Here is a 72,089-nt window from a genome sequence, read left to right as displayed (position 1 = left end):
ATTCAAGTTCACCCTTTGGGGTGTACATAAGGACTTCAATACAGTGGAAGTCTTCAGCAGTTAGCAAGGGCTTCAGGTCTTCCCCTTTAGTCAGAATCTTGGAGTCTGGACTCTTGCACCTGCAGGATCTTCCCCAACTAGGTTCACCACAAAGAGATAGACTGCTGGCATTATCCCATCTCTAGTGGCTGAAAGGGGAGTGTTCTCTGCAAGCTGGACACTGGGATGGCCACCCAAGAGAGATTCAAATGCCGCCCAGCTGATTAGTGGAGCATCCACAGTAGGGATGTAAAATTTAGATTAATTAATTAATCCAATAGTCGATGGGATTTCCATTGACTATTTGATTAGTCTATAAGGGTGCCTCCTGCCAGGATCTTGCTACAGTTCAAAAGCAGAAGCACCGCAGGGAGTGCGGGGCCAGTGAGGGATTGGCCCCAGGCTCCTTGTGGCGACTGAGCCTGTGAAATGTACAAGAGCCCCAGAGGGGCTCTTGTACATTTCAAAAGCAGAAGCGCAACAGAAGTGGCATGAGCAGAGACTGCTTCAGTCCCCTCTCGTGCCATTTCCCACTGTGCCTCTACCTCCCCTGCCCCTCGCAGAGACTGTGCTGGAGGGAATTGGCTTTTAAGTCAGCTCCCCCAGCACCTGCTCCTGCTCATGCTTCCCCCCTTGCTGCCTCTGATACAGGCAGCAAGGTGGGAAAAGGGGGTAGTCACATCTTTAGTTGACTATCTGATAAGCTTATGCTTATCGGACAGTCGACTAGTTAGCTAGTCACTTAGTCCACAGTGTCCACAGCCGGTACCATGTGTTTCTTCTAGTGGTACACCTCTCAACATGTCTTGGAGCCCATAATAAAATTTATTCTGCACATAAATAGGAAAAAAATAGAGAGAACACTGCCCTTCCAGATTCTTTTTGTAAAATAACTTCTCTTCCTATCTACAAGCCCCTTTTTTTTACAATTTTTTTCACACTTTTTCTTCCACAACCTATCTCCAACTTCATGGTCTTGCTACTAATTTTATTTGTATTGTATTGTATCTTTCAGACTGCCACTGATAGCTACCAAGAGCTACAAGTAACAGAAGCTACTATCTGGCGCCACATGCTTTTAAGAGTATATCCACATTGTAGCTGGAATCATGACTCTGAACCCAGGTAGACAGACTCATGCTAGCTCTGCTCAATCTAGCATGTTAAAAATAAGGCTACAACTAGACAGCAGTGCTTTTCCGGGATACGCATTTTGCATATCATTTACCGACTTACCTATGTAGTCTAGACGTAGCCTAACAGTGTGGACATGGGGGCACAGATAGTAGCTTGGGCTATGCACTGAGGTTAGACCCAGGAAAGTTGGCACGCCCAAACCACGTCTCCCGGCTGCAACATCCACACTGCTATTTTTTGCATGGAGTGCGGCTAAAGAGACTTTGCCTAGCCAGGCTGGATGGCACACTACCAGCAACAGTGCACACATACTTTAAGGGCTCTGTTCAGATGTAGCAATGCTCAGCCTGACCTCATTTTGTCCTGCTGACAGCAGGACAGGAGGGAAGACAATTCATTACTGAATCCTCCCCTCCAGTTATAGGATCTAAAAACTTTCTCCTTACTCCTCTCTTGCTCCTGGCTAAAGCTTGAAGCTTTGCTCTTGCTTTGAGCCCCGTGTATTGTAAGGGCATCCCTTCTACCACCACAGTGGCCCGGCAGTTGCTTTGTGCTGACTATCTCAACATTGATTTCTTCTTCCCATTTCTTCTCTGCTGCTTAGACCAGAACTTGGACAATTGATTTTAATGAGCTGTAGGTAAAGGAAAAACCTCATGATGAGAGTAAGCATTAAGTAGACTAAAAGGATGTGAAGAAAATGAAGTGCATGTAACAAGTAGTAAATGTATATTGAAAGAAATGCACTGGGACCTATAGGCCTACCAGTTGGCTTTTTAATAATTATTTGCTGTGGATATAAAACAAGTATAATACAATTTTACATGGAGAAATTACATGTTTTTGTTCCTATTAATTACTGAACAGGAGCAGTCATATACATCTGCACCTGAAGCCTGTTTTCTAGTAGTAGGTGTTCAACAATGTTATATATAGGTATATATAGGCTCTTTGCATACACACACCCCACGCACGGGCCTGTATAAATACATATAATCCACATATTACTTCATTTTACATATAGAAGGGTTTTTATGTTTGCTGTGTTTTTATATCCATAGGTTTCCTATGTTTTATATCCATAGGAATGGAAATTTCTAGCTCCTGAGAGGAAATCTTTAGAAAGGGAAAAATGAAAAATGGTCCTTTTAATTCTGATGTGAAATGCTTGGTTATTTTGGGGGGTTTTTTGGGGTTTTTTTTTGTTCATTTTGTCTGTGTGGATCCATGTTTGCATGGTGGGGTAATTTGTAAATAAAACAGTTCTTTCTTGTGTATTTTATAAAGGATAGTCAATCATTCCAGTATTAGACCCATTTGGAAGGGGAACAAAGGGGAGGCCATGTGCAAGGAAGGTTGTATTTCAAGACCTGCAACCGACTGTAACTGGGCTGTGGGAAAGCAGCATCACACTCACAGAGACCCTGAAGTTGGCCTTATGGAGTAGCAAAGTGCTCCCTGTGCCTGCGGCATGTTCTCACTGAGAACCACCACCTAGAAAATAAATTCTGTAATGAAAGCCGATTACCTCATAACATATCCCTAGAAGAGACTGATCCATCTAATTTCTGTTGCTTACAAAGTGCCATGAGGTTACCATAGTTCAGGCAGCCTCATTAGAAGCAATGTTAAATGTGTAGAGAATGAATGGGGATTAAACAAAAGCACTATAGAAGGCTGTTACACATAATCCATTTGTTACTAAGCGTCTAGGGAACAAAAGGCTGTATTGTTCAAAGGACTGATTTCTGCCAGGGTTGGAAGAACCCCTTAACTAATATTCCAATATATTTAAAAGGAATAGGATGTCCTCTTCACAAAGCTAATAACTCATAATTTTAAAGGAATTTAAGAGAGTAAAAATAAAAAGCTAGTTAAATCAGTTAGTATCAGATTTACAGTGAAGTGGAATTTAACAGGCTTGGTCCTCGGCATCTGGGGGCCATGCATTTTCCAGCGTTATAAAGTGAGTGTGGTTCTCATGGGCTACGTCTACACTGTCATGATTTTCCGAAAATGCTTTTAACGGAAAACTTTTCCGTTAAAAGCATTTTCGGAAAAGCGCATATAGATTGGCAGGATGCTTTTCCGCAAAAGCACTTTTTGTGGAAAAGCGACCATGGCCAATCTAGACGCGCTTTTCCGCAAAAGAGCCCCGATCGCCATTTTCGCGATCGGGGCTTTTTTGCGGAAAACAGTACTGTGCTGTCTACACTGGCCCTTTTGTGCAAAAGTCTTTCGGAAAAAGACTTTTGCCCGAATGGGAGCAACATAATATTTCCGGAAAAGCACTGACAATCTTACATGAGATCGTCAGTGCTTTTCCGGAATTTCAAGCGGCCAGTGTAGACAGCTGGCAAGTTTTTCCGGAAAAGCGGCTGATTTTCCGGAAAAACTTGCCAGTCTAGACACAGCCATGTTGTTTTATATGCTGCCCTGTCTAACTCTGGGCCAGCTATGGCCTTCATAGACAGTTTGTTTCAAGTTCATGGTATTCTCCTCCCATTTACTTAAATTGGCCAAGTTAGTCTATAATTCTTCACAGTAATGGGTGATGAAGCCTTGCTAAGTTTATGTATGAAAAATGATTTAAAACAAAAATTATAAAATCATATTTTAAGAGGTTTTATCTGAAGGTCAAATATCAGCATAGTGGGGTGGGCACAAAACCAGTATCTGAATCAGAACAGAATAGAATAGGACCAAAATTAACTGCACAACCAAATGGTTGGTTTAGTACTATAAAGAACAGGATGGAAATAAACAATACCTCTAGTAATTTTACATGGTGCATGTGAAATTCTGTTTAATATTTCCCCTCTCTCCTGCACACTTTCATAAAAAATGGCTGAGTCCCTCCCCTGCCCAATGTAATATGCAGTCTGTGCATTATTTCATCTTTAGCAATGGCTTAAAATACAAAGAGTGATATTCTCAGCATGATTTCACCAAAGCTACACCAGTTTAAACCAGATAATCTGTCCCACAGTCAGTTTCCAGGACTAAATTATCTATTTGCTTCTTGTTTATGGTGTTAATTGATTAGTAGAATAGTGTGCTTTCAGAGGACATTGAAAACATGTGTGTATTATAATATTGATTATCTCTGATCAAAATATAATTGCACAGGCAACTGAATTACTAAGAAGATCCTCAGCATAAAGTACACATTCTTATATAAATAGAAGTGTGCTTTATACTCTTACTAGGAAATGGCAAGGGATCATTCTCCAATCAGGACACAGACCCAAATGTACTGAGTCAAGGTCTGCACTGTGACTTATTATGTGGAATGTTTTCCCCCAAGCAGTTTGAAAGTGGTTTATCAGCTGAATACCCAAACAAACAGGGATTTTATGGCACATTCACAACAGGATTCTTCAGCAACATCGTAGAAGCCTTTTGACTAAAACAGAAATGAAAGTTGTAGAAGTCCCAAGACACCAATACAACTCATTCTGAGCTTACAGTAAAAAGGACAAGACCTTCCCATGCCCAGGCTACCTTCAAGAAGGAAAGAAAAACATAATTAAGCAACTTTGAATGCATGTGGTGAGGATGGGCCTCAAAAGGGGAATGAAGAATCAGCAGGCAAAAAATACATTGTTCAGCTCAAATATTTATTTTATTTTGTACTTACAAAGAAAAATAGCTGCAATGCATGACTTCGTGTAATGGCATGAAGATAGAATTAAGACAGAGATGCAGTTTTGTGTGGGAAAACATCTCTCTTGAAGCATTCAAAGCAGGTGACATGATATCATATAACAGGTTGGGATGTGATCCTGTTTGCAGTCCAAACTTGGCACTTCAGAATGCTGACAAGAGTTGAGAGAAAACTGGCCTCCATGTAGAAGCAAGGCTAACTTACATTAGCACATTTCCATTTGAGCACACTATGGTTGATTTTGTCTATAATGAGACTAACGTGACCAATATGAAAAAAATAAAAAAACAACAAATAGACTAGTAGCACCTTAAAGACTAACAAAACATGTAGATGGTATCATGAGCTTTCGTGGGCACAATCCACGTCTTCAGATGACAGGAATATTAGAAGTCCAGATCAAAGAATAAATAACTTTATTTATTTATTCTTGGATCTGGACTTCTAATATTCCTGTTATGCTTAAAAGAAGCACATGGGATCTTTTTCAGGGGGATAAGGTAACACACCACATTTGTTGATAATATAACAAAGTAGCATATGCATTTACACACACACACACCCCTGCTGATGAAATAGTTACCAGTCTGTTGCTCAGCCCAATCTATTGGTCAGATAGGTCGGGTGCGAGGAAGGAGCCGGGTTCTTGTCAGTCCGAACTGATGCTCTATAATCTTAGCAAGATGGGAACCCGAAGAATCATACAAGACACCCCATACTATATAGGATTTTTCTTCTATGCAAGTCTATGCATTTTGCCCTGTCAGGCCTTATTCAGTCATTCAGCATCACATTCAATCTTCCTACGACATATGCTTATCGGAAAGAAGTTGTTCTCACAATCATTTGATATCCATATGCTGACAACCACTTGGGGGTGTTGTCTTCTGTCGAAAGTTATCAGTTCCCTATCAAGGGGTGTTTGCCACCAACTTCAGGGTTCATCAGTCTGCCTCAGTCTAGTTTGCGTCTTCAGTGTGCTTTACCTTAGTTGATAATTATTTGGTGCTCCTGAGTCTCCGGCTCCTCCTCTGACCATTTGAGCATGCAGCGGCCTTCACACTTCTCTCTCCTAAAACATTCTCTCTCTCATTCACACAAACAATACATTTACACAATTGTAGCATGGAACAAAGGGATACTTCTAGTCACTTTAACAAAGTTACAAAGTCTTTCAACATTAAACTTCTTCCTATACATAGCAAGGCCTTACCTAATATTAACATCACTATGCATTACAATATTCCATCCCTTCTCTTTAACATCAGAACATGCTAACATCAAACAGAACTGGAGCTAAATTAACAAAGCTGCCTGGCTTGTCTGAGGCCTACATATTGTATTTAAGCTTAATCCAAACCTTTTGCTATAACATACATTCATTATAACTAACTGACTTATTAGTTACAAAATTCCAGGGCTACACTGTCATCTGAAGAAGTGGGTTGTGCCCACGAAAGCTCATGATACCATCTACATGTTTTGTTTGTCTTTAAGGTGCTACTAGTCTATTTGTTGTTTTTTAAGTTTTTCCTGTTACAGACTAAGTTGGCTACCCCACTGAAGCTTGTAACCGATATGACTATTGTACATAAACATTGCTGTCTAAAGTCCAGACAGCGGTGTGGGATGGGCTACCACTACCTGCAGCTTCCACTAGGCGTGAATGGCAAACCGCAGTCAATAGGAGCTATAAGCAGTCATATCTAGGGATGTGCAGGTAAATAAAGCCTCTAGCAGCCTGCCAATGGCTAATCCTGGCAAACCACATCCAGCCCACGGGCCACTTATTGCCCACCCTTGTTCTAGGTCATGTAAGATCTGTGATACTTACACATCTCCAGTAGATACAGAAAATCAGGGCATTTAGAGTTCCAAACTGTAAAGAACATCATTTCTTCATAGTGTGTGAATTCTTTACATTTTACAGTTTTAAAGGTGAATTTAAACTCCTTAACTATGCTTTCCAAGGAGCTGGGCACACTCTATATTATAGATTCTGGGAGAATGAAGTCCTATAGTAGTCAGTGAAACTACACATGGGAATACATGTTGCCTAAAGTCAATGGGACCCATTCATATGTTTGCTGGATCAGAGCCTGAATCTTTACTGCATTCTGCACTGTGTATTGCATGGAATATTTGTATTAGAATGGCTCTGGTGTAACAGGCAAAAAGTAATATCTTAAATTTTGCAGCATTGGGTAAAAAGGGAAAGTCTTATTTGACGCTAATAAGAAATATTAGGTCCCAAAATGAAAACTCACGTGCACTAGGCTTATCTGAATTTAAAAAATGACACCTGGTACCACTGATTTAACAAATAGGTGCCTAAATTAGGTGTCCAGGTGCTGCTGGAATGAGCAGAGAATCCTGTTTAGCAATCACATAGTCTCCAGAGCCTACAAACATAGTCTGTCCAGACATGAGCACATTAAACGTGGCCTCCCAGTCAGGGTAATCCTTAGTCTGTAGCTTCTGGTACCAGGATTTAAGAGAAAAATTCCTGCATTCTACCAGTACAAAGCCACAAATTCAAAAAGTTTTATACTGAAATGTATTCTCTGAGCATGGGGGCCAACAGATTCGCCAGGACTTTGAACAAGGTGGCTACATCTAGACTGGCATGATTTTCCGCAACTGCTTTTAACAGAAAAGTTTTTCTGTTAAAAGCATTTGTGGAAAAGAGCGTCGAGATTGGCATGGACACTTTTGCGCAAAAGCACTTTTTGCTGAAAAGCGTCCGTGCCAATCTAGACGCGGTTTTGCGCAAGAAAGCCCCGATAGCCATTTTTGCCATCGGGGCTTTTTTGCGCAAAACGGTTCTCAACTGTCTACACTGGCCCTCTTGCGCAAAAGCATTTGCGCAAGAGGGCTTTTTCCCAAACGGGAGAGTCATTGTATTTGCAGAAGAACACCGACAATGTTACATTAGATCGTCAGTGTTCTTGCGCAAATTAAATGAACTTGAGCGGGTTGCTGCAGATTATGTAGCGCTGGGAAGAAGGATTCAAGACTTTGGAGCGCAAGTGGTGTTCTTGTCCATCCTCCCTGTTGAAGGGAAAGGACTGGGCAGGGATCGTCGAATTGAGGACGTAAATGCGTGGTTGCGAAGTGGTGTCGCAGAGAGGGCTTTGGTTTCTTCGACCATGGGACTCTGTTCCGGGCGCAAGGATTGTTAGGAAGAGATGGGATCCACCTAACGAAGAGAGGAAGGAGCATCTTCGCGGGCAGGCTTGCGAACCTAGTGAGGAGGGCTTTAAACTAGGTTCGTCGGGGGACGGTGACCAAAACCCTGAGGGGAGTGGGAAAGTCAGATACCGGGAAGAAATGCATAGAGCAAGGAGCGAGAAAGGAGGACCCCAGTTTCGAATGGAGAAGATAGTGCAATCAACTGGTTACCTGAAGTGTTTGTACACTAATGCGAGAAGCCTGGGCAACAAGCAGGAAGAACTGGAGGCCCTGGCCCAGACCAAGAAATATGATTTAATTGGGATAACAGAGACTTGGTGGGATGACTCGCATGACTGGAGCGCTGTCATGGAAGGGTATAGATTGTTCAGGCAGGGGAGAAAAGGAGGAGGAGTTGCACTATATGTAAGAGAGCACTATGATTGCTCTGAACTCCAGTATAAAGAGGGAGAAAAACTTGTTGAAAGTCTATGGGTCAGGTTTAAAGGAGCAAACAGCAGTGATGTTGTGGTTGGTGTCTGCTACAGGCCACCGAACCAGGTGGATGAGGTAGATGAGGCTTTCTTCGGACAACTGAGCGAAGCTTCCAGATTGCAGGCCCTGGTTCTCGTGGGGGACTTTAATCACCCTGACATCTGTTGGGAAATCAATACGGCAGTACACAGGCAATCCAGAAAGTTTTTGGAGAATGTTGGGGATAACTTCTTGGTACAAGTGCTGAAGGATCCGACCAGGGGCCGTGCACAGCTTGACCTTCTCCTCACAAACAGGGAGGAACTAATAGGGGACGTAGAGGTGGGTGACAACCTGGGAAGCAGTGATCATGAGATGGTAGATTTCAGGATCCTGACCAAAGGAAGGAAAGAGAGTAGTAAAATACACACCTTGGACTTCAAAAAAGCAGATTTTGACTCCCTCAGAGATCTGATGGAAAGAATCCCCTGGGATGTTAACATGAAGGGGAAAGGAGTCCAGGACAGCTGGCAGTATTTTAAAGAAGCCTTATTGAAGGCACAGAAAGAAACCATCCCGATGCGTAGCAAGAGAGGCAAACCTGGTAGGAGACCTGTGGCCAGACAGCCTGCCTCCATATTATCCATCTTATTTGCCTCTCTGAAGCACAGGACAGAGAAGGAGCAATAATATCAGCATAGTCTATGCTGGCTCATCTGATCCTGAGAAGCTGAAACATAGATATGAGGAGAGATCAGGATATGTGAGACTGCCACCGGCTGGCACCTATGTTGATTCGAACACACAGTCCCAGGAAGAGGAATTTCCCACTGAGAAAACAATGTCCTGTACTTCAAAATTTAATCATCTCAAATCTCTCTTACAAGTGTAAATTAAGTTCACAACTCCCTTGTAAGAACTGGTCTCACAGCAGACAGACCAGCATCAATTGGCAATTAAGATAAGAAAGAGAAATACGTGACCCCATGATTATAAAAGATGGGCCCAGCACACACTCACTTTGAGTGTCATTCTACCCTCTACCTGCTGGTCGGGTTAGGTGTTTGACCTCCCGAGGTTCTATGGGGACGCCCACCTCGTATTTTCGTCTTTCCTAGGAATTGAGGGACCGGCCCTGGCCTGACATGCTGGAGTCGAGAGGCACAGAAGGGGGTAAAAATGGTACCTGGATGTGGTCCTCTGTCTTAAGTGTACACATAGAAAGAGTAAGCTGTTACTTGGTACCATTATTTCTATTTTTCTATCTTTATCTTCTTTGTAACCATTTTTAAGACCTATATTTTGCTAATAGTTAAGAAATAGAGCAATAGCCATTATAACCATATGATTTATAAGCTTCCTCAATAAACCTGTAACTGTTTAAGCTTTAACCTGACTCCTTCAGTTGCTGTAACAGAACCAAGCACAATTTAAAAGAACTTCAGCCGGTCTAAAGGGACAGTTATAGGAAGAGCTTGGGCGTTTGGATCTGTGTCACTCCCAGGTGACAGGACCCACTGGGGCATCTTTCAGTCTTTCCTCAAGGCTGCCCGCTGCGAAGGAATTATGAAATTCTAGCAGCTGAAATCTAAGATGTAATAAGCTCTTCCTATATAACGGGGCATCTGTTGGCCTGCTGGCCACCCTCTGCGATGGGACCCCGGTCCTAGCAGTAAAGACACGGACGTTAAACCTTTTCTCGGAAACATACACACACACACTGCCCTGACCGTCGGCTGACAGAATTGGCGTAGTCGGCAGGATTGTGCTATTGGTTCACATACAGCAACATGAAGCCTGTCATGATAGACATGGATTTTAGTGGTATAGAGAAAGGGTTTGCCCAGGAAGGTTGGGGCAACCCAAAATGGGATAGAGAAATGTTAGAAAAGGATTGGGGAAATCCTGAGAAGTTGTGGGTGCAGTTCTGTAAGTATAGAACTGCCTGCAAGCTAAAGAATGGGACAAATCCTGAGTCTGTGGAAAGGAGCCACTTTCCATTTAGCAAGGAAAACAGGATCAGGCCCAGGCAAGCAGGCAGAAAAAGGAAAACAGGATCAGGCCCAGACAAGCAGGCAGGTAACAGATAAGATTGAAAGCCTTGTGGTAGAACTGAGAAAAAGGCAGTAAGTACTGGGAATCTAAACCCTTAAAACATACTTACAAGAGTAATATCTGAAACAAAGCCAGTTTTATTTCAGAGATAAGAAAGTGTTTTAAGGAAAGAAGAAACACAGAGAATTTAAACTCTGCAGAGAATGGAGAGCAAATGCAGTTGTGCAAATGCTAAAATGGTGTAGATAGAAAACTGTGGTTTCTTTACAGTCATTCTGAAGGAAAAATGGGCCCTTTTTCCAAAGGAATGTCTGTAAATAATCCAGGCAAATTTGATTCAAATCTGTACATTTGATTAGAGAGACTGCTAAAAGAACTCTAAAGAGAGGGGGTTCTATTGGAACTGAACTACCCCAATGAATAAAAAGGGAATGTAATTGTTGTACAGCTATGTAGAAATAGTGTAAGAAAGGTTCAGAGAGAATGTATGTGTATCTGTGTGTAGATATATATATATATAGTGTAAATAATATGAAGTTTTCAAGGTCCAGTAATCTTGTTTGTTTGTAGGTTTAAAACAGATTGGTTTGGTAAGACCATTTTAGTCCAAGTTGTTTAATGAAGGTACAGGAAAACTGTAAGCATAAAGAAAGAGTTACACTCTATGCAAAGTTTAATGTGGCTAAGTAGTGTTGTAAACAAAGATTGCACATTTTCCTGTAAACTATAAAATGAGCAAAAAACTGCAAACAGACTAAAATGCTGTGAAAGCTCCAAGAGCCACAACAGGTTGTGATTTCCTTTGTGATGTAAATGCCCTAGCTGGCAACACAAAGAAGCTTTGCAGGTAATAGCTAAGTTTGATTAGCAAACTAGCTGAGATCAGAAAGTTCAAATTGTAGCCCTCCAGAAAGAAAGAAAAAGGAGGTATTGGTATTGCTATTTTAATCCCAATAGGAGGTTGGGAATACTAGGAAAAGTTTAAATGTAAGCAGTCTTTTAAGAAGGCAGAGAGAAGACTGAGACAATTGGCAGTTGTAAAAGATGTTACCCCTTTTGAACAAAATCTTGCAAAGGTTCGGGCATAGCCCTTGGTCTGATCAAGTGTTAATTGCTGTCCATACAATTTCAGACCTAGAAGACAAATTGACTAACTTACTTGTGTATATGTAAACCCTCAACTTCAAAGGAGAGGGAAACAGCTTCAGCTTTTGTCTTCTGTGGAAAACCTGTAAAGAGGTGTTCTTCAAAATTGGCTGATACCTCTGCTGCAGACTTAGAGAGGTAGAAATGCATGTCCCTCAGTACCCAGACAAAGCTAGATTCCCTTAAGGATGGGTGTTGAGAGTTAAAGCAACTCAGATTTATTTTTTTTGTTTTTCCTCCCTCAGGAATATGTTTAAGAAAAGGACCAGGAGGTATGAGGTTTAGTGAACAAGCTCACCCTCCTTACCAAATTAATAGTAGACAAACCTGTCTCATTGGGAAAAGTCATTTAGCAGGAATAAGGAAAGTAGAGCAGACATTGGAAAGTTACTAGGAATGAGAAACATTTTCTTTGAAAGGACAAAGCAAGTGATTTGAGGGAATGTGAAGATAAAAGGTGGACTCCATGGGAGAATGGAAGGAATTAAGTGATGGTTGTAATATGTAAAGGGAAATCTTGTTTTAAAAATGACACCTTGTTTCTTTGCAGCCTCTTCCTTAAGCACTGTGCAAACGATCTATGCAAAGAAACAATCAAATGTAAACATTTTGTCTATGAACACCTTTGTTAAATCTGCAAAGGAAAATTAGGGATTCTACTGAAACTTAATTGGTTAACTGCATAAAGAATGAGCTCTACATATTGTAACTCTATTTTGTAGGTTTCAAATGAACTAGTTTTATTTTGTTTTGGATAATGTCTGCTTGCTTAAAATTACAAACAGACAAGGCACAATTAGTTAGTGCTTGTGTTGGGCACTCAAAGGACATTTAACTTTCTAGAAACCAAATTATTAGTTTAGAAACTCAAGCTTTGAAACTTAACTGTCTCTTTCAAGGCTGAGTTGATAACACTTTTGGCTTGCTTTTAAATTCAACATTATATGTGAATACAGGCTGCCTGGCTATTTCAAAGGAAAGTGGACAGGGAAGGCTGTTGCCAGCAGACATATCTGCTGCACCCCTGACCACAAACATAGAAGGAACAGCTCAGTTTGCAGAGCTGGCAGCAATCAATTAGCTTGTGAGGCAGGGGCCAGTACCATCTACACTAACTCCTACGCTGTATGGGCTGGAGCCACCCAGTGGATAACTAATTGGAAGAATAATAACTGGGAAATAGGAAAGCCTGTTTGGAGATTGGAATATTGGAAATGGATATACCAGCATGCAACCCCACATGCCTTAAGCATAAGTCATGTGTCCAAAAGAATAATACTCTAGCTGCACAGTTAAATAACCTAGCAGATGCAGCAGTACAAATTTTTGTTGCCCAGGTGGATTGGGAATGCCTGTACATTTGGCTACATGAAACCTTGGGACACACAGAAAGCAATGAGCTGGTGCGGCAGGCACATGCCAGGGGGTGGCCTATCACCCACAAACAAGCCAAAGATCTGGCACAAGCTTGCACCCTATGTGCTGAACTCAGGAAACATATAACAGAAGGACAATGGTTTGCCAAACTAAAAGATGGAAAAGCACTATGGGCAACCTGGCAAGTAGATTATATTGGTACACTACCCACCAGTAAGCAAGGGTGGAAGTATGTTTTAACTGGAGTGGAAATTGTTTCAGGAATTGGTTTTACTTACTCAACCCCAGTGGCAACAGGGTTGTTTACAGTCATGGGACTAAACCGCTTAATAGCCCTGTCCCAACACCCCAGTTTGGGAACACAAACCCATGTACTGCACTCCTATAAGGGAAAAGGAGTCTGGACAACTGCAGACGCTGGGCTAACACCAATAACCATTACTGAGGCTTGGATTGTATCCAAGACCGGCGAACCTTATGTTTTATCACAGGAAACTGAGGCAATATCCCTGAACAGCGCTCCAGTGGGATGGATCCCTCCCAATGCTGGTTGGATCCGGGAAACCACCATGAACTTTTGTATATATATATACCGCTTGCTGTTGTAGCGCTTGCAACCACTGTTGTTAGGTACAGACTATTGAAATGAGACATGGCACTCCAATTCGCCATGGTCTTCTTCCTCATCCCAACTGCTACTGCTGTACCAGAACACCTTACTTGACTCCTCCACTGGACTGGGAATCGAGTTTGTCCCTCTCAGCCCAAATGACTGGTGAAACAAGAGTGACATCTTCAGATGGGGACCGGTATGGTTCGATGACAGCAACTACCGCAGTCCTCAAAATAACTTTGGGGGGAGGCAAGGGAAGTGGCAACGAACGGTATGGGATAAGACATGCTGTAACTAAGAATGTAAATAACTCATGGCTAAATTGGTTAGCCCAACAGCTAGAACTTTCCTTAACTCCTTTCCTACACTCTATTATGACCACTGTTTTAATTGTTTTGATTGTTGTACTCCTTTTCTGCATAACCCTATGTATTGTGCAATACCTAGTTAATGTAGCTATCTCTTGTGTGCACATTCAATACACATAACCAGGAAAGATCCCTAGTCAATTCCTAGATCCTAAACCCTCTAATCAGGCCATTGGGTACTTTTAAATTCCTCCAAGGTGGGCAAGAGGCACTGGCAAGCCACCATCTTGCATTCCTGGGATGTGGTGTGTCGTATCAGGGGGTGGAATGTGGCCAGACAGCCTGCCTCCATATTATCCATCTTATTTGCCTCTCTGAAGCACAGGACAGAGAAGGAGCAATAATATCAGCATAGTCTATGCTGGCTCATCTGATCCTGAGAAGCTGAAACATAGATATGAGGAGAGATCAGGATATGTGAGACTGCCACCGGCTGGCACCTATGTTGATTCGAACACACAGTCCCAGGAAGAGGAATTTCCCACTGAGAAAACAATGTCCTGTACTTCAAAATTTAATCATCTCAAATCTCTCTTACAAGTGTAAATTAAGTTCACAACTCCCTTGTAAGAACTGGTCTCACAGCAGACAGACCAGCATCAATTGGCAATTAAGATAAGAAAGAGAAATACGTGACCCCATGATTATAAAAGATGGGCCCAGCACACACTCACTTTGAGTGTCATTCTACCCTCTACCTGCTGGTCGGGTTAGGTGTTTGACCTCCCGAGGTTCTATGGGGACGCCCACCTCGTATTTTCGTCTTTCCTAGGAATTGAGGGACCGGCCCTGGCCTGACATGCTGGAGTCGAGAGGCACAGAAGGGGGTAAAAATGGTACCTGGATGTGGTCCTCTGTCTTAAGTGTACACATAGAAAGAGTAAGCTGTTACTTGGTACCATTATTTCTATTTTTCTATCTTTATCTTCTTTGTAACCATTTTTAAGACCTATATTTTGCTAATAGTTAAGAAATAGAGCAATAGCCATTATAACCATATGATTTATAAGCTTCCTCAATAAACCTGTAACTGTTTAAGCTTTAACCTGACTCCTTCAGTTGCTGTAACAGAACCAAGCACAATTTAAAAGAACTTCAGCCGGTCTAAAGGGACAGTTATAGGAAGAGCTTGGGCGTTTGGATCTGTGTCACTCCCAGGTGACAGGACCCACTGGGGCATCTTTCAGTCTTTCCTCAAGGCTGCCCGCTGCGAAGGAATTATGAAATTCTAGCAGCTGAAATCTAAGATGTAATAAGCTCTTCCTATATAACGGGGCGTCTGTTGGCCTGCTGGCCACCCTCTGCGATGGGACCCCGGTCCTAGCAGTAAAGACACGGACATTAAACCTTTTCTCGGAAACATACACACACACACTGCCCTGACCGTCGGCTGACAAGACCGGATTGGCTTACAGGGGAAATCCTTGGTGTACTTAAGCACAAAAAGGAAGCTTACAGAAAGTGGAAACTTGGACAAATGACTAGGGAGGAGTTTAAATGTATAGTTCGAGAATGCCGGGGGGTTATCAGGAAGGCGAAAGCACAAATGGAGTTGCGACTGGCTAAGGATGTGAAGGATAACAAGAAAGGTTTCTACAGGCATGTCAACAAGAAGAAGGTGATCAGAGAGGGTGTGCAGTCCCTAATGGATGAAGGAGGTAACCTAGTGACAGAGGATGTGGGGAAAGCTGAAGTACTCAATGCTTTCTTTGCCTCTGTATTCACGGACAAGGTCGGCTCCTGCACTTCTGTGCTAAGCGACGCAAGATGGGAAGAAGATGGAGAGCCCTTGGTGGGTAAAGAACAGGTTAGGAACTATTTAGAAAAACTAAACGTACACAAATCCATGGGTCCGGACTTAATGCACCCAAGGGTACAGAAGGAGTTGGCAAATGTCATTGAGGAGCCTTTGGCCATTATCTTTGAAAAGTCGTGGAGATCGGGCGAAATCCCGGATGATTGGAAAAAGGCAAATGTAGTGCCCATCTTCAAAAAAGGGAAGAAGGACGATCCAGGGAACTATAGGCCGGTCAGTCTTACCTCGGTTCCTGGAAAAATCATGGAAGGGATCCTAAAGGAATCCATTTTGAGACACTTGAATGAGAGGAAAGTGATCAGGAATAGTCAGCATGGATTTACAAAGGGCAAGTCGTGCTTGACCAATCTGATTAGCTTCTATGATGAGGTAAGTGGCTCGGTGGACATGGGAAAGTCAGTGGATGTTATATACCTTGACTTTAGCAAGGCTTTTGATACGGTCTCCCACAATATTCTTGCCAGCAAGTTAAGGGAATGCGGATTGGATAAATGGACGGTAAGATGGATAGAAAGATGGCTAGAAGGCCGGGCCCAGCGGGTAGTGATCAACGGTTCGATGTCAGGATGGCGGTCGGTTTCTAGTGGAGTGCCCCAAGGTTCGGTTCTAGGACCAGTTTTGTTCAATATCTTTATTAATGACCTGGATGAGGGGATAGATTGCACCCTCAGCAAGTTTGCAGATGACACTAAGCTAGGGGGAGAGGTAGATACGCTTAAGGGCAGAGATAGGGTCCAGAGTGACATAGACAAATTGGAGGATTGGGCCACTAGAAATCTCATGAGATTCAACAAAGACAAGTGTAGAGTCCTGCACTTGGGACGGAAGAATCCCAAGCATGGTTACAGGCTGGGGACCAACCAGTTAAGTAGTAGTTCTGCAGAAAAGGACCTGGGGGTTACAGTGGATGAGAAGCTAGATATGAGTCAACAGTGTGCCCTTGTAGCCAAGAAGGCTAATGGCATATTAGGATGCATTAAGAGGAGCATTGCCAGCAGATCCAGAGATGTCATTATTCCCCTTTATTCGGCTTTGGTGAGGCCACATCTGGAGTACTGTGTCCAGTTCTGGGCCCCCCACTACAAAAAGGATGCGGACGCATTGGAGAGGGTCCAGCGGAGGGCAACCAAAATGATTAGGGGTCTGGAGCATATGACCTACGAGGAGAGGCTGAGGGACTTGGGTCTGTTTAGTCTGCAGAAGCGAAGAGTGAGGGGGGACTTGATAGCAGCCTTCAACTTCCTGAAGGGAGGTTCCAAAGAGGATGGAGAGAGGCTGTTCTCAGTAGTGACAGATGGCAGAACAAGGAGCAATGGTCTCAAGTTGTGGTGGGAGAGGTCCAGATTGGATATTAGGAAAAACTATTTTACTAGGAGGGTAGTGAAGCATTGGAATGGGTTACCTAGGGAAGTAGTGGAGTCTCCATCCCTAGAGGTGTTTAAGTCTCGGCTTGACAAAGCCCTGGCCGGGTTGATTTAGATGGAATTGGTCCTGCCTGAGCGGAGAGCTGGACTTGACGACTTTCTGAGGTCTCTTCCAGTTCTATGATTCTATGATAAGGGGATGGTTGGATGAAATAACATGATCTTGGTAACTAATTGACCATTCATTATCAGTTGGAAATAGGTCAATGGAGGGATGATAGGAGTTGCTATAGGGAACTTCTGGGTGTCTGGCTGGTGAGTCTTGCCCACATGCTCAGGGTTTAGCTGATCGCCATATTTGGGGTCGGGAAGGAATTTTCCTCCAGGGTAAATTGGCAGAGGCCCTGGAGGTTTTTCGCCTTCCTCTGTAGCATTGGGCACAGATCACAGCTGAAGGACTCTCTGCATGTTGGGGCCTTCAAAGTATTTGAAGGCTTCAATATCTGAGACATAGGTGAGAGGATTATTCTAAGAGGGGTGGGTGAGATTCTGTGGCCTGCACTGTGCAGGGGGTCAGACTAGATGATCATAATGGTCCCTTCTGACCTTAAAGTCTATGAGTCTATGAGTCTATGAGTAAAGCGGCCAGTGTAGACAGCTGGCAAGTTTTTCCACAAAAGCAGCCGCCAGTCTAGATGCAGCCGGTGTGTGTGGGGGTTGGCTCTGCACTCTCAGAAAAGGCGGGGCCTCGGGTGGAAGGGGCAGAGCCAGGGGTAGCCAGCCCTCAATTGCAGCAGCTGGAAGCCCCGGGCTCCTTTAAATCACCAGACTCTGGGACATTTTCCCTTCTTCCCAAACCCTATCAGCAGGCCTATCTCTGAGTAACACTGCAAATTTTCCATTGTGACTGTACTGGGGAGAGTATATGACACACAAATATTTAGCAACAATTTTCAATGGAAAACAGAAAGTTCCCAGAATCGCAGGGAGGAAATGTAAGTGATTAATGGATTCTCTGCTGAACAAAAACTACTTAGGCCTGTCACTAGATAGTTGCTATGGTTTCTTGATGCCTCCTGGCAGCAATTTGCTAGCTTAGCAGGAAAAAAAGGATACAAAAGAATTCTATAGAAAAATGCTTCATGAAACACTAACAATTATTCCATGCACAATTCTGAGCCTGTCCTGAATATCAAGCCTTGAATATATAATTTCAATTAATTTCCTAAAACAAAGAGAGGTCTTTGTTAAGAACAAACACCTTGAAATATATCTTGTTAATAATAGGAAAAACTTACTAGAGAGCTTCAGTAAGATTAATGTTTTCTTTTTAAAAAACCCCTCTTTTGGTGGGAATCAGTTCTCTGGCAAGGAGTTCCACAGGGTGACTTTACATTGTGAGAAGAAAATCTTTCTTTTGTTTTCAGTCTGCTGCCTCTTAATTTCTTCTTGTGTTACATGAAGGAGTAAATAACATTTTTATTCATTTTCTCCTCATCCTTCATGATTTTATAGACATCTATCATATCCCTCTTTAGTTACCCCTTTTCCATGCTGAACAATCCCAGTCTTTTCAAACTCTCCTTATATGGCAGCCATTCTCTAGCCTTTATCACTTGTGTTGTCTTTTTCTGTGTGTTCCAATAAGGTTTTTTTATATATATTTTTTACGAGAACTTCATACAATATGCCAGGCATGGGTGCACCATGGATTTATATAACAACATTATATTTACTCTCTTTGTATTCTTCCCTTTCCTAAAAGTTCTGATCATTATTAATTTTTCTGACAGCTTTTCATTGAGTGGGTGTTTTCAGAGAACTAGTCACAATGATTTCAAAATTTCTTTCTAGAGTGGTAACAGCTAATTTATACCCCGTTATTTTGTTTGTCTAGTTGGGCTTATGTTTTTCAATATGTATTAGTTGAAAATCAACATTGAATTTCATCTGCCATTTTGTTGCCCAATCATACAGTTTTAGGTCCCACTTTTCAGTTTAGAAAAGAGGAGACTGAGGGGGGATATGATAGAGGTATATAAAATCATGAGTGGTGTGGAGAGGGCCGATAAAGAAAAGTTATTTATTAGTTCCCTAAATAGAAGAACTAGAGGACACCAAATGAAATTAATGGGTAGCAGGTTTAAAACTAATAAAAGGAAGTTCTTCTTCACACAGCGTGTAGTCAACCTGTGGAACTCCTTGCCAGAGGAGGCTGTGAAGGCTAGGACTATAACAGAGTTTAAAGAGAAGCTAGATAATTTCATGGAGGTTAAGTCCATAACAGGCTATTAGCCAGGGGATAAAATGGTGTCCTTGGCCTCTGTTTGTCAGAGGCTGGAGAGGGATGGCAGGAGACAAATCGCTTGATCATTGTCTTCGGTCCACCCTCTCTGGGGCACCTGGTGCTGGCCACTGTCGGTAGACAGGATACTGGGCTAGATGGACCTTTGGTCTTACCCAGTACGGCCGTTCTTATGTTCTTATAACTCTTCACAGACTGCTTTGGACTTTATGGAGCAAACAAGTATAAGGAGGGCCTGAAAGGGGCCTCACTACTCTGGGCTGCGAGTTTTGTATTCTTATTCTGCAAGGTAGAGCACAGAACCTCACCATGAATGAATTAGGGGCACAAGTCCCATCAACTTCCCAATGGGCTCATGCTTCTATAAGCCCCATATATGCTTTTGAGGGGGGAAAAAATCCTGACTTCCAGGATAAATTGGTAGCATCATTAACTTCAAAAGAACTATGCTAGTTTACACCAGCTGAGGACCCACAAGCACGATCACCACACTGGCTGACTTTACAGGACAATAAAGTGCTCAGTGATAACAATTAATTAATTAGCATATATTTAGCTGGGTCATGTTGGGTGTCATATTATACAGCGTTTGGATTCTTTCCAGAGAGTTTTGCAATAGCTTGCTCTGAGCTCTAATGAAGAAGAATTTACCAGAGTTATGATCAAGTTGTCAGTTTTGTCCACTATTGTACCACGCACGCTTTGAAAATGTGATAGAGGAAAAAACTCCAGTGATTCATTGCAGTACTTCAGACAGCTATTTAATATTTCAATTTGCTAGAAATACAGCTTTTAAAAAGAGTTTTCAAGGTGATTCTAAAAATTCCAACTCGTGTTTCTCTTGCTCTATTCTTTGGATGAAACTGCTCTCTTCTCTCTCACTCGCTGTTAGTGAAGACTACCATCTGATTGATAACTGGGCATCAGCTTTATGTGATGATGCAGGGTATGGCTTAAAGTACCATCTTGCTTACACAAAAGCATTAGAAATCAAAGTTCCAAGTTTTGGCAATATACATTAAACATTTTTAAAAATTAGAAAATTTAATTGTGTCTATTAATTTTTAATAGGAATATAAGAATAGCCATTCTGGATCAGACCAAAGGTCCATCTAGCCCACTATCCTGTCTTGTGACAGTGTCCAATGCCAGATGCCTCAGAGGGAATAAAGAGAATAGGTGATCCATCCCATCACCTATTCCCAGCTTCTGACAAACAGGCTGCGACATGATTCCTACCAAGCCTGGCTAATGACTATTAATGGACCTATCCTCCAGGAATTTATATAGTTCTTTTGGAACCCTGATATAGTTTTGGCCTTCACAACATCCTTTGGCAGGGAGTTCCACTGTTTGGCTATGCCTTGTGTGAAAAAATATTTATTTGTTTTAAACCTGCTACCTATTAATTTCCTCGTTCTCGTGTTACAGGAAGGAGTAATTAACTTTTCTTTATTCACTTTCTTCACACCAGTGGAAAGCAGGAAAGTGATTCTGGACCATAGATAGCAAATTTTTATACACACTTATCAGATTTGCCACATGCATATCGTTATACACAAAATCAACCACCATGAGATAATGGACTGGGGAGTAGGCTTATATTGGGTTAAGGTTAGGAAGGGAGGGACTGCAAGCACTTTGGAAGACAGAATTAGAATGCATGAACTTGAGAACAGGTCTGAATTCAACAAAACGTACTCCTGCTTTCCTTGAGGAATAAGCTTATTTCAAAATAGTTATTTTGGGAGTTATTTCAAATTTACTTATTTTGAAATAATTTCCTAGTGTAAACATGGCCTAAGAGAGATTTCAGAAATTGCCTTGGGCCCTATAACTCTGACCTAAACCTTAATACAATTCTAAGGGGAGCCAGCTTTTATAGCTTTTGGGAAAATGCCTGAAGAATCAGACCTGTAGGATTTTATTTGCCCTTGCAAAAAGAAAATGGTCACCGTGTAATCTCTATGACTTCAAATATTTCAGTAAATATTTCAATAATTAGAAGAAATTGAATCTGGGGCTTTTTTTCTAGTCAGATAAAATCTGGACATTTCTATTAATTTCAAATACCAAATCTCCTATAAAGCTTTGAGTCTGTGAATTTGTATCTGCTTTAATTTCTTTCAGGTTCTGGCATAAAATAATAACTGGTAGGGGCTTTGATTTGCTGTATATGGTTTATGAACTGTGGTCTTGTGGGTACTGTTTAACATATAGACTCAGAAGCCACAAAAAAGTAGAGAAAAATAGCAAGTGGCGCACTCCCTAAGAGACTGGGATTGGCTATGGAAGGTAGAAGAAAACATAGTTAACACCTTAGCTGCTACTGTCATTGCACCATCTGTTAACATTTCCTCTTTGCTTATATTTGCACAACGTATTTTACCGTATTTTAACAGTGGAGAGTTAAGGTTGCTCAAGTGCATTTCCAATCAAGAAAACCACTAGAAATTCAGGAAACCATCAATTAAGTTAGCATTCACATCCACATCAACCTCTTATCATCTAAATATTTAGACACTCAAACATATTCACAGAGCGCACAAGTGCTAATTTTTATTTTATTTATTTACCTATATCTTGACACAGGCAGATCAGTCTAATGGTAAGGCCTATAAGGTGATTTCACTTCCATTATAATGTAATCAGACTCTTTGATGGTATTGCTTCTAAATTATTTATTCCATTTTAAAAGGAGGAAAAGGTACATCTAGGTTAACTAAATATAGAAAATTTCAGGAAATATAATTTATGATAAATATTGGCATAAAAGATTATGTTTACATCATGTTACTATTTATATTTTCGTATTTTACACACTCTCAAAGTACAAAGGAAATTATATTAATACAGAAATTAAGTTTGTGCACAAACTTTTTCAAAATTATGAAATGCAAATGGTCAAATTATCAAATAAATGTTTTTTTGGACAGATTGCTCCTAACAGCAATGGGAAAATATTGCAAATGTGTAATGTGATTGAGTTTGCTTTCATAAGAGGACCTTCATTCCTGTATATTCTTATTTTAAAAACACAACTTTAATTTTCTATTCATGCCGTTGCATCACTTTGAAGTGTAAATATATATCTTAATTGCAAACACGCACAGTTTGGACAAAATAGCAGGTTGATACTTACAGAAACCACAGCAATACTCTTCAGAAGTCAGTTAATGCTGCATTCTGGTGTGCAAAGGCCAGCATATGAGAAAGTATGGAAGCCTTGTTTACAGACAATAATTGAAGATTAATTTTTTTTTATCTTTCTTTCAAAATCCATGTTGCCAGACTTGATCATTAAGTGCACCATTTTAAACTTAATGAGATTTCCAATTGTGCACAGTCAATGACATGCTCAAATATAAATAACATTGGAAGATTTATTTCAGAATGCAAACATAGGGTACGTCTACACTTGCTCCCTAGTTTGAACTTTGGATGCAAATGTAGGCGACCAAAATTGCTAATGAAGCGGAGATTTAAATATCCCGCGCTTCATTAGCATGATCTTGCCGGCGCATTACTCCGCTCAACAGCTACTTCGAAAGTGAAAGTGTGCGCCAGGACACATTAGTTTGAACCAACCCCCTTGGTTCGAACTAATGTTACTCCTCAAAAAATGAACACGTGTAGACGTACCCTTAGCAAAAGCTAACATTTCTCACTCGCCCTTACATGACAAGTCTGTGGCTGTCTAGACTACAGTTTTTTTAAGTGGCCTTTTTTTCGAAAAAGCTTCACCTGCTTCTAGACTAGATTTTTTCGACTGCGGTAAACCTCATTTTACAAGGAAGAAAATATTTTTTCAAAAGAGCTCTTTCGAAAAAAGGCGTTCTTGAATGCAAACCGGGCTTTTTCGGAAGAGAGCATCCAGATTGCCAGGGTGCTCTCTTTCAAAATTGCGGCTCTTTTTCAAAAAAAGTGGTTACTGTCTAGATGATCTCTTTCGAAAGAGGCTTGTAGTCTAGACATAGCCTACAGTATTTGACCAAAAAAGCTAACAATTACAAAAATATATTATTATTATCACTATTATTGTTTAATTTTCTTCTTTATAACAAAAGCTGAAGGGATTTTCCCCTCAGACAATCCCTAATAATTTCACTTTGGGGTTGAGAGAAAACATAGGGGCTACGTCTAGACTGGCATGATTTTCCACAAATGCTTTTAACGGAAAATTTTTTCCGTTAAAAGCATTTGCGGAAAAGAGCGTCTAGATTGGCACGGACGCTTTTCTGCAAAAGCACTTTTTGCGGAAAAGCGTCCATGCCAATCTAGATGCGGTTTTGTGCAAGAAAGCCCCGATCGCCATTTTCGCGATCGGGGCTATCGGGGCTTTCTTGTGCAAAACAATACCGTGTTGTCTACATTAGCCCTCTTGCGCAAAAGCATTTGCGCAAGAGGGCTTTTGCCCGAACAGGAGCAGCATAGCATTTCTGCAAGAACACTGACAATCTTACATGAGATCGTCAGTGTTCTTGCGGAAATTCAAGCGGCCAGTGTAGACAGCTGGCAAGTTTTTCCGCAAGAGCAGCTGCTTTTGTGGAAAACCTTGCCAGTCTAGACGCAGCCAGGATGTTTTCCAACAGCAAAACATATCTGTAAGTTAAGACCTCATGAAAAACAAGGGGTTAATAATGGGAATAATTTTGCAATCGCAGCCAACTCTTTAGCTAGTACATGTATTATTCATGGATAACAGTTCTCAAACTGTGGCTATGTGTTTCATTGAGAGCAGAAAATGACTTCTCATTTCCATATGATGATTTGCATTAAAAAACATTTAAAATAGTTGTATAATACTACTTTTTCATGCAAACAGTAACTGCAGCTTACTCATAGAACAGGTGGTCTGTGCAAATCACAAACCAAAGGAAAGTCTGTTCATGAGAAACTCTACTAGGGTATAGACCAGACTACAACCTTATGAAAGTTTTAGAATTCTTGTGATTAGTGTGCATTTGCCTATATTTGCATGGGTGGATGTGTATTCATATCTAATTAGTGACTTTCATTGATTCAAACATGATTGTGTCTCTTCATTCAAACCAAGGTGCCTAAAGTTAGGCACCTAAACCCATATTTACACACCTGAGTAACAATGGCTTGCTTTCATAAGTATTGAACAACTGCAGTGAACATTCATCATAATGGCTGTTACTAGTGCTCAGGACTACTGAAAAAAATCAAGGCATTGAAGCAAAACAATTGGAAAATGATGGCCAATATATTTACCCAAAATAAAAGATTTAGGGGATCTAATATCCTCCTGCATTTCACAGAGGATTGTCAGACACTCCCATTTCAGCAGAACAGAGGAGCATATTTCTTAAAATACAGGCTACATAATAACTTCAGTACTGAATGCATTATACTTCATTTCTGCACTACCCCCGCTGGATACAATCTGTATAGGAAGAGTGATCCAAATACTGCATTGCACATATCTGACTAGTCTTGCAATCTCCTTCACAGACAATGCTTTTGTTGTAACTCACAATGAAATTATTGTAATATTGTTGAAACAATTTGCTATGTGGTATAGCGAATTGCTTTGCCATTTCATATAAATTTTCTGGCTTCAAGTCTTCAATATCATATGCTTTGGTCAGGATGTATTCTAGTTTCCAGTCCGACTCATTTTTCATGTTTGCATCTGTGAGGTTCAAGTAAAACTGCCAAAGATCCTACAGATCCAAAAAAGAGAGAGAGAGAGAGCACACAGTTGTATTGCTTTTTAGCTTGCTTCATTAAGTTTTTAATATTGATTAGGAAGCTGTCACTGCTTATTATTCACAACTGAGTAAGAGGTCATGCCCCACCACAAGAGTTGGGCTCACATCATAAGCTGACACTTGTATGGCAATGATGGTGGGGGAGAAAAAGAGAAGAGAGACAAAAGGGGTACACTTTAAACTCAGCTACACTATTGGAGGGTCTTTACTTCAAAGAAAGGAAACCCGAGTCCCTTATGCACATCTCTGGTGAGCTGGCCAAATTAACATCTAAAACAGAACTAGGTTCCATATAGAGGGAAAAACATACTAAAGGCTGAACTCATTTTTTCACGTGCACCATTTGTTGGGCATACAGATACATGGCCCATGGAGGCCATGGGAAGAACCTCAGGAAATGATCATCTGTAGGAGTGAGGATCACGTAAGAAATGGGTAGCAGATAAGCACATAAGTTTTGCCATTGACTCCAGTGAGGTCAAGTTTTCACCCCTGAACCTTCAGGAAATTCTCTTCTGGTGTTTTATACAGTGCCAGACTAAGAGCATCAAAGTTTTCTGTCACCAAAACTCACACATGGCTAAAAAGAAACCTATCTAGACGGGCCAGGATTTTACCTGACTTTCCCACTGCTGAACAAAAGTTTTTTTTCTGACTTTTATTCTGTTTTCGAGGGTTTAGGCGGCAGAAATAAAAGTGGGAAGTGGATCTTTCAGGCTCATCAGAGGCTGCATAGTTCCTATTTGAAGTTTTTTCCCTTCCGCCTTCTACCATTAAGAAGACAGAACCTAGCACCAACCTGGCAGCTAGACATGCAGTATGAAAAAGGCCTGAACTGTAGCTATTTTAAGACTGAACACTAACACAATACTTTTAATTGTTACATACCAACAAGTTATAATGAAAAGGATCATACTGATATAATCTGATTCCAGGATTGTTGGACTCCTTCTGAAACACACTTTTCACTGGAGTCACAGCAGGTGCCACAAACAAGGAATTTATTGGGTTTTCTGAAAAACAAATTGTGAAATAATCATTTTCCTTAGGATAAATGCTTTTAGAAATGCATTGTTTACATAGAGAACAAACAAGACAAGACCCAAGAGTATTTTAGTGATTTTTGCACTGGGATAACTGCACCAGTAAAACTGCTCAGCATAGGGGTGCTGCATTGCTTCAAAGCTAGATAAGTCTCCCCCATCTGAACACCATCTTACATTAATGCAGCACATCTACATTGGACACCTGCACTAGAATACCTGTATTTGCATAAAATTCCAGGATGTAGCCATACTCCGTGTATCCAGTGCATTTCTGTTAGCCTGATGACAGATATGGCCATTTTCTGAAACAACCGTATTGAAACAAAAATAGCAGTCATGTATAGCACAGAGAGACCAGACTAACACGGCTACCTCTCTGTAACCTTATTGAAGGCAGACAAAGTGGGTGAGGTCATTTTTCTTTTATTGGATACATATTTTTAGGCTATAATAACTTCAGAGAGCTACCACCAGGAGAGATTCACATATTCTGATCCAGACTAGATTCTTTAGAGAAGCAACAGACAAAGTAAGGACTTCTGGATAAACACCCTGGCTATGTCTACACTGCAGGCTCCAAAAACTTGTACAAATGTACATGGCAATGTAGATGTGCTCTTGCACAAGAACTTTTTGTGCAAAAGTTCAGTTCTTGTGCAAGAAGCCTGCAGTGTAGACATAGCCCCTGAGTTTAAAGTGTCCCAGGGAGGCCCCAATCCTTCCTTTTATTATTTTATTTGTAATATTTTTACGTTAAGAATAAGCACGTCTGAGGAGAAGGAAAAGCAGGCCTACTCATAATCATGCAGTTTGAGCTGCAGGGACACTTGGTGTAGACAGGGAGCTGTGCGGCCTGACAATACCCTGGTCAGGAGGGACAGAGAAAGACTCTGCAGGTCGCCACCCAAGAGAGCCGATGGCTAGGAAGCCAGAAGCCTGAGAGTGGGTGCCCTAGCTGGACTATGGAGAGGGAAATCAGGTTCTGGTGCCCTAAGCTGTGACACACCTCACTAAAGGAAATAGATCCGCACTATTTTCAAGTTACATCTTACATGCAAATTCCTTTATGTTTTTGGTATTATCAGACGTGCCAGGAGCCGACAACAATTTATGCTGAAGCTCACCTGACTAGACTATTAGGGTATGTCTACACTACAGTGTTATTTTGAAATAGCTAATTCGAAATAAATTATTTTGAAGTATGGCGTCTACACACACATTTTGAAATAATGTTTTGCTATTTCGAAATAGCGTGTCCACACTAAGTGGACGCTGAATTGCATTTAAGGCCAGCCAGAACCAGGTCCAGCAGGGCATCAGGTGAGGAGTGTCTTAGCCTCAGGCAGCAGCCACACAATCTGAGGCTTGTGCTTAAAGGGAAACTCCGCCCCCCCCACCCCTCCCAGGACAGCCGGTTCTCAGGTTTCCCTGCTTGCTTGCCTACCTCGTTGAGGTACATCAAAGCATTTTGTGTCTGCATGCTCTGCTTGCCCTCACTCGGACACCACAGCAGTCTGCAACATGGAGCAGGAGCTGCCCCTGGGCATGCTAGTGCTTCTCTTGGACGCACTGCTGCGAACCTGGCTGCACTTTCTGAAGGCTGCCATCCGGGAGGTCCATTGGGGGGCTGTCAGTATCCAGGAGGCCCTGCGGGAGAGCTTCCACCCTGAGGAGCACTAACAGTCTCCCTGGTCTGCCCCACTTGGGGCTTGTGCCTCATTCCTCCCTCACGTCCTTCCACTTACTCCTCCCTAACCCCCCTTCCTGATGTCAAATAAAATACATTTTTTCATAAACAGGAACTGTCTTTATTGAACAAAACTGGGGAAGGCGGGGGAATGAAACTCTGGTGAGACTGGGGAAAGGAGGTGGGAGAAGGGAGGACAGAGGAAGGGGAAACCTGCGAGGAGGGAACTGGAAGGGGAAAGCAATGGGAAGAAGGGGGAGGGGAAACTTAGGGGTGGGAGTCTTGCCGGGCCAACTGTCTCCCAGCATTGCGGATGCGGGGGCCTTGGTGTCCCCGGAGGGATGGGGCGGGGATGGAAGGTGCGGAGGGAGAGAAGGAGTGGGAGGAGGAGCGGTAGCTGGGGAGGCAGCAGGTGCTGGAGCGGCAGGAGGCAACACGCTGTGCATCAGGGTCTGCAGATGCTGGCAGATGGCACGGCCCTGGGCAAGCTGCTCCCGCCGGAGCTCCAGATCTTCTTGCACCCAGTTCTGGAGGGTGCAGTGCAGGGCTCGCAGGGCCCCCAGCTGCTGCTGTTGGTACCCCTCCACGGCACAGGTGGTCCTGCGGAGCCCTCAGGTGTGGAAGCATGTCCCAGGTGGGGTGGTGCAGCTGTGGAGAAACAAGAGAAGTGGTCAATTATCCCTGAGGACACAGTGGGTGAAGCCAAGTCCCCCTCTGCAAGGTGAGGATGACCATTCCCTGCACCATCAGAGCTGATGTGCTTGCACACAGGCCATGTTCGGAATGTCCTGCTATCCCCGGGAGTGGGAACTTCACCGAGACTGCACCCATGCCCCTGTGCTGTGTATAGTGTGGGTGAGGTGGGGGGGAGAGGTTCCTTGCCTCTGTGCAGAATGGCCTTGTGGAGGGAGGGTGATCTGCTGTGTCCCAGCCCAGGGTCAGGAGCATGTCATGTCTCTTCACACACGCATGTGGCTAATAGGCCAAGGCCTGTGTGGCAGCCAGGTGGGGCCACGTGCTGAGGAGTGGCACGGCACATGCTCACACGTGCACAGGTTGCTGCATGATCCATGGTAAGCAAGGCCCATGTGCGCGGTCCGTGATCTCCCTCCCCACCCTCCAAAAAGGGGACAGTGAGGGCACTCACATGTTGTTGTCTCCCCGGATAACACCGGTGACAGGTCTGCTGGGACGGCTCAAGGGTCCTGGCTGCGTGGCATGCTCCCTCTGAGCTCCTGCAGCTCCTGGTGCTCCTCCTCCATGCCCTGGTCAGGGCCCTCCGCTCCAGGATCGATGACCCCCGGGATGGCACGGACCGTCCCACCCCCAGGATGAGGTCCAGGGTGTCAAAATAGAGGCAGGTGTCTTCCCCTGTTTGGGAGCTGCCCCATGTGGCCCTGGCATAGGCCTGCCACAGTTCCTTAATTTTCATGCGCACCTGCTCCTTGGTGCGCACGTGGCCTTTGGTGGCCAGGCTATCAGTCATCCATCTGTAGACGGCTGCGTTCCTCCGTCTAGTGCAGCGATCATGGACATTGGAGGCATCCCTCCAAACCTCAATCAGGACCATGATCTCAGCACTGGATCAGAAAGGCACCCGCCTTCTCTGGCCCCTGGCAGGCTCCTGGGATCTGGGGGACTGGACTCGGGGAACAGTGGAGGGCTGGCTGGCACTGGCTGCATGGCTCATGGTGGGGCCACTGGGTCAGGGGCAGCGACTGCTGGCTTTGTGCTGGCAGGCCTGGAGCTGGCATAGGCACTGTGGCCAGAGTCTACCTCTTTAAGGACTCTAGGGTTGGGGGAGAGGAGAGGAGAGGAAGTTTTCCTGGGTGTGCCCAGAGTGGCCACTAGGGCACCCTGGGAAGGGCTGGAGGCCCCCTATTTTGAAATAAGCATCTACACAGCACTTATTTCAAATTTGGTGTTATTCCTCATAGAATGAGGTTTACCAAATTCAAAATAAGCGCTCCGCTATTTCAAATTAATTTTGAAATAGAGGTCTGGCTGTGTAGATGCTAGGAAAGTTTTTTCAAAATAACGGCTGTTATTTCGAAATAACTTTGTTGTGTACATATACCCTTAGAGAAACCCTTGCTGGCACCTCTTAGGTCTACCCTGCTCTTAAGAAAAAGTCAAAGGGATGGCTTTTGAAGACAGATGAAAACACAGGTACATGTATTTAGATGATCTCTAAGAAGAAAGTTAGATATTATTTTATGCAGCTGACGTAACAGAGCAGATGTCTGAAGGCTGAATGCCACCGGTGAGTAGAAGCTCTGAAAGCTGAAGAGCAGTTCTAGAAAGCAGCAGACTCATCTGAAAGAGATGCAATTGACTCTGTATCTCAATACATGGATTTTGGCTGCAAATTCCAATTGAGTTTGAAAACAGCAAAGCTTTGTCAGTAAGAAAATGCCTGCAATGAAAACAGTCTCAAAAGAGCCAAGTCATAGGGTACGTCTAGACTACATGCCTCTGTCGCCAGAGGCATGTAGATTAGGCTACCAGACATAGGAAAATGAAGCGTCGATTTAAATAATCGCCGCTTCATTTAAATTTACATGGCTGCCGCGCTGAGCCGACAAACAGCTGATCAGCTGTTTGTTGGCTCAGCGCGATAGTCTGGACGCGCGGGTGTCGACATCAAAGGTATTTGTCGACCACCCAGGTATGCCTCCTGGGATGAGGCTTACCTGGGTGGTCGACAAATACCTTTGATGTCGACGCCCGCGCGTCCAGACTATCGCGTTGAGCCAACAAACAACTGATCAGCTATTTGTCGGCTCAGCGCGGCAGCCATGTAAATTTAAATGAAGCGGCGATTATTTAAATCGACGCTTCATTTTCCTATGTCTGGTAGCCTAATCTACATGCCTCTGGCGACAGAGGCATGTAGTCTAGATGTACCTATAGTTAGCAACATTAGACATGTCCGTGCTTACTTCTGTCAAAGGAACAGGACAATAAAACAGATTTAGCAGCAGAGTATTTAAATATTTAAGCATCAATTTCTAATAAAAACAATGTCCCTTGCAGCCACACACACTTAAAAATAAGCGATTTCAGAGCTCAATGCAAAACCTTCAACGCTGGGTACTTATCCCAAAGGGAAATCACCTGATCAATGAGATGGCCCAAAGACAATTTCTTTTTGCCCCTTCTCCCCATTATCTTAATTAACTTTGAAGTAGCAGGGAACCCTGCAGAGAGGCTCAATAATGATGCAGGAAACAAAAAGCAGAACACATTTCCTTGGCCTGAGAACATTCCCTTTGACACACATAACACAGAACAGGAACTGAACAGTGTAATTTGACCATGTCACCGAAACAGAAGAGAGGAAAGGCTAGAGATGCTTGTCTAGGAATTACTAGTGTTAATTAGAAGTGTGATGCTTACAAAGTCTCTTCTAGTATCAACAGAAAAGGAATATATGGACAGTTTATCTTACAATACAATGTGTAGTTCTTCTGCATAGTTCTCATTACAGGAATTTTGGAAGAACAGCATTCATACAGTGTTGCATAGTAAGTGTTCAACAACCTTGATAAAATATAAATAAATGACACCTTCATCCACCTTTATTTTTAAAAATAATTCACTCCAGAGTGTGATGGCCCCAACACATACCAAAACATTATTTTACTTGAAGCCCATCCAGAAAGGATGCAGCAAAGGCACTTGTATTTTACAAAATCATTACCTCTCTCATCCAGAAGGATCATGATACTATCTCTATGAGTGTGTCCAAAAAACTGTCCAGCAATAACACCACTGTACTTGCGAAAAATCTTTACTAATCTCTCATTGTAATATTCTCTTATTGCAGTAGTGTTCCTTGCAAAAGGCAGATATCCTACTGGCACATGTCCTATCACATATACCTAAAAGATAAGAAACAACATATATTTCATCCTCATACGAAAAACATTTTTAGCTTTACCCAAGACCTCATTAACACTCTCATAATAATACTGTCTTTGACAGACTTTGCCATCCTCAACCTTATAAGTTAATTTTATTAGAGCAGCATGAGTAATTAATAACAGAGTACGTAATTATGAACCAATATTTAGAAACTTTACATCAGAAAATGAGCATTATAGGTGAATACATTTATTACAATATTAGAGAAGTACCAACTCCTAGAGCTAAAGCTGCATATATTTCCTTTATAAACCTTTCTTTTTGGACATTTGTAATTCTTTGAAAAATATTTGCCAGGGTGACTTTTTTAGCATTCTTCTTTGGACAAGTTTGACTATTTTGGGGAAAAATATGTAAAAAGATTTCAGTCATTTAGGAGAGAAGGAGAGTGAAAAAATACACTTGTACCATTATTTTTATTTAATAAAATGTATTGAACTGTTTTAGGTTCCATAAAAAAGGGTTGATATTTTATTGCAGGATCTGATCAGTAATGGTGTAATTAAATACTGTAGCATAATGTATCCACACAGGAGACAAAACTGTGCGAGCAATTTTAACTTTTATTCCCTTACTTTTGCATGCTCAGCAGCCTGAACAATATTTTGTGTTCAGAATGAGGATAGTGTCTGTGAAATAAGGCATGCTTTTCATGTTTATGAGCTGCTAAAAGGAAATAATGTAATATTTGTACTGCAAGTACATATACAAATACACCCATGTTCTCTGCTAAATTGATATAGATGCAACTTTCCAATCAATTTCCCATTTAAATAGGAAATAGATCCTCTTTATCAAGTATTGTAGTTTTGTGGATAATCCCATTTGGGATTTCCCACAGCAGTGAAAGCTCTGAAACAGGTATGATTTTGATCTCAGTTGCAACACCAGAGATCAGGAGAGAGATCAGAATTATAATGGTATTAAACCTGTATAAGTCAGACCAAAGTCAAGTCTCTCTTCTTTCTTAGTGCTCACTACTACACACAGCAGGTAGAAAATACACATTTCTTAAAGATTATACCCTAACAAATCAATTGCAAATTCTGAAAACAATAGTCTTGAAACTTGATTCAGTTCTCTTTTCCTTTTGCTAGCATTCTTTCAATGACACAAATAGTTATGATGGATTCCACTACCGACATTGAGTTGATTGTCTTCTGCATGTTATCCCTTACCTTCTCCTGCTTTTGAAGAGAGATTTCTAGTGTGCTCTCCAACCAGACTAACTGGTTGGCTGGGTCAGTTATATTCAGAGTCACATGGTTGGGGCTGTAATATAGGTTTGTGTTCAAACTGATTATCCTGAGTGGCTGAGAGCTAGCATTGGATTGAAATAATTGTGTATAAAAACCACCTGTGAAAACAAGATCAACATGATTTAGAACAAGAATGCTTTTGAAACAAATTCAGAGTGAAAGTACCACACTGACTATTGGAATAGTAAGACTTCAATCTGCCAGATTCTGACAAGCTTACTCATTTTGAAGAACACCTTATTTCACAAGTAATCTAGTTGATTTCACTGTATTAAATATCATTCAGAGGTGAGGAAAATGGTGTAGGACATTTTTAGGACCTACTTCTACTTTTTGCCCTTTGTTTGTCAGTTTGCAAATGTGTATGAATTGGGTAATTGCAAAAGTAGTGCCAAATGCAACAACAGTATTTCAGACATGAGGAGAATTCTTAAAATTAGAGTTGTGCAAGTTCATTGATTTTTGTGTAGTTAAAGGGCATCTGACTTCCAAAACAGTGGTCCAGTTTAAGAAAATACAATGTTTTCCCAGCCACTCATATTCATGTAGTAGAGTGAAAAATTAATCCACAACCATGGCCAAGCCTCTATAGCATACAGCACAACCTCAAAATTACGAATGCCAGTTATGAACTGACCAGTCAACCACACGCTTCTTTTGGAGCCAGTAATATACAATCAGGAAGTGGCAGAGACCAAGCAAATACAGTACAGTGCCTTGTGAAACATAAACTACTAAAAAAAATAGAAAGTATCATTTTTTCTTCTACATAGTAACATTTCAAAGCTGTATTAAGTCAATGTTCAGTCGTACACTTTTGAAAGAACAACCATAACATTTTGCTCATGCTTACAAACATTTCAGAGTTACAAATAACCTCCATTCCCAAGATGTTCATAACGTTAAGGCTTTACTGTTGTACATACATACTGTGGAGCAGATCCCCAGCTAGCATAGCTCCACTGACGTCAATTAACACCAGCAGAGGATGTGCCCCTTTCACATTAATTTTTAATTAGAGTTTCTCTCTTCCTTTCTTGCTGTCAGGTTCTTCTTACCCAGCCTTTCCTATTCTAAACACCAACCCCCAAATATTCCAGTTCAAATTAAACTTCCAAACCTAAAGCATTTGTGAGGGTTGGAAATTGAGTTGAGTTTGTCAACCCCTTGGCTTTAAAAAAATCATTATAGGATAAGACTATAATAATATCTGATGGACTAAATTAGATACAGAACATTTTAATTAATTGTATAATCTCAGTGATTATTTGCTAGCTCCTCATATTGCATAAAGCATTATTAGATCTTTGAAACTTGCTCTTTGAAATGCAAATAGTCTCAAAATAAGTAAACAATTCTTCAATTTTTTTTTTTGAATCTCTGAGTTCACATCCTTGATAGTTATACACTTATTTTAGATTGTGAACTCTTCCATGCAGGGAGTGAGTCCCTTATGTTTGTGCAAAGCTTACAACATTGTAGGTGCTACCCAAAGCAAAGAATGATTATTTACTCTAGAACAAGAATAAAGTATCACTATAAGAATCACTCTAGACAGGAATTGTTATACAGCAAAATCAATAATGCTTTTACCTCTAGAGAAATTGGGCCAAATTCTCTACTGCACTGATTCATCCTTACACATAGTGCAGTAAACAGGGTAAATCTATAGAACTACCAGTCCTCTCAGCATTCAGTTTATAAAATGTAGGTGTATAAAATGAATTTTACCTTTCTTGAAGGTACTGACTGCATCATCAGTTAACCAAGGTGTCCAGAAATTTGCTACTGCATTGTAAACTTCATTGGCAGATACAGGCAGCTGATCCTGTCCAAAAAAAAAAAAAAAACAAAACAGAACTTTCATCAGTCTGAGCACACAAATTCATGGATATTTAAAGTCAGAAGGAACCATCTAGTTTGATCTCTTGGAAAACACAAGCCACAAACTCTCATCCAGCTTGTCGAGGAGGGGGAGCTCAAGGCACTCTTCTGACCATAAGGTATCACTGATGAGCAGTGCAGCTCTGGCATTTCTTTATACTGTAAGGCTATGTCTACATTGCGCTTTCTTGCACAAGAACATATGCAAATGAGGCATGGCGATGAATATCATCATGCCTCATTTGCATACTTAATGAGCTGCCATTTTTGCACCAGGGGCTTTTGAGCAAGAAGGAGCAGTCTACACTGCTCCTGAAAATAAGCAGCAGAACGGCTCTTGCGTAAGAGGGGGGTTTTGCGCAGGAAGGAGCAGTGTAGACTGCTCCTTTTTGCGCAAAAGCCCCTTGCGCAAAAATGGCAGCTCATTAAGATATTCATCGCTGAGCCTCATTTGCATATGTTCTTGCGCAAGAAAGCGCAATGTAGACGTAGCCTAACAAAGATATGTGGGGCATGCAGCAAAAAGACTTTTATGGCCCTATTTACATGCAAAGCCTGAAAGACATTTTGTCCATAGGCCCTGAGACAGAGGCTCTACCCCTAAGTGCCTACAAAGTTTAATTTTTTACATTGCATTTAAATAAAACTGAAAACCACCACAATATTATTTTCCTCTTTTTTGCTCCTATACTAAAAATGTGAACAGTCTTTTTTAGGAGGAAAAGCTTTCCATTTTCTGTCTCAGTTTGAGGAGAGATTTACTCTCATTAGGCTTTGCAGAGCCATTTGAGCATTGCTTGGGTCAGGTGAAAGTGCAGGAGTCCAAGTTAAGGATACTGATAAAACTTTTATGTGTAAAAATCAAAACAAAATGGAAGAGGCACCCTCCCCCAGAACAGCCTAGTGGTTAGGGCACTCACCAGGGCTATCAGAGGTCCAGGTTCAAGTAATCAGAACAAAATGCCTGAATTTCAATCAGAATTGAATGTGAAGTCTTTTTTTTTTTATGGCATTTCACATCACTACAGGTTCAATCTCTATGATCCAGACTTCCATAGTCCAGCAACATCTTTGGTCTGGCATCCCCATTAGGGACATCAATGTGTAGTTAACTATAAGATTAACTAATAATTTGTTGACTACTCGCATCCCCTCTCCACTCTCCCCCCTTCCCTCCACCAGGGTGGCAGAAAGCAGGAGCTGGTGCTGGAAGCAGGAGCCAGTACTGGGGGGAGCTGGTTTAAAAGATAGGTTTTTGCCTACACCACCCAGCAACCCCTGTATCAGAGGCAGCAGCGCGGGGCTGCCAGCAGCTGGTCTGCGCAGAGAGCTGGTTTTTAAACAGGCTCCCCTTGCAGACCAGGTCCAGCCTGCCACCCTGTGCTGCTCCTCTCACGTATAGGCATCAGCACGGGGATGCAGGGGGCTCCCCAGGAGTGGGGCTGGGAGCTCACTGCCTACTGACCCACCCCAGGAACTATCAAATAGTCATGTAACTGTAAAGATTTCATGCAGTTACATGACTATTCAATTACCCGATATCTAACATCCCTAATCCCCATGGGTGCTCCCAGGTTTGAGCACTCACAGGGAAAAGCCAGGCCCCACACTCAGCAAGTGCTCCACCTCCCTCCCAGAGTACCATAAGTATTCAGGAATAGTCAACATGGATTTACCAAAGGCAAGTCATGCCTGACCAATGTGGTTTCCTTCTATGACACTGGTAACTGGCTCTGTGGACATGGGGAAGTCAGTGGATGTGATTAAACTTGACTTTTGTAAAACTTTTGATATGATCTCCCACAATATTCTTGCCAGCAAGTTAAAGTAGTATGGATTGCATAAATGAAAAATAAGGAGGATAGAAAGTTGGCTTGATAATCGGGCACAACAGGTAGTGATCAATGACTCGCTGTCTGGTTGTCGGTTGGTATCAAGCAGAGTGCACCAAGGGTCGTTTCTGGGGCTGGTTTTGTTCAACATCTTCATTAATTACCTGGATGAGGGGATGAACTGCACCCTCCACAAACTTGTGGGTGACACTAAACTAGGGGGAGAGGTAGTTATGTTGGAGGGTAGGGATAGGATCCATAGTGACCTAGACAAATTGGAGTATTGGGACAAAAGAAATCTGATGAGATTTAACAAGGACAAGTGCAGAGTCCTGCACTTGAGATGGAAGAATCCCAAGCACTGTTACAGGCTGAGGACCAACTGGCTAGGGTGCATTAGGAGGAGCAGCACTGTCAGCAGATCTAGAGAAGTGATTATTCTCCTTTATTTGGCACTGGTGAGACCACATCTGGAGTACTGCATCCAATTCTTAGCCCCGATTACAGAAAGGATATGGATGTATTGGAGAAAGTCCAGCGGAGGGCAACAAAAGTTATTAGGGAGCTGGCGCACAATTTACGAGGAGAGGCTGAGGGATTTGGGCTTATTTAGTCTACAGAAGAGTGAGGGGGAATTTGATAGCAGCCTTTAACTACCTGAAGGGGGCCTCCAAAGAGGATGGAGAGAGGCAGTTCGCAGTGGTGACAGATGATAGAACGAGGAGCAATGGTCTCAACTTACAGTGGGGGAGGTCTAGGTTGTATATCAGGAAAAACTATTTCACTAGGAGAGTGGTGAAGCACTGGTTACCTAGGCAGGTGATGTAATCTCCATTCCTAGAGGTTTTTAAGTCCCGGCTTGACAAAGCCCTGGCTGGGATGATTTAGTTAGGATTGGTCCTGCTTTGGGCAGGAGGCTGGACTTGATGACCTCCTGAGGTCTCTTCCAGCCCTAGAAGTCTATAAATCTAAGTAGCTCATTTGTGGTCCTCAAGATCAGAGAAGGAGGGGAAGAGCGGAATAGAGGATGCTCAGGGGAAGAAGCAGGGTAGCTGCAGAGTCCCACAGCCAGAGGCAGATCCCTGCAGCCAGCGGAGAGGTCCAGGAGCACAGGCCAGTGGCCACAGGGCTCAGTGCATTCCTGACCCCAAGTCACGAGGCTCCACAGCCACCCTGCCTCTTCCCCCGAGCACTCCCCAGTCCAAATGCTGGCCCCTCTGCTGCCACCAGAGCAGAACCCTGCAGTGGGCAGCAGCAAAGGGGCTGTCATTGTCCTCCCTTGTCCAGCATATTCCCTGGTTTGGGACTGGTCATGTCCTGAGGGTTATGGACCAGGGAGATCCAACCTGTAGTAAATGAGTGCTGGAAACATTTAGGCTACGTCTAGACTAGCATGATTTTCCGCAAATGCTTTTAATGGAAAAGTTTTCCGTTAAAAGCATTTGTGGAAAAGAGCATCAAGATTGGCACGGACGCTTTTGCGCAAAAGCACTTTTTGCGCAAAAGCGTCTGTGCCAATCTAGACGCGCTTTTGCGCAAAAAAGCACCGATCGCCATTTTTGCGATCAGGGTTTTTTTGCGCAAAACGAATCTGAGCTGTCTACACTGGCCCTTTTGCGCAAAAGCTTTGCACAAAAGGACTTTTGCCCGAACGGGAGCAGCATAGTATTTCCACAAGAAGCACTGATTTCAGACAGTAGGAAGTCAGTGTTCTTGCAGAAATTCAAGCGGCCAGTCTAGACGCAGCCTTAAAGTAATAGAATTAGGGCTTAAACACTCTGTTGCACCAAAAATGTCAAGGTTTCAATTTTTTTGTTTTGACTCAGGATGAAAATGACACCTTTCTGATTCACAAAATATTTTGGTTTTGACTTTCATGTGGGAGAGCAGAGGGAGAATAGTATTATGGAGATTTTCACATTTGTTCAAATAAAACATAAAACTTTGCATTTTGAGTAGATACTCCTGCTTCAGGGTCTGTGAACAAAGCATCTTTCAGTCTTTACGTGCAAGTAGAGCCATAAAAAAAAAATCAGTCTCTCTCTTCTTGTTGCATGTACCGTGTATCTTTCTGTTTCTCTGAAGCAATTTCCACAGTGGCGCTAGTCAAATATATGGTTAATGTTCCTCTACCACATATGCTTAAATCTAGCTCGAGATAAAAGGCTGAATTGTGGCTTCAAGGAGGCTTGGAACTGGCTCCCAACTATAGGGTCATGTTCTGTGTTCAGATTCCTAAGTTAGGGAGTCTGCTCTAAATGGAGTTACCAGGTAGGCTTGTGCAAGCAGACAAATGTGACAACACAGACTCAATATTTTCCACATCTGTGGTAACAAGAAAAGGTCCAAAGATCATTAAGTAGCTGTACTCAGTAAGTCTGAAGCAAACGGAAAAGAAGAAGTGGCTCAGCGTATTGTGGCAATAGTATTTTGCTCCTGCTTTTGGACTGCAACAACAGCCATGTGTGCTGTGTCTTGTCAATGTCAGTTTGTGGCACATAATGCCAACAGTGAGGAAGTGCCTATAAAAATATAACCTGTACAAATCTATACAACCCTCACATATCGTACAAACAGTGTCTCTCTTGTGTACTCCCATTCCCTCCCTCCCTCACCCTGGTTACTTTCAAACCATAGGGGAAAATCATGGTAATTCTGCACATTGATGAAGTTAGATATTTCAAAACAAAATGCCATATAATAAATTTTCACATATTTCAGAGTGCAGAACTCATGGAAACTGATGCAGTTTCCTTTTAAACAGCATACAGAAGTATGACAGTTATCTTTCCTAGTTTATCATATTTCAGTTTTTTACATTGTATATGCTTTACAAAAATGACTAACATTCACCATGCAAAGTGCCCAATAGCTAAATGCTAATGTCTGCACTGAGCATTTACATTGGCTGATGTGTATGAGAATATTTGTATGCAGCAATCTGTGTCTAAATCCCAGGAGAACGTAAATTATTCTTTCTAAAATGCTGAAGTGCCTTTTTTTAAAAATGAACTAGATTTTATTTAAGTAAAGGGATGAAACAGATGTAGCAATACATTACATTAAAAGATCCCCATTAGGGTTAATGAACTTGCAGAATGCTGTTTGGAGATGGACTGTTTTAGAAAGTGCCAGCATTTTACAGAATCCTAGCTAAAATTTAAAAGAAAATTACTGCAACTGATCTGCATACATAAAAGCTACCTCCTCCCCTGAGATCTGGTACAAGAATTTTTAGGAGGGTGGTGAAGCATTGAAATGGCTTGCTTAGGGAGGTGGTGAAATCTCCATCCCTATAGATTTTTAAATCCTAGCATGACAAAGCCCTGGATGGGATGATTTATTTGGATTGGTCCTGCTTTTAGCCGGGGATTAGATTCTATGACCTCCTGAGGCCTCTTCCAATCCTATGAGTCTATGAATTTGTCTCTTACTCCTTTGAACTCCTAAATTAACTTTGAACTATGTTTAGTGGATATGTTTGGTTTCTACTGTGTTTTCATCTATGCTGAGAACAACATTGCTAACACAATGTGGAAGTCAGAATGGCATTATCTTACCCATTACAAAGATAGCTTCCCCAATTATCACCTCTAATATCATTAGCTCACAGACATTTACCTCCCCCCCCATACCCCTTCTGTTCTGAAATTTGATTTGTCCTTTTCATATGTGTTCATTTTTTAAAATTGTATCCTTTGGTATATATGGTTGTGACAATTTTCTTCCACTATTTGATCTGAGGAAGTGGGTCTGGCCCATGAAAGCTCATCACCTAATAAACCATCTTGTTAGTCTTTGAAGTGCTACATAGTCCTGTTTTTGTCAACAGAAGTATCTGTAGCGATCCCAAACTAGGTCAAAACCAGTAATGCAATTTTTTACATAACTGAAGGAATGCTGGAACTTTTTGTTGATAGTTGTTTTTGTTTTACGTTGCCATTAGAAAGCAGAGGAAATTAGAAAAAATGTTCATGGTCCTGACCCAATGTTCAGTGAAGCCAATGGGCACACTCCTAATGAACTTTTAAGCAGGCCTTGCATATTAGTGACATGCTGACACCTTCCATTAAGGATGCCATCTGTAGTATTGAGATCAAATATTACACACAATCACATGATTTACCCCACATAAAAAATGAAATGTATATAAACTGTGTATATGAGGTAGTGGTTTTCTCATGATTTGTAAGCTTCCAATTTATCTAAGTGAGCTTGTACTTAACATCTCTTAACAAAAAGTTGTACTTAATATCACTGTAGTTTGGAAATATTTCAAGGTGTAAATTTATCATATGATACTGCTTCCAGTATAATACACACATACAAATTTCATTTTTACTCAAGTGCTCATCTCTTTTATTTATACACTGCTATCCTGGTAAAGAAGCCCATCTGCTCAACTTCCAGAAAATTCATTTTACCTGTGGCCAATAGTCATGATTACCCAATGCAGGGAACACCTGGAGGTCTGGAAAAAAACTTCGAATGGTGGAAGTCATATTGCCAATAACATTAATGACGATCTCTGTGGAAAGTTCCCCAACTGGAACATGAGGAGGGCTATCCCTAGAAAAAAGAGAACTTTGTAATGTCAAAATAGCTGCAACACTAAGAAAAAAAACCCTACTCATCTGTTGTTCTGAATAACTTTGCCGATTAATGTAAATTCTACCCAGGAACACTGATACAGAACTCAAAAGAAAAGCCTGTGAATTGTCTGAGAGGGTCCCTGCCAAGTTCCTCCCTTTACAGATACGTTCCATGTCTAACATGATAAGTACTTACCAGTATTAAGACTTCTTATAATCAAACTAATCTACTCAGAATTGATATATAATCTGGATTTCATTGCTTCACTTCTCTCATCACCTTCCCTCCATCCCTCCAAAAGCCATTTAAGTGTTTGGGGTTTTCCTTCCCATTCTACTGACAATAAAGTGTAATGGGTTAGTCTGGTCTGTTTATACATACACTTGTCAGCACACTACTCCCAATATATTACCGTATTTATATAACACATTTTAGCTAGGAAGCCAAACTAATCACCTCCAGTTCTTTTGGAAAATACCATGGCATACTGATATGGCCCTCATCACCACAGAGTTCAAATGTTTCACAAGCATTTATGTTCACAGCATCCTTGAGATAACTGGAGATATCATTACTCCCATTTTACAGAGGGGAAACTGAGGTTTGTGTCCACAGTCAACATAGGAAATGAACTCTGTTCTCCTTCATCTCAGGCCAGTGCCTCAACTACACAATAAGTGGACAGGCTTGTTCTAATTCTCATAAAAAAGAGAGTACCACCATCAGCACTATACTGTACTGAGTTATCAGTGAAGACTGACTCAAAAAGAGGAGGATTGTCTTGAATTGTTCTTAACACAGGAGTGGGGAACTTTTGGCTTGCAGACCGGATGCAGTTTGTCAAGGTTAGCCGCTGGAAGGCTGTCAGATGCTTTGTTTACCTGACTGCCCAGTGGCACGGCACCTCACAGCTGTCAGTGGCCGCAGTTCGCTATTCCCAGCCAATGGGAGCTGCGAGAAGTGGTGGCCCAGCCGTGACTGCTTCCTGCAGCTCCCATTCGCCAGGAACTGCAAACCCTGGCCACTGAGATCTTCAGGTGGCCATGCCTGGGGACACTCAGGTAAACAAACTGTTTGGCAACGTGCCAGCGGCCAACATGCTGGCGGTTCCCTATCCCTGCCTAAGAACTGACACATTTTTTTCTTGAAAGTTTCCCTTCTGAGTAGTAGCCAGGCTTGTTCCAGCCATGTTCACCACATAAGTCAAGGCATACGTATGAGCCCAATGTGCAATTAAAATAATTAGCTTCTGAGAATTAGGTTGGTGTGCACAACCGTGCGGTAGTGCAACCAAAGATTGAAACCACACAGTGACTGCTCCTTCAGTTGTTAGAGATGAGGAGGGCAGCATTAAAAACCAGACATTTCTTTTAACAAGCCACATCACAAAATAAAGGACAGAGAATTACTGCAGATAACGAAAACATAGTTGATGAAAATCACATAGCAGATTACCATGGTTACAGAGCAGCTGCACTTCTTTCTCTGTTCAGGTTTCTCTGTGTGCATTTCCTTAGGTCTCAGGCCTTTACCTAGACTCGGGTGGAAGTTCACAATCATCCAACTCTTACACTGGGCTTTAGCCTACAATAGGCTCTGCACCAGCCATTCTTACCCAGAAGACTGGACTGGCTCCAGGTACTGCAGATTCCCCTTCAAGAGTTTGTGATTAGAGGTGTCCAGTGACCAGACTGTCCTCTTAACCTATACAGGATCTCTATAGAACATTCTTAAAACTGAAATACCCACCTAGAGAAGTGAAAAAACAGATCAACAGAGCCAAAAGAGTACCCAGACATGAGCTACTTCAAGTCAGGCCAAGAAGAAAAAACAACAGAATTCCACTTATCACCTACAGCCCACAACTTAAACCCCTCCAATGCATTATCAACAATCCTGGAAATATGACCCCTCACAGGTCTTGGGGGGAAAGACCAATCCTCGCCTACAGACAACCCCCTAACCTGAAACAAATTCTTTCCAGTAACCACGCAGTACACTTCCATCATTCTCATCCAGGAATCCACTCCTACAATCAGCCCCATTGCCAACTCTGTCCACACATCTACACAAGTGATTTCATCACTGGACCCAACCACATCAGCCACTATTTCAGGGGCTCATTTAACTGCACATCCACTAATGTGATCTATGCCATCAAATGCCAGCAATGCCCCTCTGCCATGTATATTGGCCAAACTGGACAGTCTCTATGGGAAAGAATTAATGGACACGAATCAGATATCTGAAAAGGCAACACACAGAAACCTGTTGGAGAATACTTTAACCTGCCTAGGCACTCATCAAAGTCACCATGTTGTTTCAGGCCAATTCCACAAGCCGAATACACTGTAAAGCATTGGAACTTAACTTCATTTACAAGTTTGGGACCCATCACAAATATATGAATAAAGACATTACCTAGCTAGCACACTACTTTCCACATCCTAATGACTTAACCAATCAAACAATGGGTACTTAAGAACAATTTGCACCTTCTCTATCAGCTTCACATAACATGAACACTCTAATTCACTATTTTTTCCTTTCCTTTCCCCTTCCATCCCATATTTATTTTGGAACTGGACTTTTAATACTCCATTCATCTGAAGAAGTGGGTTGTACCAACGAAAACTCACGATACCATCTACATGTTTTGTTAGTCTTTAAGGTGCTGCTAGACTATTCACTGTTCTTTAAGTTTTTTCTTAGACAAAAGTATTGTTTATTTTAACAAAAGAAATAATGTCTTTACAGAAAAAATATGTTATAAGTAGAAGATGCGGGGGGTGGGCTGTGCTGGGGACCGGACTGGGAGGAAAGGGGGGCAAAAATGGTAACCTTGCAGGCCTAACGTCTTCATAATCTCCAGTGGGTGCCTTTCTCTCAGCCTGGTTCCCATAAACTACTCTACACTCTCTCGAGTGTGTTTCTTTTTAAACCTGACAGAGTTCTTTTTATTACTTATGCTCCTGGGTCTCTTCCTTTCTTGGCATTATTGTCTCTTATCACCCTCAAGTGTGTAGAGAAGTGCCTTTCTTTTGATTCATTCTTTTTCATAAATTCTTAGTGATTAAATTCAGATGGGACTATTAAACCATATAATCTGACCTACTGTATAATACAGGCCATTCAATTTCACCCATTTAACCCTGTATTAAGACCAGTAGCTTGTGCTTGGCTAAAGCACAAGCAGGTATCCAGTCTCCAAGACAGTGATTCCCAAACTTTTTCCCATGGAGGAACCCCTAAAATAATTTTTCATATCCCAAGGAACTCCGACCTATGAAAACATTTGCTTGGCCAGAAAAAGTTGACAGCGGGGAGCGTAATTCAATTACTGCTAAATTATTGTCAAGAAAATTTATTTGTAAAGAGCTGTTTTATATATATATATATATATATATATATATATATATATATATATATATATATATATATATATGTATGTCAGCTCACATTATAAGAAAATTTGTATTTATTTATTTATTTCACGATTTCTCCCGAACCCCAGGGTTCCGTGGAACCCTGGTTGGGAAACACAGCTTCAAGAAATGGAGAATACACCCTTTTTTCTTGGTAGTTTGTGCCAATGGCTAATCACCATTGATTAAAAAAAAAAGTTCTTCATTTCTTTTTCTCTCCTGTTTGTTTTTCCCAACAGCCACTATTGAACTATACAATTATATTCCTACAATAAACATTGCAAATCAGATAAATATACAATATTAATAAATTATTCCACAGCACCTTCAAATCTGTTACAGAGGGCTTAAACATTCAGCCTTGCAACTTTTTAGTAGGACTTTCAAATGATTAAAAAAATCATTTCAACTGAAAGATAAAAAAGTCACAATTATTCATAGTTTTAATCACAAAGTAAAACAATAATAGATACCAATTTAAATTCACCATAGAAATCATATCCTCTGGAATGATGACTGAAGCATGAAGGGGCATATGAATGTTTAGAATATCTGGCCACAACAGTTCCATGTGAATGTAGGTGACTTGTGGTAGCTCTTGGGAGGTGCATCTCCCTCTGCCCCCTGCCAACATTTTAATTGATAAATGGGGTGTCTCCTCATGCCTCCTTCCTTTGGGTGGCCTTCCCTTCACCCTCTCTTCCTCCAGGCACCAGTTGTCCATACATGTGTGTGCCTACTCTCACTTTCTGGTGAGAGCATTGTAAATTAGGGATGTAAGCAACTAGTTGAATGACTACTCAACGACACGCTTTCTCTCCCCTCCTCTCCCAGCCTCTTTATCAGGGAAACAGGAGCTGGTGCACTGCAGCACCATCTCCGCAGAGCAAGGCGGAGCCAGGGAGGCAGAACCGCAGTGGTCCCAAGGGTTCATGCTGCCCCAGGGAGCTATCCCCACTGCGGCTCTACACTTTAAAGGTGGTAAGAGTCCGGGGGGTTCTTACTACAGTAAACTTCCGATAATCCGGCACCTTTAGGACCCAGGGGGTGCCGGATTATCAGATATGCCAGACTATCAGAAGGGAGAGCTATGAGGGGTCTGGGGTGGGAGGGGGGATGCCACCCCAGACTCCTCATAGTCCCCCCTTCCGATAGTCCAGCTCTGCCCCAGGCGTCCCTGATTCAGCCGCTGCTGGTCAGTTTCAGCAGCGGCTGAATCGGGGATGCCTGCAACAGAGCAGCTGGAGTGCTGCCTGGTTGGTCCAGTAGCGCCGACCCTTGGCGCTGCGAGACCAACCCAGCAGTACCCCAGCTGCTCTTGGGGACTCCTGGGGCAAAGCAGCTGGGGTGCTGCCGGGTTGGTCCCGCAGCGCCGCTCCTCGGCGCTACTGGACCAACCCAGCAGCACCCCAGCTTCTCTGCCCCAGACTTCCTGGAGTCAGCCGCTGGTCAGTTTCAGCAACAGCTGAATCAGGACGCCTGGGGCAGAGCAGCTGGGGGAATGCCGGGTTGGTCCCACAGTGCCAAGGAGCGGTGCTACTGGACCAACCCGGCAGCACCCCAGCTGCTCTACCCGAGGTATCCCCAAGACAGCAGCTGCTGAGATCTATGGCTGACTCCAGGAAGCCGGGCAGAGCAGCTCTGCCTCGGGCTTCCTAGAGTCAGCCGCTGATCAGTTTCAACAGCAGCTGAATCGGGACGCCTATGACAGAGCAGCTGGGGCACTGCCGGGTTGGTCCTTGCAGCGCAACATGTCGGCGCTGCCGGGACCAACCCGGTAGCACCCCTGCTGCTCTGTCCCAGGTGTACCCAAGTCAGCTGCTGCTGAAACTGACCAGCGGCTGACTCCAGGAAGTCCGGGGCAGAGCAGCTCTGCCTCGGGCTTCCTAGAGTCAGTCGCTGGTCAGTTTCAGCAGCGGCTGAATCAGGGAAGCTAGGGGCAGAGCAGCTCCAATGGTCCGGCTGCCCGGAGCACTTCCGGGTTCCTGATGGTGCCTGACCATCAGGAGTGCCGGACCATCAGATGCCGGATCATTGGAGTTTTACTGTACATTTAAAGTGCAGAGCTGCAGCAGGAGCAATTTGATTAGTCAATTAACATTCCTGTTGTAAATAAGAGGACAGTAGGATGTTAAATATCAGTTAATTGAATAGTCAATTGCTCTCATGAATTCTTATCGGTTACTCGACTATTTTATAGTCTTTGGAGTGAAGTTGGCAGCCCGTGTGCTCCGGCCCCACTCCCGAGGAGCCCACTGCCATTTCACACTGCTGCCTGCCAGGCAGGAGTTGGTCCACAAGGGGAGACAGTTTAAAAACCAGCTCCCCTCGCAGATCGGCTGCCTATCGCCCCACACTGCTGCCTCTCTCCCTGTTCAGGAGGATTGGCGGGGGGTCTCAGCTCCCAGACCCAGCGCGATCCAGGATTTGGCCGGGCTGCTGGTAAGCATGCTAAAACATGTACTGGCCATGGGGGAAGAGGGGGTGAATGAATGTAGTCTATAGCATTAACTTATAAGCTTTTGCTTATTGGTTAATTGGCTACACTATTACATCTTTAAGAGACAGTGTTATCTCCCCTAAATGCAAACAAACTTCTGTCCTAGCAACTAGCTGTACAAGAATTAGGACTGAGTGGACTTATAGGCGTTCAAGTATTACAGTGTTTTTGTTTGTTTTTTTGAGTACAGCTATGTAAAAAAATTCTATATTTGTAAAATTTCACTTTAATTATAAAAAGTATGTACTAGTTATTATATGAGCTGATTAGAAACATTAATTTTTGTTTATCTTTTAATACAAATATTTATAATAAAAATAATATAAAGTGAGCACTGTACATCTTATATTGTGTGCTATAACTGAAATCAAGATATTTTAAAATGCAGAAAAACACCCAAAATATTTACAATAAAATTAAATTGGTATTCTATTCTTCTTTAACAATGCAACTAAAATTGCAATTAATCATGAATATTTTAATCTAGTTCATTTGTTTTTCATTAGTCCCTTGAGTTAAGCGCGATTAATAATCCTAATTGTTAGTAATTCAGATAACGCAAGAGAAGCAGATAGAAGCAGCATTACCAAAAGCATCAAACTCAAATGTATTGCTGTGTGCAAAACAAATACTTGAGTATTTTAAACTAGTGCACCATGGTCTTCCAGTTATTCAAACTATTTCACTAGCTTGGTGGCTATTGACTGACTTGATTACTTTGACTGTCTTGATTACTTACCCTGTCCATATCATGAAGGAAGCTTGTTGTTCAGAGTCTTTCATGTATTTAAAGGCTGATAAAATAAGTTGATACGGAGAATCACACAAAAAATCTCCAAAAGGCCCAGGGTTGGAGGCATTAGCCCCTTTGGAAGAACAAACTTTGGTATGATCATCAGTGATGTGGTAAGTAGGGTCTAAATGCAAATCCGATACATGCCAGAACTGCCCTGTTTTTAGAAAACAGTAATGAAAATGGTTTATTTGCTGCCAAGGTACTGAGTTTCTCCTTGCAATTTGCATTGTAAGTGAGGTAAAAAAATCAACATCATCCACTTGCTTATGCTTGGCAAATCAATTTGAGGGTACTTCTGGACAGAGGTATCCTGAAATAGCTACCTCGCATCTTTTAAACGTGCCCATTATTTCAATATTCAAAAATATTTTTTGAAATTAAGGTGCTCGCTATTTCGGCATTCCTGTAACCCTCGTTCCACAAGGGTAAAGTGAGACTGTGGACATGCCAAATTTCGAAATAAGCTATTTTGAAATAGAATTAAAATAAGATATGCAATTGCGTATCTTATTTCAAGTTTAGTGTGCTGTGTGACCCACCCTGAAATTGGAAAACTAGCCCGGACATATGCTGGGATGATGTCATCATGTTCTGCAGAATTTAAGCGTTCACAAAAAAAAGACCTTCTAAGTTTCTTGCCTTCATGATTACAAAGACAACTTGAAAATTGAAAAACTTCCTCACGAAGAAACTTGAAAATGTGAGCTGAATATATCTGCAACAGTGCTCAAAGTTTTGCTTAACAGGGGTAGAGTAAACTTAACAAAACTTTGATCGGTGCCACTGCTGCTGTACAGAAGCTACTACGAGTGCTTTTACAAGAATCACATAAATTTCATTCTGTCTCAGCTGCTTGGGGAAGCTATAAGCATAGGAAGTGGAAAATTACCTCAAATTGGAGGATGAGGTGGGGGGTCGAGTGATGGAGACCCTTCCAATTTATCACTGGGTATAGAGCAGCGATTCCCAAACTATGGGCCGCAGAGAGGGAGGTGCTGGTAGAAGGCTTAAAAGAAGGGGTGGGCATGAGAGAGGTGGGGATGGAGCAAGTGATGTGTGAGGGCACAGAGGGGCAGGAGGGGATGGGGCAGAGAGTGCTGAGGGGTTGGGTATCAGGGAAAGAGAGGACAAAGGGGGCAGGGGCAGTAAGGGAAGGGGGAGGCACCAGGAGAGGGCAGGGCTAAGGGAAGGTGCAGGTGCCAGGGGATTCTGGGGTGAGGAGGAGGGGAGAGCTGGCCACCGGAAGCAGCACTGGCCGGGCGAAAAGGGGCAGGCTGGGGAGACTGGAGGGCCGGTGGAAGCAGGGCTGCCGAGTAGTGCGAGGTTGGGGGCAGGGAGCTGGCTGGGGAAGATGGGGGCGGGGAGAAGAAGCGGCCTCTGGAAGGAGGGCTGGATACAGGCAGTGGGGCTGGCCAAGGGAGATTGGGAGGAGAAGTGGACCTGGCTGCCCGGGAGGGGGTTGAGGGAAGTGGGGCTTGCCAGTGGCACAGCGGGGAGAGCAGGGGGGAGGAATGAATCGGCCTGCGGGGAGTGGGATTGACCTGGCCATATGTAGATCTTGGGACGCTGCCCCTCTTCCCCCCTTACCCCCCGCATGAGTTAGTCCAGCCTGGGGATTCTATTGTCCCCCATACACACTCCCCCTCGAGTAGATGCGAACTAGCTGGCTGGTAGACACACTCATGCAGCCTGAGCACATTTACCAGCCAGGCAGTTCGAAACTACAAACTGATACATCTAGTAATAATACAACTTACCTAATGAGAAAATACCAGACATGTTATATGTCTGGTATTTTCTCAGTTTGTTTTTTATGTGTTTATATTTTTGGGCTGCAAAAAGCAGTACTTGAAAAAAAAGGGTTCCAACTAAAGTAAAAAGTTTGGGAAACCCTGGTCTAACCAGCTTTCTGTCTGTCTTACAGTCCATTTATCCAATTCATATTCCTTAACTTGCTGGCAAGAATATTGTGGGCAACCATATCAAAAGCTTTGCTATAGCTGGCACTGGGGGTTTTGGGAGGACCAGAAACAACATATTTGAATATTCATCATTTGATTAATGAATATGCAAATATTCAAATGAACATTACTGGTCCTCCAAAAGTTCATGAATGGATTTACTGGTCCCCGTGTCAAAAAGTTTGGAAACCACAGGTATAGAGAAAAAAAGAAAGCACTTTTTCCTCCCAGCAGCTAGAGGAGAATGGAATGTCAATTTTTTTTTCAGACATATACTCCCTAAAAGTTGATAGAAAAGAGGATGCTTCCAGTAAGGGTATAGGAACCCCAAGCTTCTCCCCAGCAGCTGAGGAAATTGAGGCATACAGGCAAAGTGATTAGCCCAAGGTCATACAGCAAGTCAAACAAAGAGAAGGGAACAGAACAGCAGTCAGACTCCTCATAACATGCTTTAACCAGGAACTTATTTCAGGAACTTAAAAAGAAGATGCGGACATCTGAAAATTGTAATATTGCAATTTCTGCTAATAGTTGCATGATTTGTCTTCTGGAAACTTGCAGAGGTTTGAATTTGAGATGCATGAGTCACAGAGGCTGACTATGGAGCAAGAGTTATTTTATACATGTATATAACTGGAAAAAATAAAATCACATGTTGCAAATATGGAGTTTGCTTTCCTGACCAAAGATAAAATATTAGTTAATGTTTCTTATAGTGGAGCAAAGAAATACATTTCAGGCATATTGTATTATTAAGTAATGCAAGGATTAGCCTGCGCATCATTGTCTGAACCACACCCTGATAGAGTCAGTATAACCTACATTCAGTTTTGGAAGGATTAGATTTTTTTTTTTTTTTTGGTAAATGTCAGCAAACACCAATTTCACTGTACGCACACAAGCTGACAACAAATAAATAAAATAAAAATAAATAAATCTGGTTGTCCCATCTCAAAGAAGGATATATAAGAATCAGAAAAGATACAGAAAGAACAACAAAAAAGTTTTGGGGTATGGAACAGCTTCTGTGAGGAGAAATTAAGAAGATTGGGACCGTTCATCTTGAAAAACAGAGGAGTAAGGGGGGATATGATAAGGATCTGTAAAATCCTGACTGGTGTGGAGAAAGTAAATAAGGAAGTGCTGTTTACCACTCATAACAGAAAAACTAGGGGTCACCAAATTAAATTAATAGACAGCAGATTTAATGCAAACATAAAGAAGTATTCATACAATATATAGTCAACCTTTTGAACTCTTTTCCAGAGGATCTTGTGAAGGCCAAGACTATAAAAGGGTTAAAAAAAGAGCTAGATAGATTCATGGAGGATAGGTCCATCAATGGCTATTAGCCAGGATGGGCAGCGTCCCTAGCCTACATTTGACAGAAGACAAGAATGAGCAACAGGGGACGGATCACTGAATGTGTGTGTGTTCTGTAGAATCCCTCCGAATCACTTCTCATTGGCCAGTCTGAAAATTACATTGGTCTGACCCAGGATGGCCCTACTTATGTTCTTATCTTCATCAATATTAGCCAACAATTAAAAAGTTCCCACTGACAGGAACCCTTTAAGGATTTATTACTTTGTCCATTCTGACATCTGATGCTCCAATTTGTGTTGGGTCATAAATTAAGTTCTGACTTGAAAAAAGAGGGTGCGTGGGAAACACTTCCCTGTACCTGTCTCGAAATGTCCAGAAACTTCCCTGTCTGGGGGAGACTGCGGCCACAGGAAAGCAAGGGAAGCAATATGGAAATGCCAGAGCCAGTGTACAGCGGCAGGGACGGGCACTGGCTGGGCGTCTCCGGGCCTTAGCGGGGTGTTTCCAAGGAGGGGAGCGGGGAAAGCCCCTACCGCCCTTCCCGCCCGCAGGAGAGCTTTGTCTGACTCACACACTCAGCAGGGGCGGGAAGGGGGAGCAGAAACCTGCCCGGCTGGCTGCTGCTAGTGACTGGCAGCTCCTTTGTGTCAGGGTCGCGCTCGGTCGGGAGGGTCGGGCCGTACGTGACGCTCCCATGGAGCCGGGGCCCCAACCCTGCCCCTCCGCCTCCTTTGCAGCCGGCGGCCCCGCGCCCTACTTCGCCCGGGGGCTGCGGGGGGGAGGGGGGGGACAAGCTCAGCGCCAGCTCCCTGGGGGCGCCAGCAGCCGGACTCACCCGCTGCGGAGGCTCCCGCTGGCGGCGCGGGGGCTGCGGAGCCCGGGGCCTGCAGACAGCACAGCAGGCAGAAGCTGAGCGCGCAGCGCCCGCCCGCCCGCGCCATGCTCAGCGCAGCTGCCCGGGGCCGGGCTCCGCTGTGTGACCGGCCTCAGTGGGGCTGGGCGTGGGGGGGACGGTGCAGAGCTGGGGCGGGTCACGTGGCACTTCCCGGTCTGGAAAGCAGCTCCGCCTTGCCTTGGCCCGGCCGGCAGCTCCGCAGCGGAGGCTGTTCCTGCCCCACCCGGGGGGAGCCCCGAGTGTCTGCACCAGCACCGTGCCCACCCCCGGTCTGGGGCAGGTGTGAGTCCAGCCCCCTTCCTCCGCCCACAAAGGAATCGGCGTCAGCGAGACCTCAGGGCTTAGGACCCTGCTGGGGGGCGGCTCAGAGCTGGGACCTGCGGTGTCGGAGGCCGAGGGCGTCTCTGCAGCGTGGACACACCTGAGCCAGAAGCTCTGCGTAGCGCTGTGCGGCGGCAGTGGCTGTGAGATGCGGCTGCAGCTCTTCTAAACCCATGTTTGCAATGTAATGTGGATGCTCAAGCCTGGACTTGGAAACCCCAGATACACAAGCTTAGGTCACCCAGTCCCCGGTTTGGTGTGGGGGTGTAGACATGCTGTCAAAGGGAGGAGCCGTTGTCCCGAGAGCGATGGGGCCCTTGTCACTCAAAGCCAAGACTGCCAGGAAGAAAAGTCACCTCTTTGTGGAAGTTGTAACTAGGGTGCTTTCTTTCCCCTAGGACAGTTGGCAGGAGAGCCAGTCTAATGAGATGATCCAGCCCTCTGTCTGGAGGTCAGTGCAGTGCTTTCCATTAGTTACAGTACATTAAAGCATGAACATAAGAATGGCCATTGTGGGTCAAGCAAAGTTCCATCTAGCCCAGTATCCTCTCCTGGCAGTGGCCAAGGCCAGGTGCCCCGGAGAGAATGAATAGAACAAGTAATCATAAAATGATCCATTCCCTGTTTCCCATTCCTGGCTTCTGACAGAATATGGACACCATCCCTGCCTATCCTGAGTGATAGCCATTGATGTACCTAGCTTCCAGTAATTTATCTAGTTAAACCTGTTAAAGTCTTGGCCTTCACAACATCTTCTGGCAAGGAGTTCCACAGGTCGACTGTACATTGTGAGAAGAAATTCTTCCTTTTGTTTGTTTTAAATATGCTACCTATTCATTTCATTTGGTGACCCTTAGTTCTTGTGTTATGGGAAGGAATAAATAACTCTTCTTTATTCACTTTCTCCACACCACTGATGATGTCATAGACCTCTATCATATCCCCCCTTTAGTTGTCTCTTCTAAGCTGAAAAGTCCTAATCTTATTAATCTCTCCTTGTATGGGAGTTGTTCCATACCGCTAATCATTTTTGTTGCCCTTTTCTGAACCATTTCCAATTCTAATCTGTCTTTTTTGAGATGAGGTGACCACCTCTGCATGCAACATTCATGATAAGGGTGCACCGTGGATTTATAGAGAGAGTAAGGCAATAAGATATTGTCCGTATTATGTATCTCTTTCTTCATGACTCCCAACATTCTGTTTGCTTTTTTGATTGCCACTGTGCATTGCATGGATGTTTTCAGAGAGCTATCCACAATAACTCCAAGATCTCTCTCTTGAGAGGTAACAGCTAGCATGCCACTTGTTTAGGCCAGTTATTAACAGAGTTCATTGTCACAAGCTTTTGTTGTTGGGGCATATTTAGTACTGGGATGCACTCAGAAACCTCTGACATGTAGGGAAGCCTGCTAGAGCTACAATGGAGAACATACTAAAAATATTTTAGGATTGAGATTGCAGGTGCCCTAGAAAGAGGTGTATGGTCGCACTACATTGCAAGTCAGGAGAGTTGTGTTTCATACTTTAGTCTCTCACCTAGTGGATGGCCTTTTGCAAGCCACTTTGATTCAGTGCCTCAGTTTCACCATCTGTCAAATAGGACGAATGAGAATTCTTTTGTAAAGTGGCTTGAGACCTGTGGACAAAAAGTGCTATGCAACAGCACAGTAATATTATTAGGAGTGTAATAGACAGAATTTGGTCTTTACAGTCTAGGTTCTAGCTACTAACAAAGGATCCAATTCTGCAAATGCTTAGCATGTGTGTAACTTTGCTGCATGAAACTGCTCCCATGAGCAAAGTTGCACATTTGTATAGGGCCTCAAATCCTGCATGGATGGACCGCTGCACCTCATAGAATCATACAAATGTAGGGCTGGAACAGAGCTTGAGTAATCATTAAGTCCAGTCCCTTTTGCTGAGGCACCAGCAAATAAACGTAGACCATCTCTGACATGTGTTTGTCCAACTTGTTCTTAAATAACTTCCAGTGATGGGGATTTCACAATCTTTCTTAAAAGTCTATTCTGAGTTTAGCTATCCTGATAATTAGAAAGCTTTTCCTAAGATCTAACTTTAATCTCCCTTACTGTAGATTAATCCCTGTACTTTTTTGTTCCACCTTCAATGGACATAGAGAACAACTGATTACAGTTCTATTTATAAAGCCTTCAAGGCATCTGAAGATTTATCAGATTCCCCATCGGTTTTCTCAAGACTAAACATGCCCTGTTTATTATACTTTTTCAAAAAGGTCAAATTTTCAAACCTTTTCTCATTTCATTTCATGTCTGGACTCTCCAATTGTCCACATCTTTCCTAAAGTGAGGTACCCTGAATTGGTCACAGTACTCCAGCTGAGGGGTCTCACTAGTGCTAAGTAGAGTAGGGCAGTTACCACCTCTGCCTTACTTTACAACACCCCTGTTAATATACTTCATAATGATTCATGAGCTTGCATGTATGTATTGCAGGATCAGAGCCTAAACGTCTGCAGAATTGGGACCCAGTTTTGCATTCCTCCATTTTCCAAAGCAAACAGTTATGGTTTGAGGACTAATCTTTGGGTAATATAGTATAGTAATTTTAATTCTAAAACTTTATATGACTTGGAAGGGATATCCTCAAGCATCGTAGGTTCCAGAATGAATAAAACTGTAGTAATTATAGAAATATTAAAATTAAGTTAAAACCTAATAAGATGTGAGAGTTGAGATGTGTACTCATGACATAATATAAGAAGTAAGTGAGCTATATTGCAAATACAAATGCCTATTTGTTCATACTACAGGAGGGTTATAATGCCATTTATAGACAAAAAAGTGAGAATTGTTTTTCACAAGAGAAAACACGAGGTTCTAAGGTTAACTAACCCAGTGATATTTTAATAGCAGAAGATCAGAATTATGCTTTCCGCCTCTAGGCTCTTTCTGTCTCTGTTCTCTAAGGCTACGTCTAGACTACATGCCTCTGTCGCCAGGAAAATGAAAGGCATAGGAAAATGAAGCGGCGATTTAAATAATCGCCACTTCATTTAAATTTACAGGGCTGCTGCGCTGAGCTGATCAGCTGTTTGTCAGCTCAGCGCGGTAGTCTGGACGCGCAGGTGTCGACATCAAAGGCATTTGTCGACCACCCAGGTATGCCTCCTGGAATGAGGTTTATCTGGGTGGTCGACAAATGCCTTTGATGTCGACACCTGCGCATCCAGACTACCGCGCTGAGCCGACAAACAGCTGATTGGCTCAGCGCGGCAGCCCTGTAAATTTAAATGAAGCGGCGATTATTTAAATCGCCGCTTCATTTTCCTATGCCTGGTAGCCTCATCTACATGCCTCTGGTGACAGAGGCATGTAGTCTAGACGTAGCCTAAATGTCCTATTGCTCTCCATCTAGTGAATGTATTTTTCCTTCTGGGTATTTTTAATGGTTTGCATTACTATGGTTTTCCTAACTATATTATGAAATATTTATGTCCATCCAAAGTTGCAAGTAAGGATGTAAGTGACTACTCGCTTCCCCTACTTGCTGCCTCTCACACAGAGGCAGCAAGAGGGGAGCAGGAACCAGTACTGGGGGGAGCTGGATTAGAAGCAGGTTCTCCGCAGCACTGTTTCCGCCACAGTGGTCCCAGAGCTGGTGCGAGCCGGGACTAACCCCACTGAGGCTCTGCAGTTTAAAAGTAATAGGAGCTGGGCTGCCTGTGTGCCCGGCTCCTGCTGCATTTAAACTGCAGAGCCACAGCGGGGTTAGCAAGCGCCCCCCCCCCCCTCCATTTACCAATCAAATAGTCAATGGAAATTCCATCAACTACTCAATTAGCTAATTAACTGCTACTTAACATTCCTAGCGCAAGTCCTGTATGTCTGGCTTTTCTCCATCTTTCGCTTCCCCCACTCACAGTAACCCCACAGGCAGTTCACAAATGCTGCTTCTCCTAGACCTAATTTCCTTTTATATTCATTTGTTTACTTTTGAGATGGCAAAAGCCTGGGACAGGGGAAAAGGCTGGGACGGTAAAGTTGTACTACTGGGTAGCTGATACATGTAAAACATAAGCATATAGGGCATGAAGTGAAGGGGTTAGGAACAACTGCCTTTGTTTAAATGTGTTTGTAATGCATATAAGGCGAGTAAACAACAGCAGGAATGGGGAGTTCCATTGTTAAATATTTACCATTCAGGCCTTGTATGTACTTCAGAGCCTTTTCTAGCCATCTTCTTATTCCTTTCTGCACAAGTAATAAAGACTTTATTCTTTTACTTTGTGACCCTATAAATCAGTTGTCAAGGATGTTAATGCCACTAGTAGAGAATCATGGCTTCTTTCCATGGAGATGAAGCAAAAGCATCTGCTCACAAATCTCTGAGAAAGGGATGTCTGGGAAAGGGAATCATGTGATTTGCATACATAAAGAAAAAGCTGTGATGTGAGCCATACTGATGGATGACAGACACAATCCCTATTATTACACTGAATCAGTGGTTTAAATCAACCGGGATAGTGCAGAAAAGAGGCCCTTAAAGTTGCACACATGGACTACAGAGGCCATAACAACCCAGAATCCAGTTTCACTCTTGTTGGCCTAAAAGATCACTTTTTTAGAACACAGCGCTAGCACTTTATGCATGTGAAAAGATTGCAAAACCTGCTGTTCTGAAGGCTCTTTCACAACTCTAACTGAAGTCCATTGCAGATGCAAGAGCTCTGCACCTTTGTGGATCAGGCCCCAAAGTGATTAATAACACAAGTATGTTCATGATAAGGTTGTAATAGTATAGTCGGTTAACTGATTAACCGATAAGGAAAAGCTTATAGGTTAATGCTATAGACTACATGCATTCCACCCCCCCTCCACTCACCCCGAGTACATTTTTTAGCAAGATGGCCAGCAGCCAACTCAGTCTTGGCTTGCGCCAGGTCCAGGACCTACTCCTGCTGCAGTTCTGCATTTAAAGTGTATGAGGAGACAGGTGGGCAGGCAGCTGAGCTCAGTTCCGGCTCGTCTCAGGTCCAGGAGCTCAGCCTCCCATCCCGGACAATGGATGCTGCCAGTCTGACAGGGATGACAGGTAGCCGGTTCACGAGGGGAGCTGGTTTTTAAACTGTTTTCTCTCACAGACCAGCTCCCTCCTGGCACCCCGCACTGCTAAGCAGCAGTGCGGAGTGTCGGGGGGCTCCTTGGAAGTGGGGACAAAGTGCACTGGCTGCCAGCCCCACTTCCGGGGACTACAGAATAGTCATGAAACTAATAAGAATTCATGAGGTTAATGGACTACCCAATTGACCGATATTTAACATCCCTAGTTCATGATGCTTCAGTATTAACGGGGTTTTCTTCTGTGTGTTTACACCTAGTTAATAGAAGTGGGATTTTGCTTTCAGAGAGCACTTCCCTGAAAAACTTAGGTGATTATAAAACAAGAGCTTCTATTCTTGTCTTTTTTAGCACCAAGTTGTGCCTAGACACTAACAAAATGAGGTGCTCTTGTGCTCTCTGCACATTAGGGCCAGCCATAGTTGCAGTCGTTGAGATCAAGCACTGGTCCTCACTCAGGGTGTGTCTAGACTACATGCCTCCTTCGACGGAGGCATGTAGATTAGCCAGATCGGAAGAGGGAAAAGAAGCCGCGATTAAAATAATCGCGGCTTCATTTAAATTTAAATGGCTGCCCCGATCTGCCGATCAGCTGTTTGTCGGCAGATCGGGGCAGTCTGGACGCGACGCGCCGACAAAGAAGCCTTTCTTCATCGGCACAGGTAAGCCTCGTGAAACCAGGTTTACCTGTGCCGATGAAGAAAGGCTTCTTTGTCGGCGCATCGCGTCCAGACTGCCCCGATCTGCCGACAAACAGCTGATCGGCAGATCGGGGCAGCCATTTAAATTTAAATGAAGCCGCGATTATTTTAATCGCGGCTTCATTTCCCTCTTCCGATCTGGCTAATCTACATGCCTCCGTCGAAGGAGGCATGTAGTCTAGACACACCCTTAGTGTCCTTATGAAAGACAGCCACCTACTGTGGAGGAAAACCAGAGCCACTTTCCACCACACCCATTAGCAGATGCAAGGAATACCATGGTCCAGCCTCTTGCCTGGGAGCTCAGGTGCAATTTTCCCCTCCTCAAGCATCCTTCTAGCCATATGCCTCTGCAGCATCCCCAATGTGGCCTATTGGCTAAATGTCAGAACTAAGCCCTGTGTCACTGTTCAAAAAAGGGGTAAATTAACCAAAAGGAGATATGGCCCATTGATGCTATGTCCTAACAGAAGGGGGATTCTCTTTACATCTTTTTCTCTTTGGCTACGTCTACACTACAATGCTATTTCAAGATTCCAGAGTATCCTGAAATAACTATCCTGCATCTTCACAGCAAGCCCCTTATTTCAGCTTGCTGTACCAATGACCCTGTAAACCTCATTCTATGAAGAGTAATGGACATTTTGGAATAGCTCTTTATTTCAAAATTTGGCACTTTGCAGACAGCACCAGATGCCGAAATAAGTTATTTCGAAATAGCATCAAAATAAGATATGTAATTTGCATAGCTCAAATTGTGTATCTTATTTCCAATTATGGTGAAATGTAGATGCACCCTGAGCTACAAATATGATGCTGTGTAACTCTTTTTGGTTTTATTTGTTACATTATTAGTAGAAATATAGGGTATAGATCCAGTTCACACTAATATTGCTTTTAAGATATTTTATTAATACAATTTTGATTTCTGTAAAATGCAGTACTGCTGTTAGAAGGGATAAACTGCCTCTCCATGAAAATTAAGGTCCATAATGCACCATCCTATGATACAACTACAAGAAGGGACTCCAGAATGTGGTTCACATCATGGGGTTTCCATTCTATGTTTCCCCCCAGGGAACAAGGCTCACTAACCCTGTGGCACCTGAGGTTCCATAGGAAAGGCAAGCTATAACCCTGAAAAGTCTCAGAAGGGTAGCCATGTTAGTCTGTATCTGCAAAAACAATGAGGAGTCCTGTAGCACCTTAAAGACTAACACATTTTTGAGAGCATAAGCTTTTGTGAGTAAAAACCTCTTTATCAGATGCATTGGAGTAGATATTACAGGAAACCCCTGACTTCCGACCACCCAAGTTACGACCCCCGCACTTACAAAAATGGTTGTAAGTGTGGAAGGGGCCAAAAACACCCAACTTATGTCTTCGGCCCCACATTTACGATGGTGCACAGCTCCTATCGTAAATGAGGGTTCGAGTTACGATGCCCCCGACTTGTGACACTTCGCCGGGAACTAATCATGTTGCAAGTTGGGGGCCACCTATACAGAGGCAGGAAACTATAGGTATTAGTATATCAAATATATATTCGTGTATCAAAAGAAGGGAGTAACTTTTTAAGTGTAGGATCAGTGTTAAGGATGCGAATTCAGTCAAGATGGTATGGCTCACTCCCAGCAGCTGATGGGGAGGTGCAAACACCAAAAGAGGTAAAATTACCTTTGGAGTGAGATAACCATTCTAAATCTTTATTCAGTCCTAATTTGATCATGTTAAATTTGCAAATGATTTGCAGCTCTGCTCTTTCTTCTTGTAGTCTAGTTTTGAAGGGGGTTTTTTTGTTTGTTTTTTTGTAGAAAAATGGCTGCTTTTAAATCTGTAACTGAGTGTCTAGGGAAGTTAAAGTGTTCTCCTGCTGGTTTTTGTATTTAACCTTTCTTGATGTCTGATTTGTGTCCATTTATCCTTTGGCGCAGAGATTGTCCAGTTTGGCTAGTACACATTGCGTAAGGCATTGCGGGCACTTGATGGCATAGATCACATTAGTAGATGTGCAGGTGGATGGATGAGCCCCTGATGTTGTGGCTTATGCGGTTAAGTCCTGTTATGGTGTCACTTGTATAGATTTGTGGACAGAGTTGGTGGAGATTGATCAGGGTCTGCTACATTCCTATGGCCCTCCTCCCCATCTATGGAGCATTTCTGCCTTTTGGTTCTGATTTACCTCCCTCTGCACTGAGGAACATAGAGGTCTCACCCATTTCTTCCATTAGCCATGTTAAAACAAACACAAAAACCAGGAAGGGGTTTATTCAAACCTCAGTGAAGTCAGTGGAAGTGTTTGCATGGACTTCAGTGAGTTTGGGATCAGGCTATAAGTGAATTATCAGAGGGGAAGAGGGCTGTCAGTTGCCAATGTTTCCTCTCACCACTCTTCCCCCATTGCAAAGATGATGCTCCTGAGTTTCTCAAGCAAAGTGATGTCACTAAACTGGAGTGAAGTCACATTTGGTTTCCTGTGTGACCAAAGTCACACTATATAGCATTCCCTACTGTAGCATCTTGCCATCACCTTTACCTGCAGTATTAATCCCATTTTGGAAATGTTTTTCATATGATCTCCATCCAAAGCACTGAAATACTAGTCCATTAAATGCAAAGCTGGTATGGATTTTAAAACATTTTAATTTTAAGTTTGAATTACATTCCATGATATGTCAAATATGTTCCATTTATTGTAAAAAACAAAAACAGCGTTTCAGAGATTTAATGCAGAGTTCTACCTGTTGCACTTTATAGAACAAAAGTTTGCCAATTTGATGGTATAAAATAAAAACAAAAATACCAACAACCCACAAACTCTTTGACAATCTTTTATGCCAGTAATGTTCATGTCACTTAGCTATGTTCAGTTGTGGATGGCAGTAAAATGCATCCAGCAGAAGTAACACCTGGACAGGAGACAGGTAGGTTCTATGCTTTCTCATAGTGACGAACAGCAACTACATCACCAAAAGTGAGAGTCTGCAAGTTGGAGAAGTAATAGAGAAGTTAAACACTATGCCATATTTCATAACTATTTTCTACATATCACTCAATGCATACAGGTTATTATTGTGGATGTAAATAATATAAAAGTAAACAAAACATACAAGTGCACCTTTAATACTAAGTCAGAATTCAAAGGTGGTGTGGTTTCTAAAGTAATCAGACCTTTCTATTGCTGTTTTAAATACACAATAGATCAAAAAGGAGACCAAAATAAAGATGCCTGGGAATCAAACAGAATGTCCTAACTTTTATGCATTTAAACTCTCAGCCATTAAATTGAACCTGTATTAAAACTATTTCCTTCAAACAAACAGAATCCCCATTGATCCACAGAATGCGCAATGCACTGTATATATTTCCCATCTTCATATGCAATGCTTACTATATGTAAGGGGTATGTGTAAAGGGGATCAAGTGTTCATGACCACTGATGTACCATGTCCACTGATGTGTATATAATGATTGAATATAGCTGGTAATTCTAGTATATGAAACTCCCAATACATATGTATACAATAGTGCTTTGTGAATAGTAATTTGAATATCTGGAATTTTGCGTCCCCAATTCCTGTTCAAATTTCTTGCAAGATGGTATTTTCCCATCTGCAGCAAACTATCACTACTTGCTTTGTAACAAAGAAAGAAACAACACACATTTCTCATTGACATGCTACGTATTGGGTCTGCAATTTTAAGTTTAAAACTGATTTTCCAATGGCTGGGTAACAGAAAATAAAGTAGCTGAACATACTTCCTTTTCATGCCAAGAACAAACATGAGAAATTTCAACCCGGAGGCTAGATTTCCAAACCCCCTTCCTCTCAGTGTTATAAGGACTTAGAAAGTGTGCTCTCTCTCAGTCATAGCTTTAGTAACACTGCCACAACATTATATTATAACATTATAATTCTGTTTCCAAACAATCACAGGGGGCAGTTGGGTTAAAAGTATAAAAGATTACTTTTCACATAAACCTGATCTGTTAGTCATCATTCTGGAAAATAATCTAAGCAGGAATACTCCATTAGATGCATTTTGCATTATTAAATGCAAAAATTCTCAAGATATTTTACCCCAGAGAAATACTTTAAGTAACTAGTTGCACATGCAAGTATAAGACAATTTTATGTTGTGATCTATTTTAGTATACCATCTGTCTAAAATGGGTATTTAATCAAATATGTCATATTTTTGCAGTTCCAGAAGTGTATTTTGTTTCATTTGGGATCAGTACAATAATTTAAATAACCTTCCCTTAAAAATCTAAAATGTCATTGATATTCTCTAAAAACTGTTAACTATAGCTGGTTGAAAAAATGCTGAAAGTTTTCTATTGTCCATAAACAGATTCAAAGCAGCTATATATCTACTACGTATTTGAGAGATTCTGACTGTCTGTCAGACTGTTTGTTCAAGAATTCCACCTAAACAGTAAGGGTACATCTACACTACAAGCAGTTATTTTGACATAATATTAAACTAATGGCGTGCTGGAGGACTTCTTACTCCAACTCCTGTAACCCTCATTTTATGAGGAGTAAGGGAAGTTGGAGGAAGTGTGTTCTCTCGGACTTTCTGCTGCGTAGACAGTGCCAAAAGCTGAAATAAGCTGTTTCGACTTAAGCTACGCAATTGACATAGCTCAAGTTGCGTAGCTTATTTAGGCTTTAGCCCTGCTGTATAGACCTGTCCTATGAGTGAGAACCACCAAATTCGTAATACAGCTTCCTCTTATCTTAACTTAAAGCAACAAGTGTTTGGATGTGTCTGGAATGGGATTGCTTCTCATAAAACCATACAGAAAAGAGAAAGAATCGCGAGGTAGGTGAAAGAGGCTAATGGGGGGTGCTCTCCTTCTTTGGGACTGCCTGAGGCCTGAACTTCTCCCCCCCCCCCCCCCCCGCCACCTTTTAAGGAGTCTGGGAGGGAAGGCTGAAACTTCCCCCCCCTCCCCCCCCCCCCCAATTCATGCAGGAACATTGCTGACTGTTCTCCTTTGTCAAGGAGTGAGGGGAAAGTGCACGGTGTGGCTGGGGAGCACAGGGGGCAGGTGAACCTGGATCTACCCAGCTGGGGACATGTACCCCTCCCTTGTCTATGCCTGCTGGAGCTGCAGCAGCCATGGAGAGGTGCTTCTCACCTGGCCCTAAGCTGCTGCAATGAGAGAGGGCTGGGGTTGTCCTCTCTCCCGGGGGCAACCTGCATACTGAACCTCTCATCCCCAACCCCACCCCAGAGCAATGATTTAAATGAAGAAAAACAAAAATTACCATCTTTATGGATAACTAGCTTTATATTTTCTATAAAAATAACATGTTCTTGCTAGATATGAACAAATAGTTGTATCTGATATATGGGAGATTAGTTATTATTTTACTTACCATTACCATTTTGCCATCCTTAATTTCTCTAACAAAGTTTGTCTCTTTGCCATCCCATTTCTGGACATGAACTAGTTTGTCTCCCTCCAGGGTTACCACTGACTGGGATATCAAAATATACAAATAGAAGGGTTAATTTAAAGAAGTAGCAGATTCTATTCAGATTTCTAGGGAATATATGCAATAGCCTCTATTGGATTCTTTTCAAAAAATTATGCAAGCCTAACTTCATAAATTAGTTTTAAATATTTTTGTTTAAAATGAAAAGTCCATTTGATTCATTTTTGTACAAAAAGGATGCAATAAGTCCTACATTGCATGTCTCAGTGTCATTTAAATGATAATTTCACATTTGCTCTGGTGTAGCAACTTTTTAAATACTCCAAAGGTCAGGGACCATGTACTTCCTCATTTTCAGTTGAGAATAATGTCTCCAAATTCTTTTTATTAAAGTGACTGGTACAGAAATACAGGCAGTCCCCGGGTTATGTACAAGATAGGGACTGTAGGTTTGTTCTTAAGTTGAATCTGTATGTAAGTTGGAACTGGCGTCCAGATTCAGCCGCTGCTGAAACTGACCGCCAGTTCTGACTTACATACAGATTCAACTTAAGAACCCCAAGCATCCCCAAGTCAGCTGCTGCTGAAACTGATCAGCGGCTGATTCCAAGAAGCCCGGGGCAGAGCAACTGTGCCTCGGGCTTCCTGTAGTCAGCGCTGGTCAGTTTCAGCAGCGGCTGAATCAGGACGTCTGGGGCAGAGCAGCTGGGGTGCTGCCGGGTTGGTCCAGTAGTGCCCAGAGCGGCGCTGCGGGACCAACCGGCAGCGCCCCAGCTGCTCTGCCCCAGGGTCCACAACAAAAGCCTGGTCTGCTGGGGGGGGGCACACTAGCTGCGCCCCCCCCCCCCAGCAGACGAGGGACACGGGGAGCAAAGCCGCAGTGGCGGCGGGGTGCCGCGCCTCTGAGGCTTTGCCAGAGCAAAGCCTCAGAAGCGTGGGAACCCGCCGCGGCTGCGGCTTTGCTCCCGGTGCCTCTGGTCTGCTGGGGACCGTCTCCAGCAGACCAGGGACACCGCGAGCAAAGCCGCAGCCGCAGCAGGTTCCCGCACTTCTGAGGCTTTGCTCTGGCAAAGCCTCAGAAGCGCGGGAACCCACCGCGGCTGCGGCTTTGCTCGCGGTGCCCCTGGTCTGCTGGAGACGGTCCCCAGCAGACCAGAGGCACCGGGAGCAGCTTTTCTCGCCCCGGAGGTCGAGGTGGCGGACCGCTGCCTGCGAGCTCCGGGGCGAGAAAGCCCCGTTCGTAAGTGCAGATCTGACGTAATTCGGATCCGCGTAAAGCAGGGACTGCCTGTATGGATGGCATTAGCAGAACTTCTTCATACTGGAAGGGCAGAACAAAAAGCTACAGTTGTCTTTAGATGAGTAAGTTTTAGTCTTATGTTTCCCAATAGTCCCATTCTGTACTAGAAAATTAACTAACTAGAGAAGAAGTTGAATCATCCTCCTTAATCCTCCCTCCATACACAAAAAAATAAGACTTTTCAAATTATAAGGGATTTGAAAGGAAGGGAAGGGACCTCAAGGGGTCATCTAATTTAGTCCCCTGCACTCATAGTGGACTAAATATTATCTGGACCATCCCTTACCAGTGTTTGTCTAACCTGCTCTTAAAAATCTCCAAAGATGAAGATTCCAGTGGCTAAACAACTGCTTGTTAGGAAGTGACATGAAGGGAGTGCTGCAGCCTGAGAGTATATATTCACTTACTTTGCAGTTTCTGTCATCTGGGGTAGTTTCCTCAAACTCTTCTCCAAATTTGAAGCTGATTTCTGTGTTCTTGAAAGTGCTTTGGGTCCTGATCACTACTTTGTCCCCTTCTTTGCTGATTATTACTGTGGGTTTAGTCACATTCCCCACTTGCCGAGTGGCAAACCCCACTCCTAAACGGCCAAATGAAAACAAAAAGCCATCAGACCCTGATTTCTTTTACACCCTGTTTGCCGAACAGTGAGGTGAAAACTCACATCCTGTTCTGCTCCCTTCACTATCATGCTTACACATTACACTTCTGTGCCCAATTGCTATCTGTGTTCCTACATTCAAGCTCTTTGTATAAATTTCTGTGTCTTTAGGTATCCATTTAACTAACACAATATATTGCAACAATGACTGCTTAGGTCAACAGTGTAGTGTAGCATCTCAGCTTCTTCTCCTGCTTATTTATATGGCAGTCTTTATCATGCCGGTATGAGAGGAACCTATGTGTTTATTTGCAATTAGTCTTTGTTGATGCAATTGATTTCATTTTCTTTTCCTAAAATAAAGGTTTAAAAACAGGCTCCGTGCATTACCACTGTGATCCCCGCTCTCCATACACACACTTAAAAACCCACCATGCAAATGATATCTTTATCACCTTAACTTTGATAAAGAATTAAACACTGATGGCAATGACAGAGCAGGCAAAGCCACAACAATTTCGCATTCTCTACAGCAGCACAGACTATTCACTTCATACACATAGTGATTCTTTTTTTGGTTCTACTCAGAAATCATTCAGATACTTTCATTCAATGCAAAACCTCAACTCCCACGATCACTCTCCAGCCTATCTGTGCTGGAAAACATCATCAAAACTTCAGGAACAATTTCAACAGCCAGAAAGATGGTTAGCAGAAGCTCCTTTTACCTACCCAGTGCCTTCATGTATTCATCAAAATTCTGGCTGTCAGTCAGCTTCCAAGTAGCACAGAATGCATCAACCATTGTGGCTGCTGGAAGGGTTAGGCAGTTGGAATGAAATTGGCAGGTGGGAGGCTGTGTCCAGTCCTATCTTGTTAGGATTTTACACCTAAGTGATCCTTCTGCACCTCAACTGCAACTCAGCCCCCTTCTTATGGGGAGAAGAGGCCTGCAAAAAAGAAAGGCCCTAAATTGCAAACCCCACCCTAGCATTCTCCCTCTTCCTTTGAAGTTAAGGCAAGGAGGGGCTGCAGGGTTTCAGTCCTCTCTGTGATTGGATCAGGCCACTGGGTTAGCGGAGCAAGTCTTGTGCTGCCTGCCCTTTACCCTGAAGCCCTCTCCTGCCTAGAAGAGAGAGAGTGGTGAGTGGGAGGAGAGGCCCTGTTGCTGCTGCTGGGGGAGGGGAATGCAAAAGGGGAAAAAAAGAGAATGTCTTTCAAGTCCTGCTCGAAAACTTGGCAGAGCAATTTCAGTCTCAAAGAAAAGATACACAATAAGAGATTCAGCTTGGCTTCCGTTGCACTCTAAGCTGGTGACAATTTAAAAAGACACTAACAAAACTAAATTCTTATCCTCTTGCAAAGACAATGTAGTATTTTCTCTTACACATTCAAATAGCAAGGCATAAAAGGGGACTGTAACAAGCACAGATTCAACAAAGAGGCTCTACAGAAGGGAGAGACCACACTCCTGTAGGTTTGTGCTAAATCTGCTTAACTGAGATGCCCCGGCAGACATCCCAGTTAAGAGAAGAAAACCAGATACTGTGCTTGATTGAATATCCACAACAACTACAACAACAACTACAACATTTTACTGGATTCATTTCACATTATCTTTATTTTGCAACTTTCGTATTAAGATAAGAGCTTAAATTTTCAAGCCCATTTTTTAATGCCTCGTCTGGCATTTGCTAGTGCACCCCCTTTCATGGAATGAAAATTGTGTGGATGCTATCCCAGTTACATAGCCGTCACTCCCCTTCATTATCTCTGATTGGGAACATCTTCTCTAGTAAGCTAATCACGTTTGGGAACTATTTTAAAAAAACTGATCTTAAACAATTTCAGCTTAGCACTACTCTTTTTTTTTTTTTTTTTTTTTTTTTTCTAGGGGCATGTTTTTTCTTCTTAAAATGGCTGGCTGAAAGTGTTTCAAGATCCTGTGTGGTAACCAACACTCCTGAATGTTTCTCATAAATCAGCCTTATCTATCCAACAAAATTATGTTAGCCATTCATACAAGCCTAAAATTTGTATGGGCTAACAACTTAAAACTTAAAAAACAACAAATGGTCTGGTATCCCTTTGTTAGGAAAACTGAGGGTCTGAAAGAATAAGCTATTCTGTGATTCAAGGAAGCAAAATTTGGAGACTGTCGCATGGTTCAAGGTTAAGAGCTTATACCTTTATTGAGATATAAATAGATTGGGAACAAAAGGGGAGATAAGTTTGAATTCTCTGTAAATGGGTTTTTTGTAAATGATTGACATTTGGGTTTCTCTTAGGCACTTGAAATACTGCGTATGTCTTGCTGCTAGGATGCCTAATTTGGTAAATCTCTTTCACTCTTAGGTAAGATGGCCATATTTCCCTATGTTGAATATGGGGCACCTGGTCAAATTCCTGTATTTGAGTTCAATAGAAATCAATCACAATTATGCAGTACAAACATTAAAATTAACATCTAATTGAGTGAACACCCATTAAAAAGAAATACTGTGTAGTTGGATTCTTTTATTTATCTTTCTATCATTAAGGCTTTCAGGCTCACACAAGGAGGGATGACACACACACTTCTACTCCCACGCATGAGGAGAGGACACACACGCACACACACACACACACACACACTCTCTCACTCTCACTCTCTCCACACACACACTCACACATACACACACACACAGAGGAAATGGCCGACAGACCTTACCCTCGTTGCCCTGCACTCTTCACCTTCCATGCCTGGCTGGGCTCCTGGGATGGACCCACCTCTCCTGTCACCTGACACCATGTCTTCCCAAAGCAACATGTAGGGGGACAGGAAGGGCCACATGCCCTATCTCTCTAGGTTTCTGCCAGAGTTCACACCAGAAAGTGGCCAGCAGCAGCCTTTTGGCACTGTGTGTGGGAAGGAAAGGATGAGAGCTGCTTCCAGACACAGTGGAGAGGGGACGGAAGGGATGACCTGGCCCATGTCTTTTCAGAGTTCATCTCTTCCGGCCCCCCCCTACCCCCCCCCCCCCCCCACACTTCCTCTATGACTAGAAGCAGTTTGTTCCTTCCTTCCTCCCCACACAGTGTCAAAAGCATCTAACACCTCCAAGTTGCGGCTGGCCACCAACATAACCAGGCTACAGTGTGGGCAGGAAGGGGTTAAACCCTAAGGCTGTATTGTGCACTAGGATCCAGGGAACCTGACTGCAGAGACTTTAGTGAACCTGGCCAGTAAGGTGGAGGGAGTCTAAGTGGCAGAGCAGCCCTGCATTCCTTGGGGGCAGGACCAGGGAAGGGTGGGGTGAAGAGGGTGCTAACCCCTGCCTGCAGGAGGGCTTCTGTGGAACCTGGAAGTTTGGTGCATGAACAGGCTGAAAAGTGTCCCCCCTCCCATGCACCAGTCCAGAGCTTAGCTGAGGTGCAGAGAGGCTGCCCTATGTCTCTGCTGTGTGAAGCTTTGGCACATGCAGGGCTCAGCTCCACCTGAATCATAGAATCATAGAGCTGGAAGAGAGCGCAGAATGCCATCAAGTCCAGCCCCCTGCCCAAGGCAGGACCAATCCCAATTAAATCAACCCAGCCAGGGCTTTGTCAAGCCGAGACATAAACACCTCTAGGGATGGAGACTCCACTACTATCCTAGGTAACCCATTCCAGTGCTTCGCCACCCTCCTAGTGAAATGGTTTTTCCTAATATCCAACCTGGACCTCTCCCCCTGCAACTTGAGACCATTGTTCCTTGTTCTGCCATCCGTCACTACTGAGAACAGCCTTTCTCCAGCCTGTTTGGAACCTCCCTTAGCAAGTTGAAGGCTGCTATCAAATCCCCCCTCATTCTTCTCTCCTGCAGACTAAATAGACCCAAATCCCTCAGCCTCTCCTCATAGGTCATATGCTCCAGCCCCCTAATCATTTGGTTGCCCTCCGCTGGACCCTCTCCAATGCATCCACATCTTTCCTGTAATTGGGGGCCCACAACTAGACACAATACTCCAGATGTGGACTCACCAGAGCCGAGTCAAGAGGAATAATCACATCTCTGGATCTACTGGCAATGCTCCTCTTAATGCACCCTAATGTGCCATTTGCCTTCTTGGCTACAAGAGCACACTGTTGACTCATATCCAGCTTCTCATCCACTGTAATCCCCAGGTTCTTTTCTGCAGAACTACTACTTAGCTAGTTGGTCCTCAGCCTGTAACAATGCTTTGGATTCTTCTGTCCCAAGTGCAGGACTCTACACTTATCCTTGTTGAATCTCATCAGATTTCTTGTGGCCCAATCCTCCAATTTGTCTATGTCACTCTGGACTCTATCCCTGACCTCCAGCGTATCTACCTCTCCCCCTAGCTTAGTGTCATCTGCAAACTTGCTGAGGGTGCAATCCATCCCCTCATCCAGGTCATTAATAAAGATGTTGAACAAAACCGGTCCTAGAACCGAACCTTGGGGCACTCCGTTAGAAACTGACTTCCATCCTGACATCGAGCCATTGATCACTACCCGCTGGGCCCAACTTTCTAGCCAGCTTTCTATACATCTTACAGTCCATTTATCCAATTCACATTTCCTTAACTTGCTGGCAAGAATATTGTGGGAGACCATATCAAGAGCCTTGCTAAAGTCAAGGTATATCACATTCACTGACTTTCCCATATCCACAGAGCCAGTTACCTCATCATAGAAGCTAATCAGAGTGGTCAGGCACGACTTGCCCATCATGAATCCATGCTGACTATTCCTGATCACCTTCCCCTCTTCCAAGTGCTTCAAAATGGATTCCTTGAGGATCCTCTCCATGATTTTTCCGGGGACTGAGGTAAGACCGACCGGCCTATAATTCCCTGGATCATCCTTCTTCCCTTTCTTAAAGATGGGCATTACATTTGCCTTTTTCCAATCATCCGGGATCTCTCCCAATCTCCACGACTTTTCAAAGATAATGGCCAAAGGCTCCTCAATGACATTTGCCAACTCCCTCAGTACCCTTGGATGTATTAAGTCTGGACCCATGGATTTATGTACGTTTAGCTTTTTTAAATAGTTCCTAACCTGTTTTTTCCCCACCAAGGGCTGTCCACCTTCATCCCATGTTGCGTTACTTAGCGCATTAATGTGGGAGCTGACCTTGTCAGTGGTCCCCATGGGTGGCCCCTACCCTGGGGTCGCAGCAAATGCCAGTGCCGGGCACCTGGCACATGGGCGGCTCCTGCCCTGGGGTCACGACACATGCTGGTGCTGGCCCCTGGCGCATGGCACATGTGTGGTCCCGCCTCCGGATGTGTGGCCCGTGAGAGGCCCACCCCCAGACACGCGGTGCATGAGCAGCTCCGCCCCCGGGTGCACGGCAGCCCCAAAAGGTTGGGGACCACTGCATTAAGTACTTCAGCTTTCCTCACATCATCTGTCACTTGATTACTGCCCTCATCCGGTAGGGGCCCCACACCCTCTCTGATCACCTGGCCTCAAGCTAGAGGGCTTTGGCCTTTCCTGGAGCACTGACCCAGCCAGAGGGAGTAGGGGAAGGAAGGAGCCTGCCAGCCAGGCTGTTGGTGAGCTGAGCACTCCAACTAGGGCAGTGGCGACTGCTGGGGAGGGATACAAGGGGAATCCAGACCCCATCCCAGACCCTGTACCCCATCCTGACATATACCCTCCTGCACCCAAACTCCCCCTGCATCCCTCCTCCCTCCCACTGCACCCTCTTGTGCCCCCAACTTCCTCGCAGAGCCTGCATCCCTCACCCCATTCTGCACCCCAACCCCTGCCCCAGCCCAGAACTTGCCTCCTGACTCCATCTCAGAGCCTGCACCCCAGACCCTCTCCCACACACACATTCTCTCCTAGAGCCCTACTTTTTCCCCTTCTGCACCCAAACTCCCTTCCTCTACCCCCTCCTGCACTCCATCCCTAGTGCCAGCTCAGAACCTGTACCCAGCACCCAAACTCTGACCCTTCTGCATCCGAGACACTCTCATCCACTCAAACTTCCTCCCAGAGACTTAGGCAGGTTCGGGGAGGGAGTTTGGATAGAAAGGGGTGCTGACTCTGGACATTTTGGGCACCACAAAAATTTCTACAAACCTGCTACCCCTGCTTAGGGTATGTCTTTACTTCAGAGTCCCAATATACCTTTGTCTTCCCACCCATTCCATTCCTGCCCCATATGCAGGAACAGAGGGTATGTCTACACTTGCACCCTAGTTCGCACTAGGGATG

At 43.2% G+C, this 72,089-nt stretch overlaps 2 protein-coding genes across 2 annotated transcripts; both read right to left on the bottom strand.

Annotated features, from left to right (window-relative positions):
* Nucleotides 1-22,065: 22,065 nt before the first annotated feature.
* SMPDL3A (sphingomyelin phosphodiesterase acid like 3A) lies at nucleotides 22,066-52,628 on the bottom strand. The gene is made up of 8 exons (XM_075924071.1): nucleotides 52,342-52,628; nucleotides 48,163-48,373; nucleotides 41,330-41,474; nucleotides 34,921-35,017; nucleotides 33,109-33,287; nucleotides 31,707-31,887; nucleotides 26,159-26,283; nucleotides 22,066-25,222 (listed from the first exon to the last, which is right to left on the bottom strand). The coding sequence occupies exons 1-8, from the start codon at nucleotides 52,445-52,447 to the stop codon at nucleotides 24,923-24,925; spliced, it is 1,344 nt and encodes a 447-aa protein (XP_075780186.1). The 5' UTR covers nucleotides 52,448-52,628; the 3' UTR covers nucleotides 22,066-24,922.
* An 8,522-nt stretch (nucleotides 52,629-61,150) lies between these two features.
* Nucleotides 61,151-66,971, bottom strand: FABP7 (fatty acid binding protein 7). Its single transcript, XM_006139453.3, has 4 exons — nucleotides 66,609-66,971; nucleotides 65,683-65,855; nucleotides 63,916-64,017; nucleotides 61,151-61,507 (listed from the first exon to the last, which is right to left on the bottom strand). Exons 1-4 carry the CDS (start codon nucleotides 66,679-66,681, stop codon nucleotides 61,457-61,459), a joined length of 399 nt encoding a protein of 132 aa, XP_006139515.1. The 5' UTR covers nucleotides 66,682-66,971; the 3' UTR covers nucleotides 61,151-61,456.
* Nucleotides 66,972-72,089: the final 5,118 nt, after the last annotated feature.

Source organism: Pelodiscus sinensis, chromosome 3, assembly GCF_049634645.1.
Source record: "Pelodiscus sinensis isolate JC-2024 chromosome 3, ASM4963464v1, whole genome shotgun sequence".
Lineage (NCBI taxonomy): Eukaryota > Metazoa > Chordata > Testudines > Trionychidae > Pelodiscus > Pelodiscus sinensis.
Note: the sequence above shows the minus strand (reverse complement) of the source record. Positions and strands in the feature narration are given on the sequence as shown.

What these genes read in the sequence shown, in the direction of transcription:
- FABP7 (XM_006139453.3), bottom strand. Translation starts at nt 66,681, where the DNA reads ATGGTTGATGCATTCTGTGCTACTTGGAAGCTGACTGACAGCCAGAAT. An exon ending in CAGATGACAGAAACTGCAAA is followed by an intron (nt 64,018 to 65,682) that starts GTAAGTGAATAT and finishes TTGATATCCCAG; the next exon opens with TCAGTGGTAACCCTGGAGGG. An exon ending in AGGATGGCAAAATGGTAATG is followed by an intron (nt 61,508 to 63,915) that starts GTAAGTAAAATA and finishes TCCAACTTGCAG; the next exon opens with ACTCTCACTTTTGGTGATGT.
- SMPDL3A (XM_075924071.1), bottom strand. Translation starts at nt 52,447, where the DNA reads ATGGCGCGGGCGGGCGGGCGCTGCGCGCTCAGCTTCTGCCTGCTGTGC. An exon ending in TCCTTCATGATATGGACAGG is followed by an intron (nt 41,475 to 48,162) that starts GTAAGTAATCAA and finishes TCTTTTTTCTAG; the next exon opens with GGATAGCCCTCCTCATGTTC. An exon ending in GATCCTTCTGGATGAGAGAG is followed by an intron (nt 26,284 to 31,706) that starts GTAATGATTTTG and finishes TTTGTTTTTCAG; the next exon opens with AAAACCCAATAAATTCCTTG.